At 45.8% G+C, this 70322-nt stretch overlaps 4 protein-coding genes across 6 annotated transcripts; 3 read left to right on the forward strand and 1 right to left on the reverse strand.

Annotated features, from left to right (window-relative positions):
- The first annotated feature begins 34995 nt into the window (after positions 1 to 34995).
- LOC123491178 (serine/arginine repetitive matrix protein 2-like) lies at positions 34996 to 51410 on the forward strand. The gene is made up of 14 exons (XM_045221032.1): positions 34996 to 35196; positions 36432 to 36686; positions 37255 to 37350; positions 45179 to 45364; positions 45498 to 45584; positions 45694 to 45756; positions 46121 to 46213; positions 46297 to 46410; positions 46639 to 46777; positions 46948 to 48893; positions 49089 to 49817; positions 49947 to 50030; positions 50262 to 50369; positions 50704 to 51410. Exons 2-14 carry the CDS (start codon positions 36439 to 36441, stop codon positions 50756 to 50758), a joined length of 3948 nt encoding a protein of 1315 aa, XP_045076967.1. The 5' UTR covers positions 34996 to 35196; positions 36432 to 36438; the 3' UTR covers positions 50759 to 51410.
- Positions 42360 to 44424, reverse strand: LOC121542438 (E3 SUMO-protein ligase ZBED1-like). Its single transcript, XM_045221348.1, has 3 exons — positions 44097 to 44424; positions 42975 to 43603; positions 42360 to 42890 (listed from the first exon to the last, which is right to left on the reverse strand). Exons 1-3 carry the CDS (start codon positions 44380 to 44382, stop codon positions 42585 to 42587), a joined length of 1221 nt encoding a protein of 406 aa, XP_045077283.1. The 5' UTR covers positions 44383 to 44424; the 3' UTR covers positions 42360 to 42584.
- Positions 51411 to 53251: 1841 nt separating the features above from the next.
- Positions 53252 to 60297, forward strand: LOC123491223 (THO complex subunit 6 homolog). Its single transcript, XM_045221354.1, has 13 exons — positions 53252 to 53363; positions 53709 to 53800; positions 54029 to 54093; positions 54307 to 54410; positions 54536 to 54573; positions 54738 to 54786; positions 55092 to 55163; positions 55379 to 55481; positions 55619 to 55668; positions 58969 to 59031; positions 59409 to 59519; positions 59632 to 59760; positions 60051 to 60297. The coding sequence occupies exons 1-13, from the start codon at positions 53349 to 53351 to the stop codon at positions 60129 to 60131; spliced, it is 972 nt and encodes a 323-aa protein (XP_045077289.1). The 5' UTR covers positions 53252 to 53348; the 3' UTR covers positions 60132 to 60297.
- A 1927-nt stretch (positions 60298 to 62224) lies between these two features.
- Positions 62225 to 68095, forward strand: LOC121550329 (ras-related protein Rab-35). Of its 3 annotated transcripts, none has more exons than XM_045221370.1 (7): positions 62225 to 62665; positions 63424 to 64545; positions 64981 to 65031; positions 65159 to 65282; positions 65596 to 65720; positions 67049 to 67173; positions 67559 to 68095. In XM_045221370.1, the coding sequence occupies exons 2-7, from the start codon at positions 64485 to 64487 to the stop codon at positions 67706 to 67708; spliced, it is 636 nt and encodes a 211-aa protein (XP_045077305.1). In that variant the 5' UTR covers positions 62225 to 62665; positions 63424 to 64484; the 3' UTR covers positions 67709 to 68095. The 3 variants fall into 3 exon arrangements, with proteins under 3 accessions (XP_045077305.1, XP_045077306.1, XP_045077307.1); XM_045221371.1 differs by having other exon boundaries at positions 63438 to 64545; XM_045221372.1 differs by having other exon boundaries at positions 63682 to 64545.
- The last annotated feature ends 2227 nt before the right edge of the window (positions 68096 to 70322 follow it).

Genomic DNA, 70322 nt, shown 5'->3' on the forward strand with positions numbered 1-70322 from the left:
AACCCCTCACTTTCAGGTATTTGAAAAAGAAATCATCTCCCAAATATCACTATTTCTAAAACAAGCCATAGAAAGTTGGTTGCAATTTCAATTTAATCCTCCAGAAATGACAGAACAAATATTGCAAAAAATTTTGTGGTTAAACTCAAATATACTAATTGATTAAAAAAAACGTTATTTTTTTAGGAAATGTTTAAAAAAGGTATAATCTTCGTAAATTATATTATCGGTAGGAATGGTGGAGTTATGTCACACATGCAGCTAACAAAAACATATGGAAATGTCTGCTCTACCCAAAATTACAACCAAATAATTGCAGCATTACCACAAAAATGGAAGAGGAAAGTGGAAGGAGGAAAAAGTAAGGAACTTGTCTGTCAGCCTTGCATTAAAGAACATAATTGGTTAAAGAAAATTGTGATAAATAAAAAAGTTTACCAGTTTCATTTAAGGACCAAAACATTGACAGCCATCCCATATAGATTGCAAAATAGTTGGGAAGAGATTTTTGACGTACCGATTCCATGGCATAGTGTTTATGAACTGATACGCAAAACAACGCCGGATTCAAAACTTAGAATTTTTTAATTATTATATAAAATTCTTGCTACCAATAGAATGTTATTTGTATGGGGGATACAATCTTCCCAGCTCTGCAGATTTGGCTGTGAAGAGACAGAATCATTAGATCATTTGTTTTGGTACTGTCCATTTGTAGCTTGTTTCTGGACACAGGTCCTGGAATAATAATAATACGCCATTTAGCAGACGCTTTTATCCAAAGCGACTTACAGTCATGAGTACATACATTTTTGTGTATGGGTGGTCCCGGGGATCGAACCCACTACCTTGGCGTTACAAGCGCCGTGCTCTACCAGCTGAGCTACAGAGGACCACATGGCTGAAGGATTGCAATATTTGCATGGAGCTGACCCTGCAGATAGCACTACTGGGTGATCTGAAAAGTCATAGTCAATCGATCAATAATATAATAATACTTTTAGCAAAAATGTTTATTTTCATTTCACAAACTGTAGAAACAATGAGAATAGAAAGGTTCAGAACTTTTGTAAAACATCACAGTACAGTTGAAAAATATATGGCAAATAGAAATCCAATATTTCTATAATATGGATGGTGTTAAGAGATAAATGGGAGGTGTTGAATGGAGCTGAAGGATGGGACTAATAACAACAACTAATAACAACAAGATAACTAGTGTAAGACATGCTGTGTCCATAATAAGTATATAGGTTATATATTGTGAGCTTTTGTGAAAAAGCACAGTTAGAAAGATATGGCATATAGAAGCATACCAAATGGACATCATGAAAATGATCGGAGGAAGTTCAGGAGTAAAAACAAACAAAATATAATTATTGACTGTGTCCATAAAATGTATATAGTATGCATAAGCATGAAGTAGAGGCCTAAGCATTGTTGTTCACTAGTTTACTCCAATTAGGGAAGAGATGGTGGGGTTGGAAAGTAATAAAGGGAAATATATATATTTTTAAAGGATATGTACATTTTACATTTACAGTCATTTAGCAGACGCTCTTATCCAGAGCAACTTACAGTGCATACATTATTTTTTTTTTTCATACCCCCTGTGGGAATCGAACCCACAACCCTGGCGTTGCAAACACCATGCTCTATCAACTGAGCTACATCCCTGCCGGCCATTCCCTCCCCTACCCTGGACGACGCTGGGCCAATTGCGCGCCGCCCCATGGGTCTCCCGGTCGCGGCCGGCTACGACAGAGCCTGGATTCGAACCAGGATCTCTAGTGGCACAGCTAGCACTGTGCTGCAGTGCCTTAGACCACTATATATATACATGTATGTATATGCGTATATGTATGTATGTGTATGTATATATACAGTGGGGAGAACAAGTATTTGATACACTGCCGATTTTGCAGGTTTTCCTACTTACAAAGCATGTAAGTAAAAATTACAGTGCTTTGCTTTATCTTGGCCAGGTCGCAGTTGTAAATGAGAACTTGTTCTCAACTGGTTTACCTGGTTAAATAAAGGTGAAATAAAAAATAAATAAATAAAAGTATCAATATATATACAGTGGGGAGAACAAGTATTTGATACACTGCCGATTTTGCAGGTTTTCCTACTTACAAAGCATGTAGAGGTCTGTAATTTTTATCATAGGTACACTTCAACTGTGAGAGATGGAATCTAAAACAAAAATCCAGAAAATCACATTGTATGATTTTTAAGTAATTAATTTGCATTTTATTGCATGACATAAGTATTTGATACATCAGAAAAACAGAACTTAATATTTGGTACAGAAACCTTTGTTTGCAATTACAGAGATCATACGTTTCCTGTAGGTCTTGACCAGGTTTGCACACACTGCAGCAGGGATTTTGGCCCACTCCTCCATACAGAACTTCTCCAGATCCTTCAGGTTTCGGGGCTGTCGCTGGGCAATACGGACTTTCAGCTCCCTCCAAAGATTTTCTATTGGGTTCAGGTCTGGAGACTGGCTAGGCCACTCCAGGACCTTGAGATGCTTCTTACGGAGCCACTCCTTAGTTGCCCTGGCTGTGTGTTTCAGGTCGTTGTCATGCTGGAAGACCCAGCCACGACCCATCTTCAATGCTCTTACTGAGGGAAGGAGGTTGTTGGCCAAGATCTCGCGATACATGGCCCCATCCATCCTCCCCCTCAATACGGTGCAGTCGTCCTGTCCCCTTTGCAGAAAAGCATCCCCAAAGAATGATGTTTCCACCTCCATGCTTCACGGTTGGGATGGTGTTCTTGGGTTGTACTCATCCTTCTTCTTCCTCCAAACACGGCGAGTGGAGTTTAGACCAAAAGCTCTATTTTTGTCTCATCAGACCACATGACCTTCTCCCATTCCTCCTCTGGATCATCCAGATGGTCATTGGCAAACTTCAGACGGGCCTGGACATGGGCTGGCTTGAGCAGGGGGACCTTGCGTGCGCTGCAGGATTTTAATCCATGACGGCGTAGTGTGTTACTAATGATTTTCTTTGAGACTGTGGTCCCAGCTCTCTTCAGGTCATTGACCAGGTCCTGCCGTGTAGTTCTGGGCTGATCCCTCACCTTCCTCATGTGTCACGGTTTCGGCCGAGGCTGCTCCTCCTCCTGGTTCGGGCAGGCTTCGGCGTTCGCCGTCCCCGGAGTACTAGCTGCCACCGCTCTATGTTTCTGTATTGGATTGCTTTTGTCTGTCTGTCACACCTGTGTCTGTTTGGGTGTTGATTACGTGTCTTATAAGTTCCTTGTTTTGCTCTAGGGTATTGTGTGTTGTTATTTTGTTGCCACTTTGTCGATGCTACGTGTTTGTATTCCGTTTTGTTTCATGTTTAGTGTTTTACGCGTGTGCGTAATTTTTCCTCGCCACTTCGTGTATTTTCGAGGTCGGGGTTTTCTAATCGTGTGTTTTAGACGATTAAAGTCTTGTTGGACTAAACCTCTGTTTCCTGCGCTTGACTCCTCCACCACATCCACGTCGGTTTAGTGACAGAACAACACACCATCATGGAGTCAGCAGGAACAGCGGCGGCACCCGAATCCCTGCTGGACCGGATCAACTTCCAGGACGCCATGATCCGGCAACTCGGGACCGTCATGGACGAGGTGTCCAACACTCTGTGCCGATTGGTGAATCAAGAGGTGGCCAAGGACCCTTACAACAACTCATCACCAACGGCCAGTCCTCCTCTCTCAGCACCGGAACCCAGTGGCATTCGGCTCTCGCTCCCGAGGGCATATGACGGTTCTGCAGCCGGGTGTCAGGGATTCCTCCTGCAGGTGGAACTTTACCTTGCCACCATACACCCGGCGCCCTCGGGATACGAGAGCGTCTCCGCCCTCATCTCCTGTCTCTCCGGCAAGGCGTTGGAGTGGGCCAACGCCGAATGGAGGGGAATGGACGCCGCAACCATCACCTACGCGGAGTTCTCCCGCCGCTTCAGGGCTGTCTTCGATCATCCACCTGAGGGGAAAGCGGCGGGAGAGCGTCTATTCCACCTCCGACAGGGGAAGAGGAGCGCACAGGAGTTCGCACTGGAGTTCCGGACACTAGCGGCGCATGCGGGGTGGAATGAGAGGGCCCTCATCGACCAGTACCGGTGTAGTCTACGAGAGGACGTTCGTCGGGAGCTGGCCTGCAGGGACACCAACTTGTCGTTTGACCAGTTGGTGGACATTTCCATCCGTCTGGACACCCTGCTGGCTACCCGCGGACGTCCCGAGTGGGGGTCGTCCAGTCCACCCTCCAGCACCCCCGAGCCGATTCCCATGGAGCTCGGGGGTGCTGGCGCTAGAGAGAGGAGGAGAGGGAACCCGAGGGGGGCCATCCCCTGCACCACCTGCGGTCGTGGAGGACACACTGCGGCCAGGTGCTGGGGAGGGTCTCCTGGGAGAGGTGACAACAGGCCACGCACTGGGGAGTCATTTCAGGTGAGTAGGCGCCCCCACTTACCCAGAGCTCTCTGTTGGTCACATGAGTATTCCTGTGAGGTTTCCACAGGTGTCACCTCATTCCCAGCATAAGGCGCTAGTAGATTCAGGCGCAGCTGGGAACTTTATTGATCGGGCATTTTGTAGTAGGTTAGGAATTCCCCCTTCGGCCGGTAGAAGCTCCATTTCCTGTCCACGCCTTAGACAGCCGGCCGTTGGGGTCGGGCCTGATCAGGGAGGTCACAGCACCACTGACGATGACGACGCAGGGGGGTCATGAGGAGATCATTCAGTTTTATCTGATTGACTCTCCTGCGTACCCCGTGGTGTTGGGCCTTCCCTGGTTAAGCACCCATGATCCTACCATAGCGTGGCAACAGAGGGCTCTTATGGAGTGGTCTGCCCAGTGTGTAGGGAGATGTCTAGGTGTTTCCGTAGGGGCGACCTCGGTAGAGAGTCCGAACCAAGTGCCCGCACTGCGCATTCCCCCCGAGTATGAGGATTTAGCACTCGTGTTTAGCAAATCGAGGGCAACACGGCTACCTCCTCATAGACGGGGGGACTGTGCGATAAATCTCCAAATAGGAGCGGCTCTTCCACGGAGTCGTGTGTATCCCCTGTCTCAAGAGGAAACAGCGGCTATGGAGACATACAGTGGGGGAAAAAAGTATTTAGTCAGACACCAATTGTGCAAGTTCTCCCACTTAAAAAGATGAGAGAGGCCTGTAATTTTCATCATAGGTACACGTCAACTATGACAGACATATTGAGAGAAAAAAAATCCAGAAAATCACATTGTAGGATTTTTTATGAATTTATTTGCAAATTATGGTGGAAAATAAGTATTTGGTCACCTACAAACAAGCAAGATTTCTGGCTCTCACAGACCTGTAACTTCTTATTTAAGAGGCTCCTCTGTCCTCCACTCGTTACCTGTATTAATGGCACCTGTTTGAACTTGTTATCAGTATAAAAGACACCTGTCCACAACCTCAAACAGTCACACTCCAAACTCCACTATGGCCAAGACCAAAGAGCTGTCAAAGGACACCAGAAACAAAATTGTAGACCTGCACCAGGCTGGGAAGACTGAATCTGCAATAGGTAAGCAGCTTGGTTTGAAGAAATCAACTGTGGGAGCAATTATTAGGAAATGGAAGACATACAAGACCACTGATAATCTCCCTCGATCTGGGGCTCCACGCAAGATCTCACCCCGTGGGGTCAAAATGATCACAAGAACTGTGAGCAAAAATCCCAGAACCACTCGGGGGGACCTAATGAATGACCTGCAGAGAGCTGGGACCAAAGTAACAAAGCCTATCATCAGTAACACACTACGCCGCCAGGGACTCAAATCCTGCAGTGCCAGAAGTGTCCCCCTGCTTAAGCCAGTACATGTCCAGGCCCGTCTGAAGTTTGCTAGAGTGCATTTGGATGATCCAGAAGAGGATTGGGAGAATGTCATATGATCAGATGAAACCAAAATAGAACTTTTTGGTAAAAACTCAACTCGTTGTGTTTGGAGGACAAAGAATGCTGAGTTGCATCCAAAGAACATCATACCTACTGTGAAGCATGGGGGTGGAAACATCATGCTTTGGGGCTGTTTTTCTGCAAAGGGACCAGGACGACTGATCCGTGTAAAGGAAAGAATGAATGGGGCCATGTATCGTGAGATTTTGAGTGAAAACCTCCTTCCATCAGCAAGGGCATTGAAGATGAAACGTGGCTGGGTCTTTCAGCATGTCAATAATCCCAAACACACCACCCGCGCAACGAAGGAGTGGCTTCGTAAGAAGCATTTTAAGGTCTTTGAGTGGCCTAGCCAGTCTCCAGATCTCAAACCCATAGAAAATCTTTGGAGGGAGTTGAAAGTCTGTGTTGCCCAGCGACAGCCCCAAAACATCATTGCTCTAGAGGAGATCTGCATGGAGGAATGGGCCAAAATACCAGCAACAGTGTGTGAAAACCTTGTGAAGACTTACAGAAAACGTTTGACCTGTGTCATTGCCAACAAAGGGTATATAACAAAGTATTGAGAAACTTTTGTTTTTGACCAAATACTTATTTTCCACCATCATTTGCAAATAAATTCCTTGAAAATCCTACAATGTGATTTTCTGGATTTTTTTTCTCATTTTGTCTGTCATAGTTGACGTGTACCTATGATGAAAATTACAGGCCTCTCTCATCTTTTTAAGTGGGAGAACTTGCACAATTGGTGGCTGACTAAATACTTTTTTTCCCCACTGTACATAACCGAGTCCTTGGCACAGGGATACATACGGTCCTCTACTTCCCCAGTCTCCTCGAGTTTCTTCTTTGTGAAGAAGAAGGACGTGGGATTGCGCCCGTGTATTGATTATCGTAGTCTCAATCAGATTACAGTTAAATATAGCTACCCACTTCCACTGATTGCGACGATGACGGAATCATTACGCGGAGCGCGGTTCTTCACAAAGTTGGATCTTAGGAGCGCGTACAATCTGGTGCGCATTAGGGAGGGGGATGAATGGAAGACAGCATTTAGCACCACCTCGGGTCATTACGAGTATCTCGTCATGCCATACGGGTTAATGAATGCTCCTTCAGTCTTCCAATCCTTTGTTGACGAGATTTTCCGGGACATGCATGGGCAGGGGGTAGTAGTTTACATCGACGACATCCTAGTGTACTCTGCTACTCGAGCCGAGCATGTAGCCCAGGTGCGCCGAGTGTTGAGAAGACTGTTGGAGCATGACTTGTATGTCAAGGCAGAGAAATGCCTGTTCTTCCAGGAGTCCGTCTCCTTTTTGGGTTATCGGTTGTCCGCGTCTGGTGTGGAGATAGAGGTGGACCGGGTATCGGCCGTGCGTAATTGGCAAACTCCAACCACTGTAAAAGAGGTGCAGCAGTTCTTGGGTTTTGCTAATTACTACCGGAGGTTTATTCGGGGGTTTTGGACAGGTTGCAGCTCCCATTACGTCCCTGCTAAAGGGGGTCCGGTTCGTTTGCAGTGGTCGGCTGAGGCGGACAGGGCATTTGTCAAACTGAAGAACCTGTTCACCTCGGCTCCGGTGCTGGCGCATCTGGATCCCTCTTTACCATTCCAGGTTGAGGTAGACGCGTCCGAGACCGGTATTGGGGCAGTCCTGTCACAACGGTCCGGCGCGCCACCTAAACTCCGCCCCTGTGCTTTCTACTCTAAGAAGCTCAGCTCGGCGGAGCGCAACTATGATGTTGGGGACAGGGAGCTGTTAGCCGTAGTCCAGGCCCTAAAGGTGTGGAGGCATTGGCTTGAGGGGGCTCAACACCCTTTCCTCATTCTGACTGATCACCATAACCTGGAGTACATCCGGGCAGCTAGGAGATTGAACCCTCGTCAGGCTAGGTGGAATATGTTCCTAACCCGGTTTGTTTTTAAGATCACATACATCCCAGGGTCCCAGAATGGTAAGGCAGACGCCCTGTCCCGGCGGTATGACACGGAGGAGAGGTCCAACGAGCCTACTTCCATATTGCCGGAGTCTTGTTTGGTGGCTCCGGTGGTATGGGAGGTCGATGCGGAAATCGAGCGGGCACTGCGTACCGACCCTACTCCCCCCGAGTGTCCTGTGGGGCGGACGTACGTTCCGCTCGAGGTCCGTGATCGTCTTATTTATTGGGCTCATACATCACCCTCCTCTGGACATCCAGGTATTGGCCGGACCGTGCACTGTCTTAGCATGAAATACTGGTGGCCAACGTTAGCTAGGGATGTGAGGGTTTATGTCTCCTCCTGCTCGGTGTGTGCCCAGTGTAAGGCGCCTAGACATTTGCCCAGGGGTAAGCTACATCCCCTGCCCGTTCCACAACGACCATGGTCCCACCTATCGGTGGATTTCGTAACAGACCTACCCCCTCCCAGGGGAATACCACCATATTGGTCGTTGTGGATCGGTTTTCCAAGGCCTGTCGTCTCCTTCCCATGCCGGGTCTCCCTACTGCCCTACAAACCGCTGAGGCCCTATTTACCCATGTGTTCCGGCACTATGGGGTCCCCGAGGATATTGTGTCTGACCGAGGTCCCCAGTTCACTTCCAGAGTTTGGGGAGCGTTCATGGAGCGGTTGGGGGTCTCGGTAAGCCTTACCTCGGGGTACCACCCAGAGAGTAATGGGCAGGTGGAACGTGTCAACCAGGATGTGGGTAGGTTTTTGAGGTCCTATTGCCGGGACCGGCCGGAGGAGTGGTCGAGGTTCATCCCCTGGGCAGAGATGGCCCAGAACTCTCTCCGCCACTCCTCCACCAACTTAACACCTTTCCAGTGTGTTTTAGGTTATCAGCCGGTCCTGGCACCGTGGCACGAGAGCCAGATCGAGGCCCCTGCGGTGGACGAGTGGATTCGGCGCTCGGAGGAGACGTGTCCATCTGCAGCGTGCCATCCGTCACCAAAAGGCGAGCGCCGATCGCCACCGCAGTGAGGGACCGGTGTACGCACCGGGAGATCGAGTCTGGCTCTCGACTCGAAACCTGCCCCTCCGCCTGCCCTGCCGGAAGCTGGGTCGGCGGTTTGTGGGGCCCTTCAAAGTCCTGAGAAGATTGAACGAGGTGTGTTACAGGTTACAACTGCCAATTGAGTATAAAAATATTAACCCCTCGTTCCATGTGTCTCTTCTCAGGCCGGTGGTAGCTGGCCCACTCCAAGAAGATGAGATAGGAGAGACCCCTCCGCCCCCTTTGGACATCGAGGGGGCCCCGGCGTACAGGGTCCGGACCATCTTGGACTCAAGGCGCCGGAGGAGTGGTCTCCAGTATCTCGTGGAGTGGGAGGGGTACGGTCCGGAGGAACGGTGCTGGGTGCCCAGGAGGGACATACTCGATCCATCCCTCCTGACTGAGTTTCACCGTGGGCATCCCACGCGCCCGGGTCCGCGTCCTCCTGGCCGTCCCCGAGGCAAGGGGGGGGTACTGTCACGGTTTCGGCCGAGGCTGCTCCTCCTCCTGGTTCGGGCAGGCTTCGGCGTTCGCCGTCCCCGGAGTACTAGCTGCCACCGCTCTATGTTTCTGTATTGGATTGCTTTTGTCTGTCTGTCACACCTGTGTCTGTTTGGGTGTTGATTACGTGTCTTATAAGTTCCTTGTTTTGCTCTAGGGTATTGTGTGTTGTTATTTTGTTGCCACTTTGTCGATGCTACGTGTTTGTATTCCGTTTTGTTTCATGTTTAGTGTTTTACGCGTGTGCGTAATTTTTCCTCGCCACTTCGTGTATTTTCGAGGTCGGGGTTTTCTAATCGTGTGTTTTAGACGATTAAAGTCTTGTTGGACTAAACCTCTGTTTCCTGCGCTTGACTCCTCCACCACATCCACGTCGGTTTAGTGACATCATGATCATTGATGCCCCACGAGGTGAGATCTTGCATGGAGCCCCAGACCGAGGGTGATTGACCGTCATCTTGAACTTCATCCATTTTCTAATAATTGCGCCAACAGTTGTTGCCTTCTCACCAAGCTGCTTACCTATTGTCCTGTAGCCCATCCCAGCCTTGTGCAGGTCTACAATTGTATCCCTGATGTCCTTACACAGCTCTCTGGTCTTGGCCATTGTGGAGAGGTTGGAGTCTGTTTGATTGAGTGTGTGGACAGGTGTCTTTTATACAGGTAACAAGTTCAAACAGGTGCAGTTAATACAGGTAATGAGTGGAGAACAGGAGGGCTTCTTAAAGAAAAACGAACAGGTCTGTGAGAGCCGGAATTCTTACTGGTTGGTAGGTGATCAAATACTTATGTCATGCAATAAAATGCAAATGAATTACTTAAAAATCATACAATGTGATTTTCTGGATTTTTGTTTTAGATTCAGTATCTCACAGTTCAAGTGTACCTATGATAAAAATGACAGACCTCTACATGCTTTGTAAGTAGGAAAACCTGCAAAATCAGCAGTGTATCAAATACTTGTTCTCCCCACTGTATATATACAGTGGGGGAAAAAAGTATTTAGTCAGCCACCAATTGTGCAAGTTCTCCCACTTAAAAAGATGAGAGAGGCCTGTAATTTTCATCATAGGTACACGTCAACTATGACAGACAAAATGAAAAAAAAAAATCCAGAAAATCACATTGTAGGATTTTTAAGGAATTTATTTGCAAATTATGGTGGAAAATAAGTACTTGGTCAATAACAAAAGTTTCTCAATACTTTGTTATATACCCTTTGTTGGCAATGACACAGGTCAAACGTTTTCTGTATGTCTTCACAAGGTTTTCACACACTGTTGTTGGTATTTTGGCCCATTCCTCCATGCAGATCTCCTCTAGAGCAGTGATGTTTTGGGGCTGTCGCTGGGCAACACGGACTTTCAACTCCCTCCAAAGATTTTCTATGGGGTTGAGATCTGGAGACTGGCTAGGCCACTCCAGGACCTTGAAATGCTTCTTACGAAGCCACTCCTTCGTTGCCCGGGCGGTGTGTTTGGGATCATTGTCATGCTGAAAGACCCAGCCACGTTTCATCTTCAATGCCCTTGCTGATGGAAGGAGGTTTTCACTCAAAATCTCACGATACATGGCCCCATTCATTCTTTCCTTTACACGGATCAGTCGTCCTGGTCCCTTTGCAGAAAAAACAGCCCCAAAGCATGATGTTTCCACCCCCATGCTTCACAGTAGGTATGATGTTCTTTGGATGCAACTCAGCATTCTTTGTCCTCCAAACACGACGAGTTGAGTTTTTACCAAAAAGTTCTATTTTGGTTTCATCTGACCATATGACATTCTCCCAATCCTCTTCTGGATCATCCAAATGCACTCTAGCAAACTTCAGACGGGCCTGGACATGTACTGGCTTAAGCAGGGGGACATGTCTGGCACTGCAGGATTTGAGTCTCTGGCGGCGTAGTGTGTTACTGATGGTAGGCTTTGTTACTTTGGTCCCAGCTCTCTGCAGGTCATTCACTAGGTCCCCCCGTGTGGTTCTGGGATTTTTGCTCACCGTTCTTGTGATCATTTTGACCCCACGGGGTGAGATCTTGCGTGGAGCCCCAGATCGAGGGAGATTATCAGTGGTCTTGTATGTCTTCCATTTCCTAATAATTGCTCCCACAGTTGATTTCTTCAAACCAAGCTGCTTACCTATTGCAGATTCAGTCTTCCCAGCCTGGTGCAGGTCTACAATTTTGTTTCTGGTGTCCTTTGACAGCTCTTTGGTCTTGGCCATAGTGGAGTTTGGAGTGTGACTGTTTGAGGTTGTGGACAGGTGTCTTTTATACTGATAACAAGTTCAAACAGGTGCCATTAATACAGGTAACGAGTGGAGGACAGAGGAGCCTCTTAAAGAAGAAGTTACAGGTCTGTGAGAGCCAGAAATCTTGCTTGTTTGTAGGTGACCAAATACTTATTTTCCACCATCATTTGCAAATAAATTCATTAAAAATCCTACAATGTGATTTTCTGGAGAAAAAAATCTAAATTTGTCTGTCATAGTTGATGTGTACCTATGATGAAAATTACAGGCCTCTCTCATCTTTTTAAGTGGGAGAACTTGCACAATTGGTGGCTGACTAAATAATTGTTTTCCCCACTGTATATATGTATATATATATATGCAGGAAAAAAAAAAAAAAAAAACATATGGTGGATTGGAAGTGATGCAGACAATTACATTGATGGAAGTTACAATCCAGCTGCAATATTAAAGCTGATCTACTCCCTAAAAAGAAGATAAAAAAAAAAAAAAAGAAGAGTGTGGAATTCGACCCGAGGTCAGAACCCCATTTCACACACACACAAACCCAGTGAAAGGAACCAATTAAGTTCTTGCCCAGTGTCACGCTCGTCGGGAACAGAGGAGGACCAAGGCGCAGCGTTGAATGCGAACATATTTATTTAATTAATGATCACACGATCAAAAACAACAAAACGATGACGTGACAGTCAATGGTCAAACACCAACCAACACGAACAAGAAACCACACCCAATGAATGCCTAACGGCTACCTAAGTATGACTCCCAATCAGAGACAACGAGCTACAGCCGTCTCTGATTGGGACCCACCCTGGCCAACATAGATATACAAAAAACTAGAATACCCAAAGGAAACTCACACCCTGGCTCAACATACAAGTGTCCCCAGAGCCAGGGCGTGACAGTACCCCCCCCCCTAAAGGCGCGGACTCCGGCCGCGCCAACCAAACACCACAGGGGAGGGACCGGGTGGGCACTCCACCTTGGCGGCGGATCCGGCTGATCCCCACTCCCTCTCCAACCTCCCAAAGTACCCCTGGTCCGGCGTGAAGCAGCTGACCGGTGCTGAACCAGGCACCAGTGGAACAGGCACGGGCTGTGCCGGACTGACGACGCACACCACTGGCTTGGTGTGGGGAGCAGGAACGGGCCGAGCCGGGCTGACGAAACGCACCCCTGACTTGGTGCGGGGAGCAGGAGCGGGCCGGACCGGGCTGACGAAGCGCACCACTGACTTGGTGCGGGGAGCAGGAGCGGGCCGAACCGGGCCGACGAAACGCACCACTGACTTGGTGCGGGGAGCAGGAACGGGCCGAGCCGGGCTGACGAGCGCACCACTGACTTGGTGCGGGGAGCAGGAACGGGCCGAGCCGGGCTGACGAAGCGCACCACTGACTTGGTGCGGGGAGCAGGGACGGGCCGAGCCGGGCTGACGAAGCGCACCACTGACTTGGTGCGGGGAGCAGGAACGGGCCGAGCCGGGCTGACGGGCGCACCATTGGCCTGGTGCGGGAGCAGGAACAGGCCGGACCGTACTGGGGACACACACCACTGGTCCTACGCAGGGATCTGGAATGGGCCGGACCGGACTGGTAACACACCCCAGTACCTCTCACCGTGCCTCTACACCTTCCATCCCCTCTTCGACCAGTGGCCCCCGTAACCTGGCGGCCTCCTCTGCCAACCCGCTGGGCCGCTCTGCCGCGGTCTCCTGCTGGCCCGTCGTCCACGGCGTTAGCCCCCCCCTAAAAATTTTCTGGCCGTCTCTCCTACCCGTGGACCAGGTCTCCATGTCCCTCGTCAGCCTTTCGCCCTTCTGCTTCCATGTCAAGCCCTTCTCTTCCTCACCCGGCTTGACCCAGTCGAGGAGGCGAAGGAGATCTGCTAGAGATCTCCCTGGCGATGGCTCCTGGACACGCTGCTTGGTCCAGTCTTGGTGGTTTCTTCTGTCACGCTCGTCGGGAACAGAGGAGGACCAAGGCGCAGCGTTGAATGCGAACATATTTATTTAATTAATGATCACACGATCAAAAACAACAAAACGATGACGTGACAGTCAATGGTCAAACACCAACCAACACGAACAAGAAACCACACCCAATGAATGCCTAACGGCTACCTAAGTATGACTCCCAATCAGAGACAACGAGCTACAGCCGTCTCTGATTGGGAGCCACCCTGGCCAACATAGATATACAAAAAACTAGAATACCCAAAGGAAACTCACACCCTGGCTCAACATACAAGTGTCCCCAGAGCCAGGGCGTGACACCCAGCAACAGAGAGTACCCATGTTTAATTCTGACTCCATGTTCGTCATGTTTGTGATAAACTCTGTTTATCTCATAGTTTACAGAAAAATCTTCATCACATCCCCCCTCTGGGACTTCATTGGTCCCAAATCCTTACAAAAGTATATAATGATTAATATAGTAACTAACATAAGAATAATTATGTTTATGATATCAAGCACAATCCTTGCATTTAAGGGTATACTCACAATAAAAAAAAATAGCGTTTCTACTCAAAACAATACCAATATACGTGTTAGTATCCTAACACATTAAAACTAACGTAGCGTTGTTTAAACCATAATATCTAGGGCATGTTGAGAATAGTGTCAGCATCTTTAGCTCACATAACTTCTTTACCCATATCACAAGTAGTATAACAATCAAAATAATCAATATCAATATCTAATTATAATTGCAGTGTCAACATCTTTAGTTATTAACATATTAATAACTTATTCAAATCAATCAGTCAGCTTACAACTCATATTCATAATCAAATAATTACCCAAAACAAATTTAGAATGACAATTCTTAGTTATTCACCTTGGTCCCATCACTCAAAGTTAAAACCCTCACCTTAGCACCCATTGACACTGGCAGAATATATATTTATATTAACATACAGTATAATTATCCATAATTCCAGCATTAGCTTCCTCATAAGGAGAATAACTACAGATCAGTATCTCAATGCATTCTTAGTCTAAATTACCATAAATTTAGCAGTGTGTACACCTCCTTAATCAACATAATACCCCAAATAACAACCCCTTCCTCCCCCGGCACTCAATCTTCTGGCGTGTCTTCATTATGTTCTTCAAATAGCTTCATAGTTCAACTTGGATTGCCCATGACAATGTCCCAATTCCAATGTCTCACCTGAGCCGCCCCACCTCTACCCCCATTCTGTTTTGTCCATTTGCCAACCAGTATACCAGCACCATGAGATGTTGCATTTGAACAGATCTCTTTTCATTCCCACTCCACATGGACTTCTGTCACACTCTTGAGAGAAAAGGCATAAGAGAAAAGGCAGTTGCTCATCAGTAGCATTCCCATTGCCATCCTCCCCCATCTCCTGATTCTCGCCAGCTCCAGCATCCTCAGCTCCCTCATCTCTAGGTCATCGGTTTCCTCGTGGTACTCTGGTACAGCGGTTTAGAGGATACCAGGTCGATCTCCCCTCTATCCGTACAGCCGTTGGTGTAGCCTGGATGACGATGTATGGTCCCTTTAGGTCTTAACCTTCTTCCGTCACTAGGGTCTCTGGATCAGCCAGAGTCCCTCTCAATCCATCGACATCGGTCTGTGGAGAGTGTCCTTCTGGCAGCTTACCAATAGGGAAGCTCGGAGTCACTGCTGCAAAGACACATAAACACAGACTTCCTCTCCTGGGGTTGGAACACTCCTACAGTGGGACACATGGATCTAAGTATCTGTCTCTGCCACTTTCACCATCATTGAGGTAGCCAACAACACCTGGTATGGGCCCCTCCACCTAGGGTCTTTCCAGCTCTTTCTTCTGTAGTCTTTTACCGCCACATAGTCTCCAGGGCGCAGAAAATGCTCTGATTCTCCTGCTCAGCTGGGCAGAGTTGCCTTCACCCATGGGAAGAAAGTCTTAAGAACATTGTTAGGTTAGGTGAGACACAGGATGCTACTGTACCCTGTCTTCTTGTCAGTCAGGAGAAGCCTTGAGATTAGGAAGTGCACATTCTTGCAGCTTGCTGCAGTCCACTAGTTTCATAGACAGGCCTTGTCTACACCCTGCCTCCTACCACAAATACACTTACACATAAAACATTTAACCTAACCCATAACACATTAATTACTACTGATCATATACTTAATACAATTTGCATATTGACCAAAAAGCCCCATGCGACCAGTACTTCCCCCCTTTGGACTCACATCGTTATTAATGCGTTCAAAAAACAAAACAACAACATTGCCTGTTAAACTAAAATAATTAATGAAATTAAAATGACAACCTTTGATAATATCTTAACTTAATTGTATCCCATAAGATTATTAAAGGAATAGCAAAATTAGGTAGCGACAGGTATCCCTCATTCAGGACTAGCTCTTTCACTCTGTCTTTGTCATGGTTGGAATAATATATAGGACTATTGCCAAATTATAAACTTCTTCATAATTATCAGTATTATAAATGACCCTCAACTCGGGATAATAAATTACCTTAAACTCATCATCCTATGTCACTCGGTTTTCCAGTGTGGGTGATCAAATCACACTAGAAAGTCAGGTCAGAGGTCATTCAAACCCTTCAAATAAGTGTTTCATTCTATAGTAGACTAATCATTAACAACAGTCAAAACATTTCATAAATGTTGTATCCCAAGTGTACAGTAAGTCCTTAGTGCAGCTCTTTTCAAAATAAATCACATGTAATTACGTAAAACTCACTCAGTAAATAAAACCCTCAGAAAATTCCATGTGTGTGCCCCTTTAAGATATATCATTTCTAACCCGTGAAAATAACCCTAAAATCAAAATAAACACCATATACAACTAACGTTTCATAATAAGTGGGTTGTCTGTGGTTAATTGAAAAGCATATAGTAAAACAACAAACCAAAATGGCCAGGCCTTATTTATAGTCTCTGGAAACATTTCAAAGAAAGAGAAAATCACTCCCCCCTTTTTCCTGGAAGAAAAAGTGCACATTTCTTTAGTTTCCATTTTGATACCTCTTAATCAGTCCAAACAATTCAAATTCGAAATTCTCACTTTCTATTGAATTTACCAGTCCACATCTCCGCCTCCCCCAACTCAGAAAACCCTCAAGAACATCACTTGTGACTCCTCCCCTCCCCCGTCAATTCCACAATCCAGTGTAGATAAAACAAAATAAAGTCTCAAGAGATTAAACCCCTAGGCTTTTCCTGAGTCGCACTGCTCCCACTCGATCACGCCAAACATGCTTTGTGACTTCGAAAACTCAAATCCCCAAATATGCTATCTCTTGCCTCACTGGTTGTACTTTCCTGCATGCCTTGTTGCCCCTCTCTACCAAAATAGTTTACTAATGTGATGATGGTCTGGCCTATCAGTGTTCTCGTCATTCGACACCCATAACAATTTACTACAACACACAACCATAAAATTCACCCCCTTCAGCGATTGTTTAAATGCAGCGTGATACAACATTTGACTATTTGTAACCATCATTCGTGCTGTTGCCCATACATACTGCCAATTTACATGTCACCTTTCAGAATCCATTATCTTTGACTATCGGAAGGATTCTCTAACCCCACTAAATGTAATACTTTTCCCTGTCGCAAATACAGTAAATTTCTCAGTGTAAGGAATCAGTGATATTTGATCCCAAGCATTTATTAAAATGTTGTTTGAGACGTGGTCTCCTACATCTCCCTTAACATTCACACTGTAGGGGACTTCCATCAATCCTAGAAGAAAGACTCCCACTCAAGACACATCAGATATTACCACATTTCATTAAGTGGAATATACACCTATAAAATAACAAACACATAACTACTTTCCGGTAATCTAATCATTTCAACCTGTTGCATTGATTTAGTAAAATATAAATTTGTTGTTTAATCAATCCAGAACCTACAAAAAGTTGGTGCTGCCCTACCATCTTAATAGTCAAAACTACCTGCCATCCACTGTTCAAAGTAACAGAAACAGATTATCGTTTTAGAATTCATTAACTGTTTGCATAAATCACCAGTGTTACTCAAACTCTAGCACTGAGTAATAATAATTAGAAATTGTCAAATAACTTTTCCGATTCACCTATTCAGACCTCTGCTTCAAATATCCCACTGCGTACCTTACATCTCTACATAGCTCAGCGAGCACAACTCTCTTTCACACGCACACTAAATCATGGCATTAGTAAAGTCTATCCACAAACCACCAATAACTAATAACATATTTGCATTCACATTACTAGAAGGCATTATTTTAATTCCAGTCTACTCAAACACTTTGATTCGACACTTCTTATTTCCCAATTAACCTACTTTTCTTTTAACCCAGAAAGCCCTCTACAATCTATCATCCTCTACTTCTGTTTTTCAATTTAACGCTACTTTAGCAGGTGAACAGCTATTTTTCAATTATAGTCAAAACAAACAAAATATCTATTCACAGGGAGGCCACTAATTACTATGTTACCCTAGGCCGCCATGAGTTGGTAGGACAATCCCTTTCAGATAATCTGTCACGTTCGTTGTATAAAGGATCGGTCCAAGGTGCAGCGTGGTATGCGTACATAGTCGTTTATTTTAATAAACACCGACAAAATCCAACAGAACGTGAAGTTCATGAGGCTAAACATCAAACAAGCCAAACAGAAACAAGATCCCACAACATAGGTAGGTGATAAAGAAATGTGTGAGTAAGATATGACTAAAATGTCACACCCTCAGTTAAACTAATAATGTATGACTAATTAGTAGACTAGAGCTTAGAGAATTAATCAAATGTGTTTATATCCCAGCAACAGAGTATAGACTGGTTCCCAAAACACACAGGGAAAGGGGAGTGAAAGGCTTGCAGGATATTGTGAGGATGCGATAACTGAAGTATGCAGCCTGCCCGAGCAAGGAGTAGGAAATGATAAGAACATGTGTGTATGTGTGTATGTGTGACCTGATGGTCAGGAGAGCAGAGGAAAATCACATGAGCTGAACCCAGGTGTGTGCTTACAAGATGTGTACAGTGGAAAAATACAGCCCGCCTAGAGCGGGGTGGGATTTTTGTATGACGTGTGTGTATAAAATAATTGTACGACCATTTTGTTGCAGAACGTTCTCATGAATAAAGCCTGATGATTGTATGCTGGGCTACTTGGTCTGATTATTATATATTTACAACCTCTGGGATACAGACTGAGTAATAAGTTCATTTTTGAAACATTGAGATAGAAATTCTCGTGACAGCTTGGTCCTTCGAGCCGGATCTCAACACCCGTTGTCTGTCGTCCCAGGGAACCCCGAAACCGTGCACGGGCAGATCTAGGATCCGTGGGACAAAGTCCTGACATCTAAGATTGAGGGTTAATCCAGGCCGGCGGTGAACTGGTTCACGGCAGGAACGGTGACGAGATCCAGCCAAATTGAGTCCCAGCTACAAGAATAAGGTCAGTAGCCTTTATTCATGGCTTTGGGGGAAATTATCTGAACTTGCAATAACGGTTGTAATTCTTGTAAAGGACAGAGAATGATTACCAAAATCCTCAAGGAAGTCTTGCCATCGTGTTTTTAGACACTTATCTAGAGAAAACCCAATGCGCCACTATTCTAGATAAGTAGAAAATACAAGTGGTGTAGCAAAGGGGGGGGTCCGAAATAGACTCTGGGTAGAGAGGCCATTACCAAACATAAACTAGCCTTGTGTTGAGACAATCAAAGATTGTCAAAAGTATACAAGAAGGGAGTAAACCTTAGCGTTTTTTAGACGTTTATCTAGAGAAAACCATGCGCCAGTATTCTAAATAAATTGAAAAACGGGGGTGAAACTTCAAGGGAGTGGGAGTGTGATAGTGGTGATATTGAGACAGTCTGGGATCGTCAATAAATATCAAGTAAAGGGAATTTAAAATAGTATGTGTGAGAAATAGAATATTATAAGTCATAAACAACTGTAGATTAGCAGTAACTCTATCCGTTCCATGAAACTGGAGCCGTAATTTGTCTTAGTACAAACTCCAAGTCATGAAACTGGAGCCGTAATTTGTCTAAGTACTGTAACGACCCTGTATTGTGTTCTGTGTTCATGGGTGTGTTATCGTTCTCATGGGTGCTAGCAGGGGTTAAATATGCCAGGACAGATGGAAAGGTTGGGGGGGTATGATGGGTAATCCCGCGGGGTTTTGAAAGGCTTAAATAGGGGTTACGGTCTCATCTCTCTTCTCTTCTGTTCGGGACCCTTGATTTGACATGTTCTATTTGTGTATGTTCGAGGTTTAGCGGCGTGGGTTGTGGCCTGAACAATAGCCCATTCAGGAATAAACCTGTGTTCTGCCTGTACACCTGGTGCCCGTCTCTCTTTTACTTTATGACCCAGCAGGGTCATTACATTGGTGTCAGAAGTGCTTTCGAACGACGGGATAGATCGAGATTAGGCGAGTTAGCTGTTTCAGTATAGGCCGTGGGTTAGCTTTAGCGTGACTCGCATCTACGGTCATGATGATCGGGGCGAGGCGGAAAGTTAAGGGAAGAGTCGGACAAAGTGTCCGTTGTGGGCTCGGGTGTACCCGGTCGGGAGGGTCAGGCGATGACGGCTGTAGAAGAGCTGGAGAGCCACATGGCGGGAGTTAAATTGTCAGTCAGCAAGATGGCAGAACGGGCGGGTTTTCCTTCAAACCGCTCGACCAGAACAGACGTCACGGCGACGGAGATATCGACGTCACCGCGTGCGGAAATGGCTGGGCCCCCTTATGTAAACAGAGATGGCAGCGCCCTATTGCCATTAGCCACGGTAGCGGCTAAACTTCCAAAGTTCAATGGACAAGGTAAATGGGAAGTTTTTTTCACTCAATTCGAGTTGTTGGCTAGAGCCGGGAGGTGGTCTGACGAGACGAAAGGGTTACAGCTTGCCCTGAGCCTGTCAGAGGAGGCGTCGGAATGCCTGCTAACGCTAGCCCCGGACGAGAGGGGCGACTACGGTGCGCTAGTGGAGGCATTGGGGGCCGTTTCGGCAGCGATGCACAGCCCAACATGCTGCGGATTGAACTGAATAACAAAAAGAGACTTCAGGGGGAATCATTAAAGGCGTTGGCAAGTGATATTCTGAGCCTGACCAGGCGGGCTTATGCAACTATGCCGATTGGGGTGCAAGACGAGCTGGCACGGGACAGTTTTATTAGAGCGCTCTCCCCCACCGAGCTGGGTAAGCATGTACAGATGTCGGACCCAGCATCTCTGCGGGCTGCAGTGGAGATAGCCAGGAAGAGGGAGCTGATCTGGGGTGAGGGAGTGAGAGTGGAGGTTGCCAGTCAACCAGAGGTGAGAGCAGCAGCGGCCGGGGTGCCGGGGGTCACCAAACCAGAGTGGGTCGACGAGTTGGGAGGGTTAGTCAAGACCGCTTCGCTTGTCATTGAGAGGGGCTCCAGACAACATCGCAGTGTCAGCTCAACTTCCATTGTCTGCTGGGGTTGTGGCCAGCCTGGCCACATTCAGCGGGAGTGTGGCAGATTCTCCAGTCAACAGGGAAACGACAGCGGGTTCTCGCGCAGGGGGCAGCGCGGGCCCATTCCTCCGCCCCGAACCCACAGTAAGCAGAAGAGGTACCCAGCAGTGCAAGCAAGAGGGTGGGGACCTGCTTCCCCAGGGTGTAGCTGCCACCGTGTTTCCCTAGTCCGGTAGTTGTGGTGGGACGTACCACCATTGGGGACTTCTGCAATGTCATCGTCAAGGTAGAGGGGTGGAATGTTTGGCCCTGGTCGACACGGGCTCTACAGTAACCCTGGTGAGACCAGACATACTACCTGTTGGGGTGCGGGTGGAGCCGACCCTTGTCCAGCTACGGACTGTCACGGGGGAGCTAGCCCCCATGTTAGGGAAGTGTCGGTTGTCTGTGACTGTGGGGGGGAGAACTGTGGGGTGTCCGGTGTGGGTAGCAGCGGTACAGGACCCCTGTATACTGGGAATGGACTTTTTGAAAAACTGTGGGGCTCAGTTGGACTTAGCTTCGGGCACTTTGAGGCTGTCGGGGGGGCCCACAGTGGGAATGTCGCCTTCGGGAGGGCCAGCAGGGGGCAGGGCTGTCCCTCCGTCTTCCTCCAAGCTTGCCGAAACTCCACTGGTCGTCCCGGCTGCTCCCTTGGTCGTTGTGCCATCCCAGCAGCTGTCTCCGGCGGCAACGACCTTCACTCCCCATAATGGTGCAAGCACAGGCATCCCAGTAGCTCAAAACACACTGGCTCCTTCACCCCATCAGCCCGACGGGGGAAGGAGGAAGTTACTCGACGCCCGTTGAGGCTGTGTGGCTGAAAAACTGTCAAGGTCTGGACGAGACAACAGAGACAGTTAAAGCAGCTGCTGTTTGACTTTAAAGATAGCTTCGCTTGGGGGAAGATGAGGTAGGGCAAACGCACCTGGTTCAGCACGACATCGACACTGGGGACAACCAACCCATTAAAATTCGGCCCCGTCGCATTCCCCTTGCCAAGAGGGAAGCAGCAGCCACTGCTATTGCTGACATGTTGCGGGCTGATTTCATTGAGCCATCAGATAGCCCATGGTCCGCGCCGGTCGTCATGGTGCCTAAGAAAGGGGGTAAACTTAGGTTTTGTGCGGACTACAGGGGCCTAAATTCTGTCACCATTAAAGACTCTTACCCCATACCGAGGATCGATGAGTCGCTAGACCACGTCAGAGGGTCCTCGTGGTTCTCTTCCCTTGATCTGCGCAGTGGCTACTGGCAGGTGCCCCTCTCGCCTGGGGCACGTGAAAAACGGCCTTCTCCACGGATAGGGGCCATTGGCAGTTCAAGGTGCTGTGCTTCGGGCTTTGTAATGCTCCTGCCACCTTTGAGAGGCTCATGGACAGAGTGCTGGCGGGGGTTCCGAGAGACGAGTGTGTCGTGTACCTAGACGACATATTGGTACACGGCACGTCGTTTGAGGGGGCACTGGGGGCACTTAGGCGAGTGCTGGAGAGGATCTTGGGGGCGGGGCTAAAATTACACCCGGAAAAGTGCCATTTCATGCAAAGGGAGTTGGCGTTCCTGGGTCATCAGCTGGGTGGTGAGGGTATCAGCACGATGCCAGACAAAGTGGAGGCTGTGAGGGGGTGGCCAATTCCAAGGGGAAAAAAAGAGGTTAAGAGCTTCCTGGGTCTGGCATCCTACTATCGTAGGTTTGTGAAAGGGTTTGCGGGGATAGCAGCTCCTTTGAACCACCTTCTCAAGAAGGACACTGTTTTTCAGTGGACCGAAGAGCACCAGCGGGCGTTTGAGGCCCTCAAACGTGCCCTGGTGGAGGCCCCTGTCCTGTCCTCACCAGACCCAAACCGTCCGTTTATCCTGGACACCGACGCAAGCAATGAGGGCTTGGGGGCCGTGCTGGCTCAGCGTGGTTCTGACGGGGAGCACGTAGTAGCTTATTATAGCAGAACTTTTGATAAGGCTGAAAAACGCTACTGCGTGACAAGGAGGGAGCTTTTGGCTGTCGTGGCAGCAGTACGCCATTTCAAGTACTACCTGGGGGGCCTGCCGTTTGTGGTGCGGACGGATCACTCCGCCCTGCAGTGGCTTCTCTCCTTCAAGGAGCCAGAGGGTCAGATCGCCCGCTGGTTGGAGGAGCTGCAACCCTACGACTTCCAGGTGGAGCACAGGGCCGGCCTTCGCCACAGCAATGCAGACGCCTTGTCCCGCCGCCCGTGTGCTGAGGACGGCTGTGGGTACTGCGCCAAACGGGTGGAGCGAGAGAGGGAACTGTGCATGGAGGAGGGAGTCACCGCCACGGTGAGTCAGCTGAGTGTGACAGAGTGCCGGGAGCTTGAGGCTGTGGACGTCGGGGAGTGGAGGCGTCGCCAGGAGTAGGACGCAGAGCTGCGTCCTGTGCTGGGGTGGGTGGAAGAGAGAAGACAACCGCCATGGGGGGAAGTAGCCCCTCTATCACCAGTCACCAAAGGACTCTGGGCTAAATTCTCAGTCCTTAGAGTGGCTGAGGGAGTGCTCCAGAGGGGGTGGAAAAAGCCAGCTACTGGAGAAATGACGTGGCAGGTAGTGGTTCCCAAAAGGCTGCAAGGGAGCGTGTTACAGCAGCTTCACGGGGGAGTAGGCGCAGGGCATTTTGGGGTCTCCAAAACGTTAAAGCGCGTACGTAAAGGCTTCTATTGGGCCAGGCACAGGAGGGATGTGGAGGACTTTTGCAGGCAGTGCGATGAGTGTGCTGCTAAGAAAGGACCTCCAGGTCAGTCACACGCCCTCCTACAACAATTCCCAGTAGGGGAGCCCATGGAGAGACTGGGGGTAGACATAGTTGGACCGTTTCCAACCACAGACAGCGGTAACAGGTGGATTCTAACTGCTATGGACTACTTCACCAAGTGGCCAGAGGCTTACGCTCTCCCAGACCAGGAGGCAGAAACAGTAGCTGATGCATTGGTAGGGGGAATAATCAGTCGGTTCGGGGTGCCACAGTCTATACACAGCGACCAGGGGAGAAACTTTGAGTCACGGGTGTTCTCAGAGTTGTGTAGACGGTTAGGCGCGGAGAAGACGCGCACTACTCCGCTTCACCCCCAGAGTGATGGGCTGGTGGAAAGATTTAACAGAACATTAGCACAACAGCTGGCTATCGTTACCTCAAAACACCAGAGAGATTGGGACACCCACTTACCGTTTATTCTTATGGCATGTAGGTCGGCTGTTCAGGAATCGACTGCGTGCTCCCCAGCGCTAATAATGTTAGGTCGTGAGTTGCGCACCCCAGCCGAACTGACGTTTGGCCACCCTCCTGATAACGACGACGGGGTTTTGCCTGGCCCGAACTATGTTCGTCGACTGCAGAACCGGTTAGAAGCGGCTCACACCTTCGCAAGAGAGCAACTCGAGAACGCAGGAATGCGCCAAAAGCGCCACTATGACTCACGCGCTAGGGGGAGGCACTTTGGAGCGGGAGAACGCGTGTGGCTTCACAACCCCACGCGCAAGAAGGGGCGGTGCCCAAAGCTGGACAGTGCCTGGGTGGGTCCGTGCCTGGTGATAGAGAGAGTGGGGGAGGTGACGTACCGGGTGGGGGTTCCCCCACGGGGCAGGAAGGTGGTGGTCCACCGGGACCGATTGGCGCCCTACAGAGGGAGGAAAACGGTAGGGAATGGAAGTGAGGACTCTGATGTGAGCACACGGGGACAGTCTAGCGAGGAGACTCTAGTGCAAGCTGAGCCTGGGACGGGGGCTGCCTCTTCGGAGGGCGCTGGAAATGACATTGGGGCAGATGAGTGTTCTGGGGGTCCACCAGTGAGAGTCAAGGGGAGGCACAAGAGACTGATGCGACCTCCGGGTCGTTTTAAGGATTTTGTTTTGTAACCCTAGGGGCTAGGGTTTAGAAAGGGGGGGGCTATGTAACGACCCTGTATTGTGTTCTGTGTTCATGGGTGTGTTATCGTTCTCATGGGTGCTAGCAGGGGTTAAATATGCCAGGACAGATGGAAAGGTTGGGGGGGTATGATGGGTAATCCCGCGGGGTTTTGAAAGGCTTAAATAGGGGTTACGGTCTCATCTCTCTTCTCTTCTGTTCGGGACCCTTGATTTGACATGTTCTATTTGTGTATGTTCGAGGTTTAGCGGCGTGGGTTGTGGCCTGAACAATAGCCCATTCAGGAATAAACCTGTGTTCTGCCTGTACACCTGGTGCCCGTCTCTCTTTTACTTTATGACCCAGCAGGGTCATTACAGTACAAACTCCAAGTTGCCGATAGTGTTAACCAATAATCTTGTGTGAGACTTAATATTTGCTCAAAAGTCACATCTAAGAATAAATTCCAAAGACAGGGACCAAAATAGGTCATGTGAGAAAGTAAGTAATTATAATTGACTATTCTGAGGAAGGAACATATAAGAAATTAATTAAAGATCGAATAAATTATTAAAAGAACATTTAAAAATTATTTAATAACTGATATTCCCCTAACCTTAATGGAACTTGCTGATGATGTGGTACCAGGCCCCACTAAAATGTCCCCCGATGACCTACACTGTATTCTCTGGTATAACCAACACCCAGGTCCAGATTCAATCTATGAGGAAGCACTATTTAAAACCACAGAAAGAACTGTAGCACTAAAATGGTTTCACTATGACAACACCCACACAGCAGTGGAAGTGGAACTTGGGCCCCAAAGTCAGAGACTGTAAAGAGATAAATGGAACCCACATGTGTCCCTAGCAAAGGGGCCAGCAGAGGACTGGAAAGATATGGGCCAGTGGGTATCCAAGGGTAAGAGGATCACTGATTGGGTCAACATTGTGAATGGAGATCAGCACAGCACATCCACGGATAGATATTGTCGGAAATTGAATTGGAGAGCCAATTCAATTCCCGTGGTACATTTAGATGAGGGTAGAGATTGTAGAGGATTTCCTGTGTGAAAAAAGTAATAGAAATTGGGTGATGAGAAATGTTGAATTGCATTGTTTAAGCAAGAATGGTATTAAATTCATGCTTTCTAGTTATGTGTATGCAAATATGTTATTCGCTTTTGGTGGTGTGTGGATAGATTTTTTTTTTTATAGATGCCTGGGACAAAATATCACTGAATATCACAAAGTAAGGGATTATATTGGCAAATGAGTGAAATATGACATTAAGAAGGGTGACAGGAACAATATACGGGGAAACAGATAATTCCTATGTTCTTGATTACATTTTGCATTTTGGCCATTTGGCAGACGCTCTTATCCGGAGCGACTTACAGTTGGTGAGTGCATACATTTTCATATTATAAAGAAAGGGGCAATCCTACGAGATAATGTCTGGCATAAGGATAAATTATTAAATGTATTAAAGTCACTGTTTTGATATGCGGAAATATTGACACATGGGTAAAGAAGTGTGTCAATAGGGGGGATGGTAGAGCAGGTTAGGAAACACTTTGGTAGAGCAGGAACAGGTTACTTTGGTAGAGCAGGGACAGGTTAGGAGACACTTAGGAAACACTTTGTGGCCTAGGGTTTAACAAATTACTAAAAAAAAAATGTTTTGTTCCAGATGTGTCATCTGTGCACAGAATAATCACCAAGGTAGAGAGAGCACCCCAGGGGGAATATCCCCTGGCAAAATATCCAGTCCAGCAATTGGAAATTGATTTTATAGAGTTATCACGGAGTGAAGGGAAGAAATTGGGTACAATGCCTACCAATAGTGTTGATCACGATTAGGATAACCCCAGATAAAGAGGGACTATCCCCCTTTGAAAAGGTTTTTGGAAGACCATATAGAATGCCCGAGCTAGGAAGACTAGAACAGGCAGACATAGAAGTAGAAGACACTCTAGCAGAACATATGAGGAGACTGTTCATTAACCAAACACGTATGTCAAAGATTTTGTGCCCAACAGGAGAACTAAAGGAGAAGGTAACCCACTCAATCCAACCAGGTGACTGGGTGTGGATCCAATCCTTAAAGAAGAAAGACTGGAAGCAGCCCGTTGGGAAGGTCCATATCAGGTCCTGTTGGTGACGGCCTTCGCTGTAAGAATCGCCGAAAGATCCACCTGGGTGCATGTCACACACTGCAAAAAGGTAAACCCAGCTACAGCTGACGAACAAACACAGAGTTAGGAGAAAGAACCGATCACCACTAGGGCTCGGTGGTTGGCTCCTTAACGAAGATTCCCCTACCCTGTCTGATCATCCCTGTGTGAGTTCAATAGAAGGTAAAGGAATGGGTTGGCCTCTGGCATCTGACATGTTCGCAGGGCGAGTGTGGGGATTCACAGGTATTCTGACGGTAGGTGGCTGTCTGATTGTGGGGGCCATACTCCTAGCACACTCAAACCCGCCCGACCAGCCAGAAGTGGTAGTTAATCTAACTCAAGTCAGTAAGGACAGGCCCGAGAAAGGTAAGAGCAGGCAGAGAAGTCAGCTTGACGTAGGGAAAGGGGAAGTACTAGTGACTGTAGGAAAGGACATCACCTTTGAGGTCTTTGCAGACCAGTTGGGGAGTTGGGGACTACTGGCTGGTAATATTGTAGGGGATGGTAGGTATATATGTATGTCACCATGTACCTCTTGGGATCATGTAGTTGCTCTAGAGCGGGGTGTGATTTTTGTATGACGTGTGTGTATAAAAGTATTGTACGACCATTTTGTTGCAGAACGTTCTCATGAATAAAGCCTGATGATTGTATGCTGGGCTACTTGGTCTGATTATTATAGATTTACAACCTCTGGGAGACAGATTGAGTAATAAGTTCATTTTTGAAACATTGAGATAGAAATTCTCGTGACAGTAGGCAAAATGGCTGCCTAAGTATGATCCCCAATCAGAGACAGCGATCGACAGCTGCCTCTGATTGGGAACCACACCCGGCCAACAATAGATACACTAGAATGTATCCAAATCATACCCTGACCTAACCAAACAGAGAATACAGGTGATCTCTAAGGTCAGGGCATGACAGTACCCCACCCCCCCCAAAGATGCGGACTCCGGCCGCAAAAACCTGACTCATTAGGGGAGGGTCCGGTTGGGCATCTAACCTCAGTGGCGGCTCCGGCTTCGGACGTGACGTAGGCAGTAAACTTTTCTCCCATCCTGCCTCCCCTTTGCACGCCCGGTCCGGTCTGGACCCCGGCGCAATGCTCCCCCTCTCAGTCCTCCCACAATGCACCAAGTCCTGTCTGGACCCTGGTGTGGGAGCCCTCGACCCTGGAGAGGGGCTGACGTCTGGTCCCGGCCCAGCAGTCCTCCCGCGATGCACCAAGTCCTGTCTGGACCCTGGTGTAGGAGCCCTCGACCCTGGAGAGGGGCTGACGTCTGGTCCCGGCCCAGCTGTCTTCCTGTGATGCGCCAAGTCCTGTCTGGACCCTGGTGTGGAAGACCCCGACCCTGGAGAGGGGTTGAGGTCTGGCTCCGGCTTGGACCCCGGTGGAGCAGATGGCTCCGGCATGGGGGAAGAGTAGGCGACCGGACCCGGACTGGGCACCGGTGAAGCGGACTGCCCCGGCTCTGGTAGGGAGCAGATAACCGGAGATGGACTAGGCACCGGTGGAGCAGACTGCTCTGGCACAGGAGTGGAGCAGCTGACCGGAGCTGGACTAGGCTCCGGTGGAGCGGACTGCTCTGGCACTGGATTAAAGCAGCTGACCGGAGCTGGAGACTCTGGACTGCAGACCTTCGCAGAAGGCTCTGGACTGCAGACCGTCGCAGGAGGCTCCGGGCCATGGACCATCACTGGAGCCTTCGTGCCATGAATCATCACAGGAGGCTTTGTGCCATGGATCATCACTGGAGGCTTCGTGCCATGGATCATCACTGGAGCCCGGCAAGTGCGGGGCGCTGGCCCATGACGCACTGGGCTGTGGACACGCACCACTGGTTTGGTGCGAGGAGCAGGTACGGGGCGCACCGGGCTGGCGACACGCACCACTGGTTTGGTGCGAGGAGCAGGTACGGGGCTTACCGGGCTGGCGACACGCACCACTGGTTTAGTGCGAGGAGCAGGCACGGGCCGTACCGGGCTGGGGACACGCACCACTGGTTTGGTGCGAGGAGCAGGTACGGGGCGCACCGGGCTGGCGACACGCACCACTGGTTTGGTGCGAGGAACAGGTACGGGGCGCACCGGGCTGGCGAAACGCAGCACTGGTTTAGTGCGAGGAGCAGGCACGGGCCGTACACGACTGGAGACACGCACCACTGATTTGGTGCGAGGAGCAGGTACGGGGCGTACCGGGCTGGCGACACGCACCACTGGTTTGGTGCGAAGAGCAGGTACGGGCCGTACAGGACTGGAGACACGCACCACTGGTTTGGTGCGAGGAGCAGGTACGGGGCGTACCGTGCTGGCGACACGCACCACTGGTTTAGTGCGAGGAGCAGGTACGGGGCGTACCGGGCTGGCGACACACACCACTAGTTTAGTGCGAGGAGCAGGCACGGGCCGTACAGGACTGGAGACACGCACCACTGGTTTGGTGCGAGGAGCAGGCACGGGCCGTACCGGTCTGTAAAGGTGCACTGGCGGCACAGTCGTAAAGCCGGCGCATAGCCTGGTGCCTGCACGGTCACACGCTCCTCAAAACGAATGCGGGGAGTTGGCTCTCTTCTGAAACCTGGCTCCACCAGCCTCTGCTCTAAGGACTGAGCTCTCTGCTGCTGCAGGGTTAACTCCTCTCTCAGCTCCTCCTGTTGTCTGGCCAGCTCCTCTCTCAGTACACTGAAACTTGCCTCCTCCAGCCTCTGCTCTAAGGACTGAGTTCTCTGTTGCTGGAGGGTTAACTCCTCTCTCAGCTCCTCCTGTTGTCTGGCCAGCTCCTCTCTCCGTGCATCCACTGACTCCTTCTCCCTGTGGGCCTCCTGCAGTGCCTCCCTCTGAAGGGAGCTCTCCTGCTCTCTCTTACCTAACAGCCCCCGTAAGGTAGTCATCTCCTCTCTCAGAGTGCTGAGCTGCATGTCTTGGAGGGCCTCTATAATAGCGGCCTCTTCTTCCTCCACAGTCAGCCCTTTCAGGGCCTCCTTCTGCTCCGTGTGAATCAGGCCTTCATGGTCGAATTGCTGCAAAGAAACCACTACTAAAGGACACCAATAAGAAGAAGAGACTTGCTTTGGCCAAGAAACACGAGCAATGGACATTAAACCGGTGGAAATGTGTCCTTTGGTCTGGAGTCCAAATTGTTTTTAGTAACGAATATTGAGCTGATAAGCCAGCACCAACTTTTTGAAGGACCTAGCAGAAGTGTTAAACAACAGGTTTCATATTTTGACTAGTTGATGTCACAGGGACAGTCAGTGCAGGACATATGTCAATGCAACTTGTCAAAATGATAAGATTACAAGAAAGGGGCTCTGGGATTGTTTACTTTAGAGGGTGCCTATTCCGCTTAATGGGACACTGTATCATCTGATGTGTCTGAAGTATGATTCTGTATACGCATGGTTTTATAAAAAGTAATGTCAACCATTTACCAGTCCCCTGGGGCCCTTTGGTAAATATGCAAATAATTTTTTTCACATACCTGCCTGTAAAATGAAATAATATTAGTAATGGTTGACAGTTACTCCAAATGAATTGACGTTTTCCCCGGGTCAAACACTTTCTTACAAATAGCTAGTAATGTCTCTGTACTACAGAATGTATCAGATTGTTGGGTTTGTGGATCATAACCAGACAGTGCTGAGAATTTGCCATGTGGACCAAAGCAAGTAACCTTACAAACAGAGCGCTTGATTGGGTAAAGGATAAGGTGTTTTATATTTGTATTTGTATTTATTATGGATCCCCATTCCTATGAAGAAGTGTATTGCTGTTGTTGTTTTGTTTGTTTTGTTTTTGTGTTGTTGTTTTGTTTGTTTTGTTTTTGTCTTGCTTCAACACAAAATCTCACCAGATTGGGTCTGCTGGATGGTCGGGATTTCTCCCTAAGGATTAGCCTTCAACTGCCTGACCCTGTAACTCTGTGGTGAGGTCACCAATGTGATAGGGGAGTATAAGCCAAATGGTTTCAAGAGTGTGTTGTTATTCTCTTTGACATTTGTCTTAGAAATGTGTATTAAGAATATTGGTAGTAGTAATAATTTGTCATACAGTAAATAGTTTGACTGGATTTCCTGAATCAGAAATTCTCTAAACTGTTGTTCAAGTCTGTCCTCTCTCGAGGTTATGGCGAAGGTGACTACAGATGGTATCTAGACGCATGGAAGGGATATTTTGACCGAGAACAGTGTGAGCCTCACCCCCTCTAACCGGCCTCAGCCCCTCCTTCACCACTTATACCTGAGACTTGAGTCCGAGCCAGCAACCTGTACACAGCATCCAGTCGAAGCTATCAACTGCCTTTTCTCTCATGCCTTTTCTCTCAGGAGTGCGACATGAGTCCGCGTGAAGTGAGCATGGAGAGAGATCCCATCCAAACTTCTCTCATGCTGCTCGTGTACTGGTCGGAAAATGGACAAGACATAATGGACCGTAAAGAATGGTGGTGGCGGCTCAGGTGAGAGATTCGTCTGCTTGAGAAAATCAGATTATTCCCCAGATATTGAAATCGGGACATTATCAAGGGCCATCCACGTTGAACATGTGCCATTGGGAGGACGAACTGAAACACTTTAACAGAAGTATTTTGATATAGTTTAAGCCATAATCTAATGCTTACCATAAAATGTAACGATGATTATCACAGAGTGATAAAAGGAGGGAATCAGAGGCATTGGTCTGTCACGTGCAGAAACCAAAGTTAATGATGAATAATGAATAATGTAAATCATGCTTATATGATTTTTTTGTATAGCCGTATACAAGAGAACTAACAGGACTGCCCCTGCAGAGCTCCCGACCGACGTGTACTATGGTGCGTTAAGTTTGTTGGAACCTCTCCAGCTTGCTTATAATAAAGAATTATTCATTTAATATTGACTTCAGGTGTCCCTGGATAGTGGTAATTTCCACGACAAACTGATGTCACGTCTAGGCTAATATGGCTCAAATTCGCTATCTAGCTAATCAACAACTGTAATTATGTATTTGAGAGACAACAAGTGCTCATTGTGCAAATGTATTTATGTTTTCAATAAACATTGTCTGTTTTGCTGTTTTGCTACACACTTTGGTTTTGTTGCTAAACAATGCAGGCAAAGATATTAATAACTAACTTAAGATGAATTGCATAGTGGACAGTGAATTGTGAATTGCATAGTGGGCAGAACACGCAAGAAGGTGGGAAAGCCAAGCACTAGCTAGCAAGATCCTATTGGCATGCATTTGCATATTTCCGTTAGGGAACGCCTCTTCTGTGAAGTGCGTGTGTGTGCAAACTCAATTCAACCTTGCACTCCTTATAAACAATGCAATTTTTGAAAACTTTGGCAAAGCATCAAGTCTATAAAACGTAGTGCACTGGGCTCGTAATAGATTCTAGTTTTGTGAACAGAAACATTTATTGAGATCAGATGTTTCATCGATGATAAAATTAGCAGCATGTCAGAATGTCAGCCCAGTTTCACCTAGTTCCATCCTCTCCCACTACCCGCGACTGGACTTCCTCTCACTACCATATTTGGTAGTGAAAAAACCTTCTAAATGGATGCTTCAGCTTCATAGCCCCTGTGATGTGTCTGGATTACCCCATCTGTCTGTTATGCAGGGGTGTCTAACATATGGCCCGCGGGCCAGATCCATAGACATTAAAACCAGGCCGGATCCGGCCCACTAGTGGGTCCAGAGATATTAGAGAAAGGAGGAGATAGAAATCCCATCGGGCAATGAATGGAGAAACGTATAATGCCCCGCCCAGTAGACTCTTGACCAATCGCATTCACATTGTCATGCACGTTAATACCATTCCAATGGAGTTTCCCATCTCCTCAACAACAACAAAAATATGTATACTTTCAAATGACTTAAACCAAATCGAAACTGTGTAGAAATGATAATGGACCTATATTCATACAGTTTCTTGACTGTCCAGCTCGCTAATAATCACTAGACAGTTAGGGAAAATGTGATTAGTCCTATTTAGATAACTCTTTGCTGCTACTATTTTTTTTAAAATGGTTGGCTAGGAGGTTTGCTAGCAAGCTATTAATGTGCATGATACCTAACAATGTCGAGTGAGAAGGAAAAAAAACATTGCTCAAAAAAGCGTCCTTTTCAGAAATAGATTCTAAGGTTTCTAAAGCATATACAAGCACCTACAAACTCTCAAAAATAAGTGCATGGACTATGTTTCAATATATCACTTTTGTCCCGCGACACTAGAGTTGTTTGGGAAAAATATTATTTATATTTTATTCTGTTATATTCCAATATATTCTTATTATAAAATATATGTGTGTTGACTGTTATCAGGGCAGGGGAATGTAAGTGTGTCTTGTCTATTAAATTAACAAAATAACAAACTATTGATTGCATTTGCATGGCACAGCCATGTAGCCTATAGGCTGCACAGACCAGTAACATAATTAAACTCAAAATTACTATTATATTATTTTGAAATACATTTTCTCAGTTTCATAATGTTTCTTTCTGCCTAAACAAATGTATAATGGGTTTCTTTGTGATGGTGTATAGTCAATGGATTTATTAAAATAGATGCCCACCCACATCGGCAAACCCCTACACCAACCCCTCACCAGTGCTGGCTAATCACCTTGATGTATAAATGTGACTGTTTAAATGTGACTGTTTAAATGTGACTGTTTAAATGGGACTGTTTGAGAAGGGATCATATAAACGTTGCCAGATTTTTAAAAAGGCAAAATACTGTGAATTCTGAGTCAATTAGTTATTATATGGATAATCATGTTGAGCTCATGGACTGTCAGTAATATGCAAATAGTTGTCTACTTATGAAATTGACAGTATAGGTTTAATTTCCCCAGCCCCATCATTTACCTTATTGCAAACAAGGTGGCAGGAATGCTGAAATTACAGATTGTGCCTTTAAATGAACTATACTGAACAAAAATATAAATGCAACATGTAAAGTGTTGGTCCCAATCCATCCACCTGACAGTTGTGGCATATCAAGAAGCTGATTAAACAGCATGATCATTACACAGGTGCACCTTGTGCTGAGGACAATAAAAGGCCACTCTAAAATGTGCAGTTTTGTCACACAACACAATGCCACAGATGTCTCAAGTTTTGAGGGAGCGTGCACTTGGCATGCTGACTGCAGGAATGTCCAACAGAGCGGTTGCCAGAGAATTGAATGTTCATTTCTCGACCATAAGCCGCCTCCAATGTTGTTTTAGAGAATTTGGCAGTACATCCAACCGGCCTCACAACCGCAGACCACATGTAACCACGCCAGCCCAGGACCTCCACATCCGGCTTCTTCACCTGTGCTGAGGAGTATTTCTGTCTGTAATAATGCCCTTTTGTGGGGGGAAAAATCATTCTGATTGGCTGCGCCTGGCTCCCAAGTGGGTGGACCTGGTTCCCAACTGGGTGGGCCTACAGTATGCCCTCCCAGGCCCACCCATGGCTGCGTCCCTGCCCAGTCATGTGAAATCCACAGAGAGGACCTAATTCATTTATTTCAATTGCTTCACATTACATTTTTTTTTTACATTTTAGTCATTTAGCAGACACTCTCATCCAGAGCGACTTACAGTTAGTGAGTGCATACATTTTTCATACTGGCCCCCCGTGGGAATCGAACCCACAACCCTGGCGTTGCAAGCGCCATGCTCTAAGAACTGAGCTACAGGAGGCTACTCATACAGCAGATAAACTCATACTAAGGGTTGTTGTTACTTGTGGCATCAAGTCAACAAGGTGAAAAGTGTTTACACCAATAGGTGTAGTCTGCCATAAAACTTTGAAGAAGAAGAAGAAGAAAAGTGTTCATGGGAAACGTAGTTTAGACGCGGAGTCTGGGGTCGCCATCATCATCACGCGTGGTTTCCCCCCGATGTTTAACCAGTGACGATATCCGCAGGCACTAGGTGTTTGCTTTACGAAGAAGTACTTGAATTAGATTTTCTTTTGTTTCGATTGTCGTTTTATTTAGGCTTTTGCCCGTGTATTTGCTCCCTTCATTGTCTCCGTTCGCGGGGAACTCAGAGGTAACGCTAGCTAAACGTTGGCTATCTGGTTAGCATGCTAAATTGGCTTGCTAGTTGTGAAACATTGTACGTTAACTTAGCTAGCTAACGTAACGGTAGTTGCTAGCGACCATGCGGGGTTGAAATATTTCGAGTTCGATATCTAGTTAACAAAAAAAAATGACCTGACTGCTGTCCAAATAACGTTAACTACCTATATTGTTTTGATGCATTCCACAAGTATGCATTGCTCGGTAGTTAGCTTGTTGCTAGCCTAGATCGAAGGCCGCTTTTGGGCCAAAGTTTGGCCCGTAATGGCAGGGGGCTCGTTCCAAGCCTCGGGTTCTTTCCTTTTTCTGGTCACTGAGGGTGATGGCGCGCATAAAAGTAGTCTGTGCGTCAAAACGTTATCTTTATAAGTGCACCTAGCTAGTTAGTTAACAGTTAATTTCGACATAATGCCTGCTGGTTCGCTAACGTTAGTTATTTCGCTAGCTAGCTATGCACGGTTCATTGTAGACCGAACTAGCCGGTCATTTGTCCCTACTAGTTTAGTGCGTAGCTAGTTAGCTTCTTTAGCAATCTCAGCGTCTGACCAATCTCCTACTACTAGCTAGCTAGGCTTGTTCGTCTATTTCCTGCTGCGTAGTGTTGTGGCCTGGTATAGTAGCTAGCTAGTTGGTTACCTAGATAGTGGTGTGTTCAAAAGCTAGCTATCGGTATCTATATTCTGCTCTACTAAGCTAACTGTTGTAGGTAGCTAGCTATATGTTTTATTCAGCAAGTAAACTGAATTCCAAATGTTGATCATAGATAAATACTTCCTGAATAAAAACATTATTGACCCAAACTTGCCAACTAGGTGTTTGGGGTTTTTGGACTGATAAACTGAGTTTATCATCAATGTGGTGTATAGGGGAGGGTTGTTATAATTAACTATTTGTGCATTGTACATACCCAATTCACTCCCATTTAGTATTTATTGACATGCCTAACTCCATAGTGCAGAGTGGATGGCTTAAGATACAATTGCCAAACATGTTTTACAACAGGGTTGTGGGAATTGAAATGGAATTGACCCCATCCCAGGTCTGCCAGCCCAATGTGATTGACTTTTGTGACCTGGTTGTAGGCTGTCAATTCTGGTCTGTTCGGGACTGACAAATAGGCCTGCCCTCTACCAGTCCAGGCCCAATTGCTGTAATACTCACACTTATCTGACCTTTGTCCTTTTCCCTCCCTGTCTGTCTCCACAGAGGAGCCATGTACAACGGCATCGGTCTGACCACGCCGCGAGGCAGCGGCACCAACGGCTATGTGCAGCGCAACCTGTCGAGCGTGCGGGCCAAGCGTCCGCGGGACGAGCGTGGCGGCGAGCGTGACGAGAAGGACCGTGAGAGGCTGGAGAGCCAGCTGAACCGTCAGCCCAACGCAGAGATCCTAGAGCACCAGAGGAAGAGGCAGCTGGAGGTCAAGTGTGCAGAGCTGCAGGACATGATGGAGGAGCAGGGGTAAGAGAGAGAGGGGGATGGATGAAAGGAGCAGGTGTAAGAGAGGGGGATGAGGGATGGGTAAGAGAGAGGAGGAAAGAGTAGGGGGTAAGAGCGGGGATTTGATTAAGCTGGCCCGGGTTGCACTGGGCTATGGCCCCTCACGTGACCGGATGAAGCCGGTGAGGAAGGCGTGCCCTGCTCAAATCAGTAATCTGCACCGGTCTGTCATATTGTCAACAATGCAGCATGTTGCGTTATTTAGAAACATACATCGCTTTTCCATAAAATATATATGTTTACATTTTCAAACTAGTTTCCATTAGGAAGGCAGATTTAAGCATTTTTTATCAAAACCAATCATTTTCGTATGTGAACACAGAATCCTACTCATTACAGCACATGCTTAACCAACTTAACTTGGGGCACCCGGCTCCAAAACAAATGCAATCACTTTTCACCCGGTGCAAACTCCAGGCAGCCGGGCCATCTTAATCGAATCCTCTCCGAGGGGGATGGGATGGGAGGGTGAAAACATGGGGTGCAGAAGGAGAGAGTTAGGTGTCTTAACTGTTGATCTAACTAACAGGTACTCAGCTGAGGAGATTGAAGAGAAGGTGAACAGCTTCCGCATGATGCTGCAGGAGAAGCAGGAGCCGCCTTCAGCCCCCACCGAGAGACCACCGTAAGTACACACCACCACAGATCACTATAGAGTAATGAAACTAGTGAAACCACCCCAGATCTAGTGATCACTACAGACTAGTGACATTTCTACTACAGACCACCACAAACTAATACAGACCAGCATGGCTGCACAAACCTTTTACATCAAATCAAGCTTAATTTATACAGCACATTTCAGACATGGAATGCAACACAATGTGCTTTACAGGAAAAAACTAATAAAAACAATGAAATATTTACAAAAATAAAAACATGAAAAAAATATATCAATAAATAGAATATCAATAAAAACTGAACCACTAAAAAGCACTCTTAAGGAAAAGCAAAGCTAAAAAGGTGTGTTTTAAGAAAACATGTCCACAGTTTAGGCCCCCCTCAGGTTCTCTGGCAGGCTATTCCAGAGGCTGGGGGCATAGTAACTAAAGGATGCCTCTTGCTCCTAGGCTTTGGGATAGTTAAAAGGCCAGTGCCAGATGACCTGAGGGACCTACTGGGTACATAACTTAAAAGCATGTCTGACATGTTGGGGTGCACAATCGTGGATTGATTTAAAAACCAATAGAAGAATCTTAAAATTAATTCTAAAACTCACAGTCAACCAGTGCAGAGACCTTAAAACCAGTGTAATGTGTGCTGTCTGGTCTTGGTCAGTACCCGTGCTGCAGCATTCTATATGTTTTGCAGTTGACCAATCGCTTTCTTGGGTAGACCAGACACGAGCGCATTACAATTGTCAAGCCTGCTTGTAATAAAAGCATGGATGAGTCTCTCTGTATCAGCCTGAGAGAGAAACGGCCGCACCTTGGAAATGCTCCTCAGGTGGTAAAAAGCTAGTTTGGTCACATTCCTGATGTGTGATTCGAAATTGAGTTCATAATCTTAAATAACGCCTACGTTTTTTACCTGGTATTTTATCTTTATTGACAATTAAAATGTGCAGCCAGATTCTCGCTCTGTGCTTTGGCTCCAACAATATGTACCTCGGTCTTGTCTTGATTTAGCTGGAGGAAGTTGTGAGCCATCCAAGTATTTAAATCACTAATACAGTCTAATAATTTATCCGTGGAGCTAAAATCCTCTGGTGACACAGAAATGTAAAGTTGTGTATCGTCTGCGTAGCAGTGAAAATCAATGCTGTGGTTTCTGATAACGCTATATCAACTGAACAGTACCGGACCCAAAATCTAACCTTGTGGAATGCCACGTAATATGTATTTTCTGAGTTATGTTCACCAAGGGTGACTAAAAACTCTCGACCGGTTAAATATGTCCTAAACCAGAAGGACATCATGGTCAACAGTGTCGAATGCAGCACTTAAATCCAAGAGTACAAGGACAGAGCTGTTTGGCATCTGTGTTGGCTCTAAGATAATTTACCACATTAACTAAGGCTATCTCTGTGCTGAAAACCAGATTGAAATCTTTCAAAAATACAGTTGAAAACCAATTTCTCCAGAATTTTGTTTAAAAATGGAAGGTTGGAGATTGGCTGAAAATTACTAAGAGCTGAAGAATCTAGATTACTTTTCTTCAGAAGGGGTTTCACCATAGTAGCTTTTAGTGCAGTTTGGAAAGTGCCTGTGAACAGGGAGTGATTAACAATAGCTTGCACTTCTTCAGATATGCAATTAAAAACTGTTTTGAAGAAGGTGGTGGGTATAGGATCGAGAAAACAGGTAGAAGGCTCTGATACCACTTTCCTGAGCATGTCTGTGTCAACCAGGGAAAGTAAATCCATAGTGCCTTTGCATGGTAGGCTAGGGCACATATCATCAAACTTCTCATCAGGTCTTGCTTGACTGATACCCAGCCTAATGTTTGTTATCTCTGAAATATGCTGCAAACTCATTACATTTTGATGTGGAGGAAAGTTCACAGGTTTGCGGGGTATGATTTATCAGGCCATCAGTGGTTGAGAACAGCAGTCTCAAATTATTCTGATTATTAGTGATCAACTTAGAAAAATGAGCCCGTCTGGCATTTCTAATTGCCTTGTTATATATGCCAAGTTGCTCTCTCAGAATATCATAATGGACCTGCAACTTTGACTTTCTCCACTTCTGCTCTGGCTTTTTTTCAATTTCTCTTTAATTTATTAGTTTCCTCACGTCTCTCTCCGTTTGGATGTGGCCTTTTAGAACTTTACTGGAGCTATGGCATCAATGGTTGCCCTTAATTTGCTTTTAAAGTTATCAACTAAATCATCACAAGAGGAAGGCAGAATAGGTGATGGAGTATTGTTCATACACTCAATAAAATCTGTAGGAACTTCAGAGAGGTAAGATAGTATTTCTTAATGTCTTCAGTATTACCCTGTGCTATGGGCAACAAGGTAGTAAAAAATACACTGGTGATCAGATAAAGCAACATCAACAATGGAGGATATGTCAATAGAAGGCTCCTTGGTAATAATCAGGTCCAGAGTATGGCCGTGGTTATGGGTGGGCCCAGTAATATGTTGGATGAAGTCCATAGAGCTCAAAATATTCAGAAATTCAATGGCCTTGGAGTCGGTATCTGTGTCAACATGAATATTAAAATCACCCAACACATTGATTTTTATCATAGTTCTCAAGGACAATATAGAACTCGGTAAAGAAAGTGGGGCAATGCTTTGGTGTCCTATACAGGGTTATGGCCAGCACTGGTGGCTGACATTTCAACCGTATAGCATGATTCTCAAAAGACCCAAAGTCACCAAATGAAATGTCCTTACAGCTGAGAGCATTATTAAAAATAGAGGCTGTCCCTCCACCCTTTTTCCCTATGAAAAGCTGTAGTCCGGGGGGAGGCTTCAATAAGAGCGGCACTACAGTCTGAAGACAGCCATGTTTCAGTGAGAAACATGCAATCAACTTTGCGCTCAGTAATTAGGTAATTCACAAGAGGTTTTACTAGTGATTGTGCTAACATTTAAGAGTGCCGTATTCAATGAGTGTGGACCACTCTTCCCCTGGGGCATCTGCCTAGAGGTAACCAATGGAATAACAACCAAATTATTAACATTAGAACCGTGTTTTCTGACACTCCAATCTATCAGAATGGTAGGAGATGACAGTTTGTATAAACTCACTAGAAGGCAGAGTCAAAATAACATAAATTAGTTTACAATAACTAAGGTGCCATTTCTATAGGAGTTGATATGGTTTCCAAGTCCTCTGTTGCTTATTCTGACAGGGAGAACTGGAGCACTACCAGACCCTACCTGTCAGTCTCTAAAACAGTTTGGAAATTGGAACCCCTGCGATTAGGGTGAATCCCGTCTCTTTTAAAAAGTGCTGGTTGCGCCCACAGCAAATCAAAGTTGTCACAGAGACATTTCTGCCGTTGCAAAGTTTTTTCAGTTACTCGTTTAAGGCAGCATCGGCTGAAACGGTCCAAGCCCCTTCGGTAGCACGGGAGGGGGCCAGAGATAATTATTATCTTCCCTGTGCTAACGAGGGTCTTTAAAAAAAAAAAAAGTCTAGTCCTCCCTCAGATCGCCTAAAACGAAGGTCGTTAAAACCTACGTGAGTGACGGTGTCAATATTGGAGTAGTTGGCCAGAACCGTGGGCAGGAGAGCGTTGACGTCATGGACACTGGCTCCTCGGTAACAGTGGACCTTAGTCGGTCCACAGACCATAGGCAGGCCAAACTCTCTCACCATCGAGCTGCCCACAATGATTGTGGTAGTGATGGAATCCGATGGGGAAACGACCTGCTGAACTGTGATTGCTGTGGGGGAGGGCTGTTAGTATACACCCAGGATCCGTGCTGACTCCCGGGGCTGCTAGGTCCGTCTCAAGCGAGGCAAAGCTGTTTGATAGCTGGATCAGGTCTTTTTGGACAGATGGGTGGCCAGACTGCCTCCCCGATCTCATACGCCTGTGTCCAGTCTCCCATGGGCTGCGGAGTTGAGCTTAACATCTGTCCGTTGGATTGGGACAGATCAACGCCGCCCGACTCATCAACAGCTTTGCTATAGGAGGCATTTAAAACTGAGATTTGGTTTGTCTGGGTTACAGCAAGGTTGGTGTACTTACAAAGCAGGTTTTTATTATCTCGGAGCCGAGCTAACAGCCGGAGGATCTCATCCCTAATATGCTTGATGGTGGTGCATTTAGGGCAGACAAATCCCTGTCCGTTTTCCAGTTCCACCTTATCTTCATCTTGTGATTGTGTTGAAATCCTTTCACACCAGAAGCATTTGTAGCCGTGGATGAAAACACTGGTGGGCTAGCACTGCTAATGTTCGCCTGTTCCATTTTCATGATGGCTAGCAGCTAACTGGAATCAGTGACACAAACTTGCGGTCCCAGCCGTGAAGGCTGACGCGTCGCGGAATCAATAGCAATACAAACTTCAGCTATGACTTAAAACATATTTAATTAAAACGATCTCATAAAAATAAGTGTAGGCAGTACACTATTCTGTTGCGTGCTCTGATGACGTCTGTTGCGTGATGACGTGGCTCTTCCCACAGTTGCTGGCTATTGAACAAGGTGGTAAGGCTGAACGATTTTGGAAAATAATCTAATTGCGATTTTTTGCCCCCAATATTGCGATTGCGATTTAATATGCGATTTAATTTATTTATCCTTTTTCCCCTACAAAACATAATGAATGATTTAAATATGACCAACACAATAGTATATACATTTAGTGTGAAATGTTCTTTCCCATAGGCTGGGTCTATTTGTTAGAATTAAATTCAAACATGTATGACTTGAAATAAATGACATTTTTATTGAACTGCTCATTACAGAAACATCTGTGGCTTTGCCACTGTGCATTTAAATAATTTAAACAAAGGCATGAACTTTGTAAACACTGTGTGCAAAAGGTACAGTCTTAAGAAAAAAATAATTTTAAATTGTATGTATCTTACTGCTCCCAAGTCAGTAACATTTCACACAACTGAAACAAGGAATTTGCTTTGAAAATATTTTGTAAAATCAAAGTAAATAAAGTTATAAATAAAAAATGAGAAATGCACTTTTAATTTAGACAAACTATTTTTTATAAACGATTTGAATATTATAATATAAAATAGATGAGCCTCACTTATCTCAAGTACACAACAATAACACACCACACAGACTAAAGTTCACTACGAGTATGGCACTGCCAGCCATACTTATCCAACAGTTCTGTTCTCAGTGGCTCACAGGTTTTTTGCTAAGAAAACCAGAATATTGACTTTTTCTGGCTTCAAGGATGAGCGAGTGCAAGTCACAATATTCCCTCCTGTGCTAAAAAAGACGCTCTGAGGGAGCGCTTGTAGCAGGTACACAAAGATACTTGCGTGCCATGGTGCACAACTGTGGGTAGCTGATCTTGTGCACCCTCCACCAAGCCAATGGATCATCTTCTCCATCAATGGTAGGAGTCATCAGGTAATTGTTTATCTCTGCCTCTGCGACATCTTCAAGATTTACAGGCAAAGAAGGAGAGGCTGAACTGGTCTTGAAAAAACTGCCAAGAGACCTCTTCGTCTTTTCCCCCAAGGACTGTGCACTTTGAGGCATCTGAACAGTTTCAGTACGAGACCTCTTCTCCTATTAGATGAAAACAACAGCCATTAGTTTTCCAGTTAGATTTTACAGAAAATTTTTGTTTTTGTGAAATACATAATTATTTACCCAATGATATGTACGTTGTGCCAAGTCTACTATCTCTGTCTTCAGACGAGTCTTGATAGCAGGGATGTTGTCTGTACTGATGTACTGTATTTTGAACCTAGGGTCCAGGAAACAGGCAACATCCAAAAGCTCCTGGATGTTTGGGTCTCCATATTTGTTATTGAGGTATGCTAGGACTTTGGTTTTTATTGATTTAGTCAGGTCAGTGTCCTCAGCATCTTCAGCCAGGACTGATGTGGCAAAAAGGTGGAGAACTGGCTTGAGGTAGGAGATGCTTACATACTCCTCTCCAGAAAGAGCATCAGTAAACTCCAGTAGAGGATGCAGTGCCTTGTGAATCGACTCCAACACGTCAATATCCTGCCAGGTTGGGATAAGGGAGCGTGCATATCGATCTCCAGACAATACCTGAGAAATGGCTTTGGCCTGTTCAAGCACTCTGGCAATCATCATTTCTTTAGAACCCCATCTTGTTGGGCACTCCGTTATGAGGTTGTGCTCAGGGAGTTTGAGCTCTCTCTGTGCCTCCGTCAGGGCTGCTTTCTTCTTCCAACTGTGGGAAAAGTGCCCCACCAGCTTCCTGCACAGTGCTGTTGCCCTTGACACTCTGTCATCTTTGAGTGCATTTTCTAAAAGAAATAAAAAGTAGTGTATTACACACAATTTGAGTTTTGATACAAGGCTCTCACTATTACACACTCAAATTAGCTGTAATTCTGAAATACACACATCCACAACACATCCCCTCTCTCTCTCTCAATTCAAAGGGTCTTTATTTGCATGTCAATTCTCTCTCTCTTTCTCTCTCTCTCTCTCTCTCATAAACACTAAAAAAACATGTAAAAAACAAAAACAAGAAAAGAAAAAAAAATGCAGGTGGGCATTCCACCACAGACAGACATATGATATAAGCAAGTAAAATGAATTTACATATTAGAAAAGGAGTGGAAGTATGAATTTATTTAATCCCATCCGATTTATATAATATCATTTATATATATTTGTATATTCAGCTTTACTAATCGACGCATCTCTCTCTCTCGCACTCGCGCACACACACACACACACACACACAAACACACACACACACACACACACACACACACACACACGATAACTTACCAATGGCAAGATGTAATCTGTGGCCAAAACATTGGAGCCTCGTCCATTCATTAAGCCGCGCAGCAAGCACCATATTCGACGCGTTGTCCGTCGTGATGCAGACGTGATTCTCCTCGTGGAGATCCCAGCTGACAAGCCCTTCTCTCAGGCCGGCTGCAATATTTTCCCCTGTGTGATCGTCTGGGAAGTAGGTAGTTTGTAGGCAGCGAGCTCGGAGGTTGAAATCTTCATCAATAAAATGGACTGTAAGACTCTGGTACGGCTCAGCTGTGCGGCTTGACCACATATCAGTAGTGCTAGCAAAAAACTCCACCGTTTTAAGTTCCGCGGCGACTTTCTCTTTGCACTTTTTGTACAGCTCCGGTATGGCAGTCTGACTGAAGTATGTGCGGGAGGGTATACTGTAACGTTTATCAAGCGTATGTATTAATGCCATGAACCCAGGCTTGGTCACCGTGCTGAGAGGCATCATATCTTTGGCTATGAACTCGGTTATTGTCCGAGTGATTTCTCCGTGCCGCTTTTGAATTACGTTCATACGGAGTGACACTTTCGAACATTTCTGTCAGTGATCCCTGTCTTGAGGTATTTGGCTTGTCTCGCGCACTGATGCTCGGCATTTTGGTCATACAACTGTCATGCATTGATTTGTGGTATTTTTTTAAGTGCTGAAACAGGTTTGTAGTGTTACCCCGTGAAGTAGCAATCGGAGCACGGCATGCTCTGCACAACACCTGATGCTGCTCAGCATCTTCTTTTTTAAAACCAAAATAGTTCCACACCACCGACGTGCTGTTCCTCTTCGATATTAAAGTATCAGCTGTGTCAGTTTCTGACTGTTCCGTCGAGCAAGAGGCCATTGCGCTGGACAGCATGAAAAGTCGCGTCACGTGACCACCTCAAATCGCGCACGTTGCGATTAGAAAATCGCGTTCAGTCAAATCGCGATATTATCGCGAATGCAATTAATCGTTCAGCCCTACAAGGTGGTGAAACACCACTGTTCCACTCTTTGGGGAGTAACCCAGCGTGACAATAATAGAACCTATTGAACAATGCCCCCCCCTCCCTCCCTCCCTCAGGGCGACAGAGACTCACGCCCTGGCTGCAGCCAATCAGCAGAAGAACGACCGGCTAAGGGCGGCGTTCGGCATCGCCACGGACTACGTAGACGGCTCCTCCTTCCACCCGGAGCGCAAGGAGCGAGAGAAGGAGAAGAGGGAGCAGGAGAGGCTGGAGAGGGAGAAGCAACAGCAGCAGAAATACGTGTGAGTCAAGGGGGGAGAAGTGTGTGTGTGTGTGTGGTTCTCCTAGCTAGCCTTACTCATAGAACTCTGGTTTTCCTTTGTTTATCCCCTCTGTTACTTACCTTCTCGCTCTTCCTCTCCGTCTCTCTCTCAGGCTGGTAGAAGAGTCAGAGGGCTCGGACTCCCCGGCCCGAAAACAGAGCCGCAAGAAGAAAAGGAAGAAAAACAAGAACAGAGACAGGTGAGAGAAGAGGGAGAAAGAATGAAGGAATGAGACACTCCTATTTTGTGTGCGTGCGTAAAAAGAATGCATAGCTTATTTGATTGACAGATCACTTTACTCTCCTCAGCTCAGAGAGCCCCTCCCCCTCTCCTAGACGGGTGAAGAAAACTAAGAAGAAGAAAAAGAAAAGGTTTCCATTTGTTTTTCATTTTGCTGTCAGTTAATGGACTTCATGTCCAGCGTAGTGTCATAACATTGATATTGTTATTTCAGAACATCTAACTTGTAGTGGATTAGAACCTCTTGTTTGAAGGATGTGCATGCTTACAGCTTGATGATCACCTGTGCTAGCGAGGACTCCTTGGGGCTCAGATACACCAATAGAGTTTGCTGGCCCAGAGTACTTAGCAACTCTGAACGTAATTTGCGAACCGAGTGTGCACCGATTTTACATGTAGAATCATGTGAAAAATTACATCTACAGCGGGTGTTCCCTAAAACAAAGTGTGCTGAACGATCGACAGACAAACGCTAGATTCACGATCGGTGTGATTTGTGCGAGCCTTTACCTTTTTTCAGCTTAATGAACATAGACTCTGTGTTCTCTGTTCTAGGGACGGGTCAGAAGAAAAGGATGACAAAGAGAGGTGGGTCCTACATAACGTGGTTCATTGTGTGTGAGTGTGTGTGTATGTGTTTACTGAAAGACTTTGTTTGTTCCCCCTCTCAGCTCCTCAGACGAGAAGCAGGCATCCAAGAAGAAACGCAAGAGAAGTGAAAATGAGACTCCGCCCCAGAGTAAGACACGGCGCCACAGGACTGGGTCCTCCAGCTCTGCTCACAGGTACTTCCGGGTCACCAGAGGTCATGACTCACAATTTAGACTCGTAACTTACCCTAAATTCCCAGGTTTTCCACAAATCCTCGTCGAAGTTACAGAAAATGTGCAACCCTACTCGCGTAGTTACTCAATTCTAGTCATTCAATTCAGTAACTTCAAAGTCAAGGCAGAGTTTTAAGTTGCACCCCATGCTGTTATTCCATCTCTCATGCAATATCTCCATTTGATCAGCCAATCCCCTGCCCTGCTGAAAGAGAGGCAGCAGAACCAGCCAGTCAAGAGAGCAGAGGAGGGAAGAAAGGGGCTGTCTCCTGACAGGAGGGGGCGTGGTCGCGAGGATGGGAGTCCACAGCGTCCGGGAGGCAGAGCGGTAAGACCACCTGTGATTGGTCCGGTGATCAGCTCCCTCTACCATTTCAAAACCTTCTATCCTGTTTTGTGTCAATTGGGCATAATCAATAGCCTCCAGCACTCTCGCTCATTCTCCTTTTCCCTCTCACCTCACTCTCCTTACCTCCTTTTTCCTTCTCTCCCTCTCAGAGATCTCCCAGGTATCCCAGCTCCCCTGAACGTCGACCGAGGGCAGACAGGGAACGGGAAAAGGAGCGACTGAAGGACAAAGAGAAAGAAAGAGAGAAGGAGCGTGAGAAAGTGAAGCCTACGAGAAAGAGACACGACTCCTCGTCCCCCTCTCCTCCTCCTCGAACGGAACGAGAGAAAGCCAGGCGCTCCAGAAGTGGAGAGAGGGAGCGAGAGAAGGAGATAGGAAAGGAGAGAACAATGCTGCAGAGGAGCAGACACGACTCTTCTTCATCCCCCTCTCCACCCCCGAAACAACCCGACACCAGGAAACAGAGGAGCGGAAAGAAGGACAAACCAGAAAGACACGACGACTCCTTGTCTCCATCTCCAGAAAGAGAGGGGGCAAGGAGAGGAAGGAGTGGAGAGGGGGAGCGAGGAAAGGAAAGAAATGTGTCTCCCCGAGCCCCAGCTGACAGAGAGAGGGGGAGAGGGAAGGAGAAAGAAGGATCTCCCCCTAGTCGGAAAAGCGATGGAGGCAAGGGTAGAAACTCATCCCGTGACTCCACATCCCCTGTCCCTCAATCACCTCTCACCAACGGACGGCAGAAAGAAAGGGAGCGCGAGGCAAGGAGGGAGAAAGAGAGGAAACCGGAGGAAAGGGGTAAAGAGAGGCAGAGGGAATTGAACAAAGAGAGGGAGAAACAAGAGGAGCGGAGGAAGCGGGAGAGCGAAAGGGAAAAGGAGAGGGAGCGAGACCGAGATGGAGGGAGAGCGCGAGAGAGGTCTGGCAGACTGTCTTCTTCTACTCAACAACATCCGTCTATCGGTTTGTCTGAAGACCTCCGCGCGGAGCGAGAGTGTGAGGGGGAGAGGAGGGACAGAGAGAGGGGGGCAGTAGAGAGGGAAAGAAAAAGACAAACGGAGGAGGACAACAGGCGGGAGAACAGAGACCGTAGCCTGCTGGAAAAGGAGCGAGAGAAGGAGTTGGAGAGGGCAAAGGAAAGAGAGAAGGAGAAAGCGAAGGAGAGCAGCAGTAGCAGCGGGAGTGACAGCAACAGCTCTTCCTCATCTTCCTCATCCTCCTCCGGCTCATCATCATCCTCCTCTTCTTCCTCATCCTCCGATGACGAGGGAGAGAAGAAAAAGGGAACCGTGGCGAAGAGCGGCCCAGCGAAAAAAGCCCTCCCCTCTCTCATCTCCCCTCCCGCTGTAGGCGCCGCCTTCCAGAGGTATCTGGCTAATGGGAGCAGAGAGAGCGCTTCAGAGAGTGACGGACAGGGAGCTATAGGGAGAGAGAAGGAATGCGAGAGAACGGGAGGAGGAGGGGACAGGATCACGCTCTCTGAAAGGGAAAACCCGCCCCCTGCTCCCCAAAAAGCAGCTGCCTCCCACCGGCCCCCTGCTGCCAAGCACTACCCCCCCACAGACGGAGAGAAGGAGCGAGGGAGGGGACAGGAGAGGTACAGCCCCACGGAGGTAGAGAGCTCCAGCCCTCCACCCTCTCCTCCCAGAAGAGGAGCCCCCCAAGGCGGAGGTGAGAGGTACTCCCCCACTGAAGTGGAAAGAGAGAGAGAGGGAGGGGTGAAGAGCCAGGCCAGGAGGGCAGAGAGGTACAGCCCCTCTGAACAGGAGAGAGAGTGGGAGAGGAGGAGGGCGCCTTCTCCGAAAGCCCCCGCAGCAGTTGTCCCACGGCCCTCCCCCCCTCGCCGCACCCCCCCACGGCAGTACCAGGACCCCCCCACTCGCTCCTCCAGCCCCCGACGACAAGCCGCCACCCGGAGAGCCTCCCCTCTGTCCCGCTCCCCGACTCGCCACTACGCCCCACGGCGGAGCCGCAGCCGGGAGCCAGAGCACAACCGAGAGAGGCAGAGAGCGAGGGATAGAGGAGGGAGGGATCGCTCCAGAGACAGAGGAGCCAGGAGGAGCAGGTCGAGGAGCCCCAGAAGACGCAGCCCCCTCTACAGGTAGGAACCCGGACCTATTCACACCAAATCAAACGCAACTCAACTATACACACATCAATCAAACATCACACACAGTGGAACAACTTCCTGTGTACATTAATCAAAAATAACTCAATTGAAATCTGCGAAGACCTCAGAATGCCAAACCAGATTCTGAATTGTTTATTTAATTGGTGTATTTTTCTCGTCCCTCAGGTCCCGGCGATCCCACTCTCCCATTCGACAAAGGAGAAGCAGCCACTCGCTATCCAGAGAAAGGCAGAGAGACCAGGAGAGAGAGAAGAATAGAGAGCTGGAGAGAGCGAGGGGAAAAGAGCGGGAACGTGAAAAAGAGCAAGATAGGCGAGAGCGCCAACCTCTTAAAGAGGTCCCCCCGCCCCGTCGCTCTGCCTCGTCCTCTTCCGGTTCTTCTTCCTCATCCCCCTCTCCGGCCCGAGAGAGGAAGGAGACGACTGCAGAAAAAGGGATGAAACCAACGGCAGAGAAAGATGGAAGAAGTGATAGAGAGGAGCGAGAGAAAGGGGGAGACAGAGGAAGGAAGGCTCGTTCCATCCCCTCACCGCTCCCCTCCAAGGAGACCAGTCCCCTTCCCAGCCAATCAGAAATCAGAGCCCACCCCAAAGAAATACAGCACTCTGACCCTCCCCGCTCCAGGTCGCCCCAGGCCCTCAGTCATTCAGAGACCAGAGTCTCTCTACGAGGCACCTCGAGGACCCAATCACCTGCGGTGCTCCCCTCGCGCGGCGCTGCCCACCCCACAGACCGACCAGTCAGGACTGAGAACTGTGTGAGCGAGAAGGGAGCCAAAGAGAACAAGAAAGGAAAGATGGGTAGCCCCAGCTCTTCATCATCTTCCTCCTCCTCGTCAACTTCCTCCTCGTCTTCATCAGACAGTTCTGACTCTGAGACAGAGCAGGGAAAAGGGTAAGGAGGAGTGTTAAATGATTGACATGTGTTTTACATTTGGATCACCATATATTGAACATTGCGGATAGAAATGCCCTAAATAGAGCTCTCTTTACAATGTCCCCCTGCTCTCTCTCTCTCTCCCAGAGATGCCAGGATAGCGGCTGCCCATAGCTCTTCCTCCTCCTCCTCATCCTCTTCTGAAAGCGAGAAGGAAGACAAGAAAAAGAGGTAACCAAAAAGACTAGGACCACCAGAATTGATGCTGACATAATGTTAACAATTTGTTACAGATCTATTATTTCCATTGATTCGTGACCCAGAACTCCTATACTGTAATGCTTCTCGTTATGATGTACATCTAATTGAAGTAATGTTATTACAGAAGTCTGGAATATTTCTGTAACATACAGGAACCAGTTGATCTTTGACATTGGACACCTCTGTCATTGTCTCTTCCAGCCTGGCGCGACCTCACAGAGTGCCAGCTGATTCGCTGAGAGACTCTCGTTCCCTCAGCTACTCTCCACCCAGACAGAGGCGACCTGCACATTCCCCACCCACCCGCAGGTCAGTAGCCAACTAGGCAATTTGAAGGCAAAATATGTTTGTGTTCCTATAGGACAAATCAGCTCATCTTTAAAATGATTGACTCCAACAGAAGGTACAGGTTTTGAGAAATAAGTACATGTTAATGTTTAATTGAGGGAAAATATACTTGCTACAACTGATTCTCACCTAGCCATCTTAAAATGAATACACTAATTGTCAGTCACTCTGTATAAGAACATCTGCTAAATGACTAAAATGTAAACAAACTATTCTAGCAACTACTGTATGTCAATCATGATTGTGGCGTTGTCTGTACCGATTTATTTGGTTATTTTCCCTCTCTCTTTTCTAGGAGTGGCAGCAGACAGTCCCCAAGCCGATCTCCAAGCAGTAGGAGAAGAAAATGATCCTTCACTCTGAAATGTAACTGCCACTTTCCCTCCCCCTCGATCCTCAGGTTTTTCCCAAACACTTCTGGCCTGGTTTGAACTGGACTGTACCATTTGGATATTAAAGGGAGGGGTAGTTGAGGACATTTGATCTGTGAATGACTGAGTGAATTAAGCTTTGTTGTTGATTCTGTGGCATGAGGATAGCGCCACAGGAAAAGAAGGTAGGCAGAATTTGAAACCCAACAGAGACCACGAGGTCTGCTTTTAGTCAAGGGTTTCTGTACATTTTGTTTTATGCTGTACTGTAAGGAAGAAATGTAACTAAATGGTTGGTGAAGGAGAGTCCGTTACAGAAAAGTTAAGCACAGTAACATCTGTGCAGACCCATACAGACTGGAGCGAAGCATTACAGACTCAAAACACACACAGCGTGTGCACACGCACACAGTCCTATTAAATTATCTAAAAACAACAAAGTAACGTTCACTGCGCTTTTTCTGCCCCTCTGTATTTGCGCGTTATTCTACATGTAGATATGACCCATCTGTATTTTGGTTATCGCCGAATGGATTACGTGCTGTTTCCATGTATGTTGATTAGAAACTGCAACTCTTGGTTTGTTTCTCTTTGTGAAAATAATGAATGATAATAAAAAGTTGTATCTTCATTTGTGTTGGCTGTGATTTGATTTTCAACCATGCAATCATTTGTAAGTCATCTCCGCAACCTAGATCTAAAATCTCGTGCCAGTTACCGTTTTGTTTTTATGCGGATTTTAGAACATTCTCATAAAAATCTGTTGCCAATTGGATGTAAACCTAGCTACTGATGGTTCAAGAGTAAATGCAACTTCTTTCTTATAGTATTTCTGGTGCGACCACAGCCTCTACAAAGATTTTTTATAACTAACCCAAGATAGACCAGAGCCTGTCGTTTCCAATGGGAGCAAATCAATCATAGTGGGCAGAACAAGCAAGGAGGCAGAGCCAAGCACGAGCTAATGAGAGCCTATTGGCGTGTTTTAGCATTTATTTGCATATTTCCGTTAGGGAACGTGTTTCTGTTGGGCAGAGGGAGAAGGCACTCAGAGTTTAACAAATGGGGGAAAGAATTGTGAATTGTTTCGCTCTCAAGAAAAGGGCGCCATTGAAAGGAGTGATTACTGGGGAAGCAGTAAATGTAAAAGTGGACCAACTGAAGGGGAAGTTTCCCGGTGTTTGTGATGCTCGTCGTTTGGTGTGACGCAAACAGGGTGGCTAGAGTGGGGAAACAAGTCATTGTCTGTTCTTTTGAGTTTTGAAGTTAAGTCTTTGCCTGAAAAAGTGAAGTTAGGATATATAAGTTATCCTGTACGAGCTTATGTGCTGAATACATTACGATGTTGCAGGTGTCAAACTTATGGGCATGTGGCAGCAGTATGTAGGAGGGAGGTTCCAAGGTGTGAGAAGTGTGCAGAAGGGCATGAGACAAAGGAATGTGTAGCATTGGGGAAAGTAGTGGTATGTGCTAATTGTAGGGGTGGCCATGGGGCTGGGGATCAGAAATGTCCCGTGCGAGAGAAGCAGGTTGAGGTTTCCAGGGTAAGAGTAGTGAAGTTGTCATATGCGAAGGCAGTGAAGAAAGTAGAGGAAGAGGGGTCAAAGGGGGGGGAGTGGTGAGAGTAGTAGATATGTACCAGTACAGAGGGATAGGCCAACAAGTGTTTCAGTAAGATTGGATTTTTAGCGTTTATAGCAATGGTTATTAATTGTACTGCAGGGATGGAACGTAAGTCAAAGAAAATTGAGGTTGTGGTGGCAGCTGCAGAGAGGTATTTGGGTGTGCGAGACTTGACATCAGAAGAGTTACAGGGAGTGTTAAGCGGTGATGTCCCATCATTTCAGGTTGAGGGCATGAGGTAGGAATGAATATATTTAAATAGTGGAGAAGGGTGGTGTTAATTATGAATAATAATTTTGAATTTGTGAGTGTAGTGTTAGATGGTAGGGTATTTTTTTATTGTATTTTTCAAGCAAAATATGAGGGAGTTGTACTCCAATGTAGTAGGTGGCGGTAATGCAACAAATTGGATGCCAACCGCCGTTAAACCTCATTGAAGAAGAAGGGAACGTCTACTATGTGAAGTGCATGTGTGGAATAACTCAATTCGCCCTTGCACTCCTAAACAAAGCCATTTTTAGAAACTTTGGCTAAGGGTAAAGTCTACAAAACGCAGTCCACTTTGTTTGTTACATATTCTAGTTTTGGAAACAGAAAACTGATTAAATGTTTAACCGATAAGAAAATTAGCAGAATGTCGACCAAAATCCATCTCGCTCTATCTTCTCCCACTGCCGGCCACTGGGCTTCCTCTCATCACCATATTTGGTAGTGAGTGGAAACGCCAACGGGATGCTTCACATTTATACATCCGGTGAAAGATCTGTCTCATTGTTCTATCTGTGGATTCAGTGACGTCATGTCCCAGAATGCTTGTAAAATGTGCTCTGACGTCATATTCTGGCGACTGTTTGGTTTAAATGGGAAACACGAAATTCGCGAACAGAAGTTGAGCTCAACAATATTTATATTTTCTAACGCTTAAAACTGTATATTCGTCTGCACAATGGGTCCTGTCGAGGTAACAGTTTCTACCAACTATGCATTTACACTATTCTCTTCTGAACATATCAGGAATAGTAATGTAATCAACGGTAATCAAGACGCCTGCTCAGATAGCGAAGTAACACGATTGCTAGCAATGTGATCGTAGCTAGTTAGTTCGTTTGCACTAGTTACATGAACGCTTACATACATATGTTATTAGTCATCTGTCTAGCTACATTTGTTAGTTAATGTTACTGTAACGTTAAACATCTAGCTAGCTGTATCATGCCCATTCAATATGTTTTAAAATGCTGCTATTGCTTTTATAAGTCTGATATCTTAATTACATTAGCTATGTGTCACTGTGTTCTTCGTCCAGCAACTCCACATGACCGTGTTCTCCCAGAGTTTCTCTCCCTGTGGTCGCTTCCTAGCCGCCGGCAACAACTACGGCGAGATAGCGGTGTTCAGGTGAGACCAGACATGCAGTTTACTGGCTGCTTGCACTTTGACTAGTGCCAAATACAATGATGTAAACAGAGATGATGTAATCAGCCTGTCCTGCAATAAATATTGGTCATTTAAATGTTTGAATGGATAAAGCACATTTTTATCTGAGGCGCACAAGTCCCATGTATCTTATTTACGTTGGTTCTTTACAGTAAAATGCTATTCTGTTCATGTTATCATTTTCCCCAGTCTCTCCTCAGCACTTAGCCCAGATGCTACAGATCTGAGCCAGAAACCCATCCTCACATTTACTGGTCAGTCTCTTGCCGTTGATGTGTTCAAACCTTCTCTATTTGCTTCTTTATGGTAGAACACCAGTGTGAAATAGCTTTCAAGACATGCTGTATCTCATCCTTCATCCCTAGATTAAGTGGGACACCTGTCTCTCCCAGGCTGCCCCTCTTAACCCTCTTCTATTGTTTAACTTTCTCTGTCTTTCTTCCCCTCATGCGTTTATTCTCTCTCAGCTCATGAGGGGCCCGTCTTCTCTCTCTTCTCCACGGACTCTCACCTCCTGAGTGCCGGCAATGGCGAGATCAGCGCCTGGAGCTGGGCGGAGCTTATCAAGCGGGTAAGGCCGTTACAAGATAAAGCAAGCATACCAAAATGAATGGCTGTTTATTGTGAACAGTATGTATTTCTATACAGTCTATGACGGTATGTGACATGGACCAAGTCTTTGTGTCTCTCTCCCAGAATACCAAGGCTGCTTGGACAAGGAGGCCAAATTACAAGTAAGGCACCAATCAGCCGTAAGTTTGTTTTGAGAAAACACAAGAAAGTGTGTCTGTGTGTGGACTGTGTACATGTGTGTTGGTTATTTTATCTCCAGATGTTTGTCTTTGCTGTCTGATGCTTGTAGCCAACAAGTGTGTTTCATAAATGCTCCTCTTTGCAGATCCAGCCTGGAGATCCCAGAGATCAATGCCATGACCGTCAATCCCACAGTGAGTACAAAGACACTTTCATTAAGTACCTCACTCCACTGAGACAAGTTCTCTATTAAATTAATGTCATGAGTCATATGAGTAATATATCTCTCTCTCTCTCTCTCTCTCTCTCTCTCTCTCTCTCTCTCTCTCTCTCTCTCTCTCTCTCTCTCTCTCTCTCTCTCTCTCTCTCTCTCTCTCTCTCTCTCTCTCTCTCTCTCTCTCTCTCTCTCTCTCTCTCTCTCTCTCTCTCTCTCTCTCTCTCTCTCTCTCTCTCTCTCTCTCTCTCTCTCTCTCTCTCTCTCTCTCTCTCTCTCTCTCAGGAGAACAGTCTAGTGATTGGTGGAGGGGACAATAACATCCACATAATGGATCTGGAAAGTGGCGTCTTTAAGGTTTGAGAAATATTAATCGCTGCGATTCTGTCTCAAGATTTAGCCATGTGATGTTGAACATTGATATAAATATTATTTGTTGTTACATCTCTTTTAATTTCTCTTCCCCTCTTTCTTCCAATTCTCTTTCTCTCTTCATCCCTCCCTCTCTCGCTATCCCACACTTAACCTTTATGTTCAATCTCTTTATTGCTCTCTCTCCCTCCCTCCCCCAGTCAGTTCTTCAGGGTCATACAGACTACATTCACTGTCTGAGTGTGAGAGAGAGGGAGGGAGAGATCCTCTCTGGGGGTGAGGACGGCGCTGTCAGGATATGGGGTGAGTGACGGATGTATCAACCCATCACTGCCTCAGGTTCCGCTGTCAGTGACTGACACATTTGGAATCAATGCATGGCTGTATTACATTATACTGTAGTGTTGTCATGTATCTCACTCTCTGAACGCTTCCTCCAGACTGCAGGACCGGCCAATCCGTGCACTGCATTGAGGTCTACAAATATGAGGTAAGGTATTGGGATGGGTGGGTGCCTGCCCCTACCCTCCATATGTACAGAAGTTATAATGTAGCATCTTTCATAAATGCAAAAGTCATTTTGTTTCACCAAAAACATGTTTATATGTAGGCAGGGCAAACCTGTTTTGGTGATTTCTGTTATCATCAAAATAAATACATCACAGCATATTTTTGTACCTGATTTAAGTACAATACCAATGGAAATTAATGTTGAAAGTTCAATTGATATATTCCTAAAATTTAAGTTGAAAATGATGCTGTTGTTGCTTCCTGTTGACAAGACATATTAATAAATAGCACAATGTCAAAAGTTTTAAATTGTCAAAATCAATAATCAATATGCAGAAACAGTGATCTATTGAAAACTTAAACAAAAAATGTACTATCTACAGATACATGTGCAACAATGGTAATCATATTACTTGGGGGAGAGAAAATGCGCTGTTGAAACTACCAAGGCTCAAAAACCACATGGAAACTGGATATATTTTTACATCACTGGTTAGAGGAAAACCTGCAGAACACAGTCGGCTACATTTTGGAATGTTGCATTTTGGTACATGGGTCACCAAAACAGACAGACAAACTACAGTCGTGGTCAAAATTTTTAAGAATGACACATTAATTTTCACAAAGTGTGCTGCCTCAGTTTTCATGATGGCAATTTGCATTCCAGAATGTTATGAAGAGTGATCAGATGAATTGCAATTAATTGCAAAGTCCCTCTTTGCCATGAAAATGAACTTAATCCCCAAAAAAACATTTCCAACGCATTTCAGCCCTGCCACAAAAGGACCAGCTCACATGTCAGTGATTCTCTCGTTAACACAGGTGAGTGTTGATGAGGACAAGAATGGAGATCACTCTGTCATGCTGATTGAGTTAGAATAACAGACTGGAAGCTTTAAAAGGAGGGTGGTGCTTGAAATCATTGTCCTTCCTCTGTTAACCATGGTTACCTGCAAGGAAACACGTGCCGTCATCATTGCTTTGCACAAAAAGGGCTTCACAGGCAAGGATATTGCTGCTAGTAAGATTGCACCTAAATCAACCATTTATCGGATCATCGAGAACTTCAAGGAGAGTGGTTCAATTGTTGTGAAGAAGGCTTCAGGGCGCCCAAGAAAGTCCAGCAAGCGCCAGGACCGTCTCCTAAAGTTGATTCAGCTGCGGGATCGGGGCACCACCAGTGCAGAGCTTGCTCAGGAATGGCAGCAGGCAGGTGTGAGTGCATCTGCACGCACAGTGAGGCAAAGACATTTGGAGGATGGCCTGGTGTCAAGAAGGTCAGCAAAGAAGCCACTTCTCTCCAGGAAAAACATCAGGGACAGACTGATATTCTGCAAAAGGTACAGGGATTGGACTGCTGAAGACAAGGTGAGCGCTACCATCAGTCCTGTGTCATGCCAACAGTAAAGCATCCTGAGACCATTCATGTGTGGGGTTGCTTCTCAGCCAAGGGAGTGGACTCACTCACAATTTTGCCTAAGAACACAGCCATGAATAAATAATGGTACCTCCCCCGAGAGCAACTTTTCCCAACCATCCAAGAACAGTTTGGTGACAAACAATGCCTTTTCCAGCATGATGGAGCACCTTGCCATAAGGCAAAAGTGATAACTAAGTGGCTCGAGGAACAAAGCATCGACATTTTGGGTCCATGGCCAGGAAACTCCCCAGACCTTAATCCCATTGAGAACTTGTGGTCAATCCTCAAGAGGCGGGTGGACAAACAAACAACCCAGAAATTCTGACAAACTCCAAGCATTGATTATGCAAGAATGGGCTGCCATCAGTCAGGATGTGGCCCAGAAGTTAATTGACAGCATGCCAGGGCGGATTGCAGAGGTCTTGAAAAAGAAGGGTCAACACTGCAAATATTGACTCTTTGCATAAACTTCACGTAATTGTCAATAAAAGCCTTTGACACTTATGGAATGCTTGTAATTATACTTCAGTATACCATAGTAACATCTGACAAAAATATCTAAAAACACTGAAGCAGCAAACTTTGTGAAGACCAATACTTGTGTCATTCTCAAAAGTTTTGACCACGACTGTACACTGTTTTGTCAATCACTCCTATCGATTATCACGTTGAAATGAATTGCGCGAGAGGAGGGAGATGAGGTTGTTGGTAGAGCATAGCGCTTCCAACGCCAGGGTTGTGGGCTCAATTCCCATGGGGGACCAGTACGAAAATGTTTGCACACACTACTGTAAGTCACTCTGGATAAGAGCGTCTGCTCTTGATGACTAAAATGTAATAGTAATGCTGAATGTCCTGTTAAAACTAACACAGCTCAAAAACCACACGGAATCTGGAAATAATGTGTACATCACTGGTTAGAGGACAATTTGTAGAATACTGCTACATTTTGAAGTTGTATTTTGATGCAAGTGAGTCGCCAACGTGATAAGTGTAATGCAATACTTTTTTGTTAATCACTTCCATCGATATCACGCTGAAATCAATAGAAAACGTTGGGTGTAGCGCTGTTTAAACTAACACTTCAAAGGCCACATGGAAACTTGGAATAACCTATACGTTGTTGGTTAGATGAGAATTTGTAGATGGCTTCTATATATATTTCGGGAGGCTGCCATCATGGAGAAGGGGAAAAAACACTTTCAACTAATCACGACCCTCCATAGGATATCAACAGTGACAACGGTTGGTTGCTATTTAAGTCTGTGTATTGGTGTGCTGCTAGCGTCTTTTATAGAGAGAACCCCCAAATTATCCATGACATTTGAGAAAGAAAATGATGGCTGCCTTCTAAATCCTGCGACCCTGATGATATAATCTACAGTACAAAACTGCAATTGAACTTTTGTCATCGTGTTGAATATAAACTTTTATACTAACATCACCAATCTGAGGTAAAAGGATAGGTAATTCCCCCCCCCAATTCGATGTGGTCAAAACGTTAGCTTGTGTAATGTAGTAACACACATACTGTCCATATCATGGAAATTGTATAATAGACTTTAATTAGAGATGGCAAAATAATTATCTTAATTTAAGATGATAGTAAATTTAAGCAAACTAACAGATTTTTTCAATTATCACACATTTCTCACTAGTTTAACCATTTAGAGATTAAAAAATGCTCCTAAACACAATTTAACCAGACAGGCGGTCTAAACTAGAGTGTTCATAGGGCCTGTGCAGCAGGCTGAACATTTGACATCCCTATTATATGGCACCTTTCTGCAGGTTGCGGAACAAAATACACATGAAACTACTCTCTCACTTCTCTGTCTCACGCCCTCTCTCTCTTCCTAGGACTGTGCCCGCCCCCAATATGGCAAGTGGATCAGCTGCCTGACAACCGACTCTGATTGGATGGTGAGGAAAGGGCAGCCCTTGTGTTTAGTTGTTTTTTCCTTCTCCATTAACAGTCCCTTCCCCATAGGATGAGCTCTATCTTTCTAGACATTGTCCAGACTTGTTCAGTACCTCAGCCTGAAATGCGGCACTTATGTTGTTATCAGTGTGGTTGCCGTGGCGTTATATTAGAGCAGTCGCCAAGGTCGACTCCACCTGTGGAATGTCTCGCGCTGTTATCTTTTACTCCTTCAGGAAAAAAAGTCGAGATGCCTGAAATGTTTTTTTCCCCAATGCAGATACTGTAACATTACTCAGCATTTCCTCCTGCAATTTGATCTCCTTTAATGTAATTAAATAATTCTCCCTAACCCCTGTCCCTTATTCTTCCCCACCAGCTCTGTGGAGGAGGCCCATCCCTCTCTCTGTGGCACCTCCGCTCCATGTCACCCACCTCCATCTTCCCTCTCTCCGGATGCCAGCGACAAGCCAACTTTTACCAGGACATGGTGAGACAAGAGTGTTGGTGGGTCAGACTGTGTGTAGGAAGGGAGAAAGAGAGTTTATGGGTTTTTCTTCCTCTCAGTGTGTGTATTTGTGACCTCTCCCCCCCGCCTGTAGATCTTGTCGGTGGGTGAAGGCCAGTGTGTGTCCCACTGTCTCCTGGGGGGAGAGGTAAAGGCTCAGATCCCCTGCACCCCCCACTCCCTCAACACGCTGGCACTGAACCTCAACAGCACTGAACACAGGGTGAGAGTCGTTAGACAGACCATCTGAACACTCTATATTACTCATCCAACCCCTCAGGTTAAATGTCCTCCTTCGCTCATCGCCCTTGTTGTCTTCCTGTTCTCGTTCATAAATCCTGTGTGGCTCAGTTGGTAGAGCGTGGCCCTTGCAACGCCAGGTTTGTAGGTTCGATTACCAAGGGATACCAGTACGAAAAAAGTATACTAATGACTAAAATGTAATAAATTGTTTTGTCCACATCACATCGACGCCTCAGTACATGTTGTCTTCTGTTGTCTTTGCTGTTCCAGGTGCTGACAGTAGGTGGAAGCAGTCACCAGATAGACGTATTCACCAACCTGTCCTACAGAACCTTCTCGCTGTCTTTCTGAGGACACACATATAACCCGATTTTAAGCTCATAATGTGGTATGTCTTGATTAATTGTACTACACAATTCTGTACATAAAACGCATGCCTCTCTTGTCCAAAGGACGCCCATTCCAGGATTCATCCTGATGTTTTTTATGATAATAAAATATTTTGATCACTTTTCCATATCTGTGCATCAGTCTTGATGATAAACTAACCCCAGCCGTATGCTCTGAAGGAAAAAGTTGTCTGAAATATCTGTATGTCTTGTCTACATAAAGTCTTGGCTTGATCAATTTAGATTTCTAGAATATTGGGTTACCTCCCCCAGTGTTTCTATTATATACAGTGGGGAAAAAAAGTATTTAGTCAGCCACCAATTGTGCAAGTTCTCCCACTTAAAAAGATGAGAGGCCTGTAATTTTCATCATAGGTACACGTCAACTATGACAGACAAATTGAGAAAAAGAAATCCAGAAAATCACATTGTAGGATTTTTAATGAATTTATTTGCAAATTATGGTGGAAAATAAGTATTTGGTCACCTACAAACAAGCAAGATTTCTGGCTCTCACAGACCTGTAACTTCTTCTTTAAGAGGCTCCTCTGTCCTCCACTCGTTACCTGTATTAATGGCACCTGTTTGAACTTGTTATCAGTATAAAAGACACCTGTCCACAACCTCAAACAGTCACACTCCAAACTCCACTATGGCCAAGACCAAAGAGCTGTCAAAGGACACCAGAAACAAAATTGTAGACCTGCACCAGGCTGGGAAGACTGAATCTGCAATAGGTAAGCAGCTTGGTTTGAAGAAATCAACTGTGGGAGCAATTATTAGGAAATGGAAGACATACAAGACCACTGATAATCTCCCTCGATCTGGGGCTCCACGCAAGATCTCACCCCGTGTGGTCAAAATGATCACAAGAACGGTGAGCAAAAATCCCAGAACCACACGGGGGGACCTAGTGAATGACCTGCAGAGAGCTGGGACCAAAGTAACAAAGCCTACCATCAGTAACACACTACGCCGCCAGGGACTCAAATGCTGCAGTGACAGACGTGTCCCCCTGCGTAAGCCAGTACATGTCCAGGCCCGTCTGAAGTTTGCTAGAGTGCATTTGGATGATCCAGAAGAGGATTGGGAGAATGTCATATGGTCAGATGAAACCAAAATATAACTTTTTGGTAAAAACTCAACTCGTCGTGTTTGGAGGACAAAGAATGCTGAGTTGCATCCAAAGAACACTATACCTACTGTGAAGCATGGGGGTGGAAACATCATGCTTTGGGGCTGTTTTTCTGCAAAGGGACCAGGACGACTGATCCGTGTAAAGGAAAGAATGAATGGGGCCATGTATCGTGAGATTTTGAGTGAAAACCTCCTTCCATCAGCAAGGGCATTGAAGATGAAACGTGGCTGGGTCTTTCAGCATGACAATGATCCCAAACACGCCGCCCGGGCAACGAAAGAGTGGCTTTGTAAGAAGCATTTCAAGGTCCTGGAGTGGCCTAGCCAGTCTCCAGATCTCAACCCCATAGAAAATCTTTGGAGGGAGTTGAAAGTCCGTGTTGCCCAGCGACAGCCCCAAAACATCACTGCTCTAGAGGAGATCTGCATGGAGGAATGGGCCAAAATACCAGCAACAGTGTGTGAAAACCTTGTGAAGACTTACAGAAAACGTTTGACCTGTGTCATTGCCAACAAAGGGTATATAACAAAGTATTGAGAAACTTTTGTTATTGACCAAATACTTATTTTCCACCATCATTTGCAAATAAATTCATTAAAAATCCTACAATGTGATTTTCAGGAATTTTTTTTCTCATTTTGTCTGTCATAGTTGACGTGTACCTATGATGAAAATTACAGGCCTCTCTCATCTTTTTAAGTGGGAGAACTTGCACAATTGGTGGCTGACTAAATACTTTTTTCCCCCACTGTATTTGTAGAGATAGTGTAAGTAACCCAGCCTACTACTATAATAATCCCATTAAACAAGTATAGTACAAACAGCCCTATTTATTTAGTTTTGTGTATGTATTGATGAGACAAGATAAAGCATTGGGGGAGATGGGGTGAACAGAGAGGAGGGAGAAGCACATGATTTGGATGTGACTCAACAACACTCAGGTGAGGCCTGAAGACGTCGGACCGTTGACCAGTCTCAGGCTCCGAACTTTCCTGAGTCATCCCCCCGGAACCAAGACGTCTGTAACGGTCAGCAGATCCTCGTATTTCTCCTTCCGACTGACCAAGTGCACAAGTCATTGTTTTGGTGATCGCTATTGATCATTTTGTAGCACGACGCGTTTCAAATACGCATAGAAACTTAGTTACTCTCGATGAATTATTCCTATACCGTTATCTAGCTGAGTTGTGTTTTGCGTTTATCACATTTTTATGAGAAAGTAACTTAACTTCGTCTGTGGGCGAGGTGCTAGCTAATATAGCAATCCCCGAAGATCCCGGATACAAACGAATCTAGCCTCAGCTAAGGCAGTCACTGCCGATCCTAGCGGGTGATAATGTCCCCTGGTTACATGGGAGGTAAGTGTGTTCAACCCACATTTCTATGGTTTAAACTAAATCAAACGTTGTGGTTTGTGTCATCAACTGTTTTTGAGTAGTTTGCGATTGTAGCTAATTTATTGTTGCGACCTAGCCAGCTTGTTTTTCTCACAGACAACTGACGATTGTAGGTTTGGGTAGGGACTAGGGAGGGACACTCCCAGGGTTTTCAGTAATGTTTTAACTTAATGTAATCTTTTAACTTTGTACCAATGTGTCAGCATTCAATTTCAAGAACTAGCTTGCCCGCCTCATGTACTCTTTCCTGTTTTTATTATGGAACAAAAAACAGTCCTCAGTTCTTTTCATTCTTTCGCCTTAAATCGGTGACGCGGACAGATTTGAGTGATTATTGAGCTGGCCCTGAAAATACTTTGGTAACTTAGTCAATATCAAATAAAAATTATGTTCCTATGTTACCTATACCCTATAACCTTTCCCCCAACGTTTGTTTTAACCTCTTCCCAATCCATTTCACCTTCAACCATATATATGCAGGCTGATGTTTCATATAGGTGTGGTTCATATAGGCCTGTATTTAATGAGTGTGTGGAGAGAGGGCAAACTGTTGGAAACGTTACATTTAGAGACACAGCTGTTCTAGTGAACAGGGAGGGGAGGGTGCATACAGGGACTGGGTTGGCATATGGTCAGGGAATTTATGACAATGACAGACTACAGGTTAATGTCTCCTCGCTCTGTCCCTGTATATTGTCATTGATAAATGTGCCATACAGACTTTCTTTTTCAGGGTAAGGTCCAAACAAGGGAACTGAGGAAAGTCTGAAACAAACCAAAAACTGTGAGGTGCCCACCATTTCTCCTCCCATAGCTCAGAGAGGAAGTGAAACCAAGGGATTGAGACCGAAGCAGTTCAATGGATGAAAACGTTGTATGGACTGTAGATTGAAAGAGGAAGAACCCTCTCAGATTTTTTCGATCTCTGCTTGTCCAACCCTTAAGGCCCCTCTACTTGTTATTTTGTTCCTTGTAAGAGGTGTGTGATAACTTGACGCAGAGATGACAGCGAGACTGTGGGAAAAGCAAGAGCGGTAACTGAGAAGAGCAGTGACGTGAATCCTTACATCCATAGGCTACCCACTGGAATATACTAAGTATTAGCTAATCAAGCAACAACAATCAGTCTACCTTGGACACATAGACCAACAACTATGAGCACTTTCAGACGCTCATGGAGGAAGTGACTGACTGCCAGACCGCAATGTGATGAGGATAGTCTCTTTGCCCTTGTGTAGAGTTTCAAGTGTCAGAAGTCCTTCACGTCTGTCACTACAGCCCAACTTTAAGGGGGGAAAAACACATTTCTGCACTGGACTGGTGGAAAGAACTTAGGTGAACCTGTGATGAGTCGGAATGTGGTGCTGCAATGAACTGGGAATCCCCTACTGGAGTTAGTGGGAGGAACTGGAACTGAGGTGGAACCAGAACCAACAGAGGCCTTAGCATGACAATGGAATTCCATGTACTAAACTGGAAATACGTTTTGAAATAACTGGTAATTATTGCACTTTGGCGGTAACAGGAATAGTTTGTAATATTGAATACGAATTCTGGAGTGGACTGGATCTGATCTGGGAAATCAACTGGAAATAAAATTGCAATGCAAGTGTTATTGAGGATGTTTTCTGTACAAAATCTTCTTACATTCTGAACTGGTAGCATTGGGGGGGGGGAAATACTGTTTCATCCTGGGATTTGGGAACACTGGAATCTGTTCCTGTGGAACTGCATTTATTGGGAGAGGATTACTGAAACCAACAGAGTACTGTCTGCAGAAATGGCGGGGCCGGGAAAGGACTACAACCATCTCTTCAAACTGCTCATCATTGGAGACTCCAGTCAGTGCATCTTAACTTCCTTCTTCATACAAAGTTCCTGTGGTCCCTTAGTGCTTACTCTGTCTGTGTTAAAATAGTAGTGTAATTCAAGTGTAGCTGGTAGCTGTGCTGTGACACTGATGTTTAGCAGGCAACTCATATTGTGTGATTTGTGATTTAAAGGATTAGGCTAATATTACTGCTTAAGCTCCTTAGTAACACAGCAAATATCAGTCAATCTGCTTATCATTGGGTGATTATGATGAACATGCCTCACTTACTCACCAAGCTTACAGCTCTGATGACTGATGACTAAAACATTTACCCATGATGTAGTAATATGGCTTTCCGTATGTAGGCTACTAGTAATGGGACAATAAGTAGCCTGATACTCAGAAGTGAATGAAGAGAGGCCTAATCACCTTACCTCTCATCCCTGTCTGACCTCTGTTCTAGATGTAGGGAAAAGCAGTCTACTATTACGATTTGCAGATAACTCCTTCTCTGGTGAGTTGCCGTTCTCTATCTGGTCAATATATACTATTAAACGATGTAAATGTGTGAGTGGTTAGGAACTGTGTTTCCTATATTTTCTTCAAGAGTGTGTTTCTAACCTCTCTGCTTTGGCCTGCAGGTAGCTACATCACTACGATCGGCGTGGACTTTAAGATCCGTACGGTGGACATCGACGGGGAGCGAGTCAAACTGCAGATCTGGGACACGGCGGGCCAGGAGCGCTTCAGGACCATCACCTCAACGTAATCCATAATCTATATCAATAATCTATCTACATGTATAGAAGCTAGACATCAATATGTCAATACAAACGCTGTTTATCACCACAGTTGGTTCTGAAACCCACTGTCAGATTTAGGCTCAATTTCAGTTTCTTTCTTTCAGTTTTATAGTCATTAACTCAGTTAAGTGCTATTGATACCAGCCCTGGACAGAGTGCCAGCCAACGATAACTGTCCCCCGAAAAACAATGCAGCGATTTCCTGTTTTTATACAGTACTCTTTACAATCCTTAGCTATTTTCCCCTTTCTCCCTCTCCCTGTTTCTCCTACCAGGTATTACAGAAATACCCACGGTGTGATTATTGTTTACGACGTCACTAACCCAGAGTCGTTTGTGAACGTGAAGAGGTGGCTTAATGAGATCACTCAGAACTGTGACAACGTCTGTAAGATCCTGGGTGAGTTTGGTGTGCTGAGGTGATGGATGAAGAGAAAAATAGATTGCTAGATGGAGTAGATTTGATGAATGGATAGAAAATTAGGAATGAGGAAAATTCACTGAGGAATGACTGATTTACAGTCCAATGTGCTAGTGTTATGCCTGATTGTGAACTGATATACATACACTATATATCCAAAAGTATGTGGACACCCTTTCAAATTAGTGGATTCGGCTATTTCAGCCACACCCCTGTTGCTGACAGGTGTATAAAATCGAGCACACCACCATGCAATCTCCATAGACAAACATTGGCAGTAGAATGGCCTTACGGAAGAGCTCAGTGACTTTCAACGTGGCACCGTCATAGGATGCCACCTTTCCAACAAGTCAGTTCGTCAAATTTCTGCCCTGCTAGAGCTTCCCCGGTCAACTGTAAGGGCTGTTATTGTGAAGTGGAAACATCTAGGAGCAACAACGGCTCAGCCGTGAAGTGGTAGGCCACACAAGCTCACAGAATGGGACTGCCTAGTTCTGAAGCGCGTAATAATCATCTGTCCTCGGTTGCAACACTCACTACCGAGTTCCAAACTGCCTCTGGAAGCAACGTCAGCACAATAACTGTTAGTTGGGAGCTTTATGAAATGGGTTTCCATGGCCGAGCAGCCTCACACAAGCCTAAGATCACCATGCGCAATGCCATGTGGTGTAAAGCTCCCAGCCATTGGACTGGAGCAGTGGAAATGGGTTTTCTGGAGTGATTAATCACGCTTCACCATCTGGCAGTCCGACAGAATAATTTTATCATGGTTTGGGCTAGGCCCCTTAGTTCCAGTGAAGGGAAATGTTAACGCTACAGCATACAATGACATTCTAGACGATTTTGTGCTTCCAACTTTGTGGCAACAGTTTGGGGAAGGCCCTTTCCTGTTTCAGCATGACAATGCACCCATGCACAAAGCGAGGTCCATACAGAAATGGTTTGTCAAGATCGGTGTGGAAGAACTTTACTGGCCTGCACAGAGCCCTGACCTCAACCCCATCGAACACCTTTGGGATGAATTGGAACGCCGACTGCGAGTCAGGCCTAATCGCCCAACATCAGTGCCCGACCTCACTAATGCTCATGGCTGAATGGATGCAATGTTCCAACATCTAGTGGAAAGCCTTCCCAGAAGAGTGGAGGCTGTTATAGCAGCAAAAGGGGGACCAACTCCATATTAATGCCCATGATTTTGGAATGAGATGTTCGACAAGCAGGTGTCCACATACTTTTGGTCTGTAGTGTACTATGCTGTCCAAAACATATTTAATTCATCCCCACTTGTCTCTCTTGCCATCCCTCAGTGGGGAACAAGAATGACGACCCCTCCAAGAAGCAGGTGGACTCCCAGGATGCAATGTGTTTCGGGGAGTCGGTAGGCGTCCGGGTGTTTGAGACGAGCGCCAAAGAAAACATCAACGTGGAAGAGGTGAGCCTAGCAGCCATGTTCTAAACCCAGGGTGCACCTCAGTCACTTCCTCCTAGTAATAATAATAAAATAAAAATAGTCCGCTCCATCAAAATAAAACTAAAGCCTCAAATCTCCCGGATGTCTTTGGGAAAGCTGAGCTCGGGACCTGATATGTCACAGAATTTCTAATTACTGTTGTGTGTGTCCTTTTATAAAATGGTTATCTTATTTCACCTTAGTCATGGCGGTCACTCCCTTTCCAAGGAATAGCACTTCTGTGTGTACTGTTATGTATCAAGGTGTGTATGTATTTTACAGTCATTGCCCTGTCTCTCCTTTGCCTTCTACCTCTCCCGCTCCCCCTCTCTCTCTCCCTCTACCCATCTCTCCTTCCTTCTTTCAGATGTTTATGGCGTTCACTCACATGGTCCTTCGGACAAAGAAGCAGAGTCAGAGTCGTGCAGAGAGAGAGCGGGAACGAGAGAAGGAAACGGTCGACATCAACTCTCACAGACACAGAGAGAGGAGGAAGAGGGGGAAGAAGTGTTGCTGAGGGAGAGAGGGAGAGAAAGGGAGGAGCTTTTCTAAGAACAGGACAGACCAATGGAGAGTTGAGCAACCAATGTCTGTCTGCACTCATGGGGAAAGAGCCAGGACATTACATGTTGACATTGCACTGAGGCAAGATTCCAAGATGTTAAGGACAGAGAACCACTGTTACGTGCTGAATTTTTACCTTAGCAGTTATTTTTTATGAATGTATATTAATGTCATTTTATAATTAAAAGGGAAATTGGATCCCCAAAGTGTCAAACTGTCATTAAAACCCCTAATTTAGGAAATACACTAATGACTTCAAAAGTGACTAGAGTGATGTATCTATCTTATTTGTAATGAAAAATATAACATGTATAAAATAAACAGTGAGCAATAAAGTCAATCTGTGTGTGCCTTTATATGCAATCTGCCATTACTAACACATTGAAAGTGTGACATCATTTTCATGATATCCATCCGGTTTGCTTCTATATGCCATATCTCTCCAACTGCTCCTTCACAAAAGCTCTCAACCTATAACCTATATACATTTTAGTCATTTAGCAGACGCTCTTATCCAGAGCGACTCACAGTTAGTGAGTGCATATATTTTCATACTGGCCCCCCGTGGGAAACGAACCCACAACCCTGGCATTGCAAGCGCCATACTCTACCAACTGAGCTACAGGGGACTACTATTTATAGATATGTGTTTGGGTAAAATATACTTATTATGGACACAGCATTCCCTACATTAGTTATCTTGCTGTTATTAGTCCCATCCTTCAGCTCCATTCAACACCTCCCATCTATCTCTTAACACCATCCATATTGGATTTCTATTTGCCATATATTTTTCAACTGTACTGTGATGTTTCACAAAAGTTCTGAACCCTTCTGTTCTCATTGTTTCTACAGATTGTAAATTGAAAATAAACATTTTTGCTAAAAGTATTATTATATTATTGATCGATTGACTATGACTTTTCAGATCACCCAGTAGTGCTATCTGCAGGGTTAGCTCCAGGTAAATATTGCAATCCTTTAGCCATTCCTGGACCTGTGTCCAAAAACAAGCACCAAAACAAATGATCTAAGGATTCTGTCTCCTCGCAGCAAAATCTGCAGAGCTAATCGGCAATAATTAAATTGAAAAATCCTAAATTTTGAATCCGCCGTCGTTTTGCGTATCAGTACATAAACACTATGCCATGGAATCGGTACATCAAAAATCTCTTCCCAACTATTTTGCAATCTATATGGGACGGCTGTCAAACCTTTGGTCCTTAAATGAAACTGGTATATATTTTTATTTATCACCATTTTCTTTAACCAATTATATTCTTTAATGCAGGGCCGACAGACAAGTTCCTTACTTTTTCCCCCTTCCACTTTCCTCTTCCATTTTTGCGGTAATGCTGCAATTATTTGGTTGTAATTTTGGGTAGAGCAGACATTTCCATATGTTTTTGTTAGCTGCATGTGCGACATAACTCCACCAGTCCTACCTATGATATCATTTACGAAGATTATACCTTTTTTAAGTCAAACTGTGTGTGCCTTTATATGCAATATGCCATTGCTACCACATTGAAAGTGTTGAGAAGATGAAGAAGAATAAAAAAAAAACAGTATTTAAATGCTGAACCCCATTACACACTTGTTTACCTTTCTTTTTTGTTGTGTGATAAATTAACACAAGATTCCCTAGTGTGTATAATACACATTATCCAGTATATCCATCACTTAAAGTCAGTTTTTGCCAGTGCTTCAATGTTGACAATTAGGGCACTTGCCTACAGCCCACTTAAGGAAAAAAAGAGGCATAAAGCCATGTGAAGACAAATTTGGGTTATGTTCAAGATCACAACACTTTGAATTAGTGTTATATATTGAATATTCCATGGGAGAGGCTTAGCTCCAGAAAGATAAATGTATTATTACTTTTGAATCTCCAAACCTATGCTCCAAACTTAATGTATTTAAGACCTCAACATTCACTATACCAGGCCGGCAGATGGCGATATTGAGTCGTTTCATCTCACTGTCCAAAGGGTATGTATGCAGTCGGCTATGTACTTCTATCCCCGTGGACCGGTTCATACATAAAACATTCTGCATTCAGGCTGCAAAGACGTCGATAACCTCCTTAACTCAATTTAATGGCAACAGGGGGGAAATATGCGTACTTTATGAAACACCATAACAAAATGCTAGTCCCCGATGTTGCATATCGCATTTAGCCAATAAAGTTGCAGCAGTCTGTTATTTACCCTTGGTCTGAATGCTGTACGCAATGTCAGGAAGTAGCATTAGCAACCCTAGAATGGTGGTGGAAAATGGTGTTTCATAAAGAAAGTATGCATATTTTCCCTGTTTTTTTCAGCCTTCTCGCCATTAAATCGAGTTAAGGAGGAAGTCCACACTTTTGCAGCCTGAATACATTCCCTTTGGACGGTAAGATGAAACGACTCAATATCGTTATCTGCTGGCCTTTGGGCAACTATACCAGTTGTTTATTTGCAAAGCCATAGGTGATGCAAAATATGAAAATGCAAAATAGACAGATCTATTGTAATGCAAGACTATGGTAATTTATTTCTTTTTTTACACAACTATGCATCTTGTGC

This window comes from Coregonus clupeaformis, chromosome 7, assembly GCF_020615455.1.
Source record: "Coregonus clupeaformis isolate EN_2021a chromosome 7, ASM2061545v1, whole genome shotgun sequence".
Taxonomy (NCBI): domain Eukaryota; kingdom Metazoa; phylum Chordata; class Actinopteri; order Salmoniformes; family Salmonidae; genus Coregonus; species Coregonus clupeaformis.

What these genes read in the sequence shown, in the direction of transcription:
- LOC123491178 (XM_045221032.1), top strand. Translation starts at nt 36,439, where the DNA reads ATGTACAACGGCATCGGTCTGACCACGCCGCGAGGCAGCGGCACCAAC. An exon ending in AAAAACAAGAACAGAGACAG is followed by an intron (nt 45,585 to 45,693) that starts GTGAGAGAAGAG and finishes TACTCTCCTCAG; the next exon opens with CTCAGAGAGCCCCTCCCCCT. An exon ending in AAGGAAGACAAGAAAAAGAG is followed by an intron (nt 50,031 to 50,261) that starts GTAACCAAAAAG and finishes TGTCTCTTCCAG; the next exon opens with CCTGGCGCGACCTCACAGAG.
- LOC121542438 (XM_045221348.1), bottom strand. Translation starts at nt 44,382, where the DNA reads ATGTGGTCAAGCCGCACAGCTGAGCCGTACCAGAGTCTTACAGTCCAT. An exon ending in CAGATTACATCTTGCCATTG is followed by an intron (nt 43,604 to 44,096) that starts GTAAGTTATCGT and finishes TATTTCTTTTAG; the next exon opens with AAAATGCACTCAAAGATGAC. An exon ending in CACAACGTACATATCATTGG is followed by an intron (nt 42,891 to 42,974) that starts GTAAATAATTAT and finishes TTCATCTAATAG; the next exon opens with GAGAAGAGGTCTCGTACTGA.
- LOC123491223 (XM_045221354.1), top strand. An exon ending in ACAAGGAGGCCAAATTACAA is followed by an intron (nt 54,574 to 54,737) that starts GTAAGGCACCAA and finishes TCCTCTTTGCAG; the next exon opens with ATCCAGCCTGGAGATCCCAG. An exon ending in CGGCGCTGTCAGGATATGGG is followed by an intron (nt 55,482 to 55,618) that starts GTGAGTGACGGA and finishes CGCTTCCTCCAG; the next exon opens with ACTGCAGGACCGGCCAATCC.
- LOC121550329 (XM_045221370.1), top strand. Translation starts at nt 64,485, where the DNA reads ATGGCGGGGCCGGGAAAGGACTACAACCATCTCTTCAAACTGCTCATC. An exon ending in GCTCATCATTGGAGACTCCA is followed by an intron (nt 64,546 to 64,980) that starts GTCAGTGCATCT and finishes CCTCTGTTCTAG; the next exon opens with ATGTAGGGAAAAGCAGTCTA. An exon ending in TTCAGGACCATCACCTCAAC is followed by an intron (nt 65,283 to 65,595) that starts GTAATCCATAAT and finishes TTCTCCTACCAG; the next exon opens with GTATTACAGAAATACCCACG.